This window comes from Mustela lutreola, chromosome 2 (genome assembly GCF_030435805.1).
Source record: "Mustela lutreola isolate mMusLut2 chromosome 2, mMusLut2.pri, whole genome shotgun sequence".
In the NCBI taxonomy this organism is placed as follows: domain Eukaryota; kingdom Metazoa; phylum Chordata; class Mammalia; order Carnivora; family Mustelidae; genus Mustela; species Mustela lutreola.
In genome coordinates, this window is record NC_081291.1 from 77,887,190 (window position 1) to 77,959,278 (window position 72,089).

At 39.6% G+C, this 72,089-nt stretch overlaps 1 long non-coding RNA gene across 2 annotated transcripts; it reads left to right on the forward strand.

Moving 5' to 3' along the window:
* The first annotated feature begins 4,750 nt into the window (after nucleotides 1–4,750).
* On the forward strand, nucleotides 4,751–45,830 carry LOC131825819 (uncharacterized). 2 transcript variants are annotated; one of them, XR_009351321.1, is made up of 3 exons: nucleotides 4,751–4,883; nucleotides 39,296–39,350; nucleotides 45,225–45,830. It is a non-coding gene; the product is annotated as an uncharacterized LOC131825819 (long non-coding RNA). The 2 variants fall into 2 exon arrangements; XR_009351320.1 differs by lacking the exon at nucleotides 4,751–4,883 and adding an exon at nucleotides 22,958–23,045.
* Nucleotides 45,831–72,089: the final 26,259 nt, after the last annotated feature.

Consider the following 72,089-nt stretch of genomic DNA (forward strand, 5'->3'; position numbering starts at 1 on the left):
CCATTTGTTTTAATTACCAAAAAAGTCTTTGTTACTCTTTCCCTCAAGGCCCTCTTATGTTCACAGAAAATGATTTGCTTTCCAAAGGAAGGGGGGAAGAAAACACATGTATTATTCCAGTGACTAGCATGCTTGCTAGATATTAAAAATTAATGATCGTTACACTCTGGCAGGTAAATATCAGGAGAATGTGGGTTATGCTCTAGGTCTGGCTGTGCCTCCACTTGAATAATACCAGCTAATCCCCAGATGATAAAGACATCCGTCAATGAGCATGTAATTACATGTGTAATAAATTCAGCATGTAGAAATTCATCTACATAAAGATTACATCACTGTGGCACCGAGAGCCTTTATTCACTTCTTGCCAACAAATCCTCAGGGCTGAGAAGGTCCTGCATCTTTTCGCTTTAACCTATTTACTATATATAGTCCTACCTCTTAGGAACATTTTTTGGGAAATGTGACCGCCCTGGGAGAGATCAGAATGAGATCACCTCCATACATTTCCCATTTGTGGCATCTACTCCTTTTTACATTTTAAAGCATCTTTTGGCTGAGGCACCAAAAAAGAAAAATATTAACTCCTTCCTAAATGTATCTCTGCTTCATTTAGGACTATGCTTCTGCTTTATTCCTAAGCTTACCGTTCAGTAAGAAAGTTTCCTTAGTGCACTGATCGGACAGAGGCACTAACTAGATGGATAGCTGGTGGCCTCCAGAGAACTCCGTATCATCGATAAACTGTCAACCAAATTAACTAGGTTCTTAAAATATGGACTGTGGAGACACATGGGTTCTTGCTCATTTTTTTCTCCTTGGGGTCTATCAGTTGCCCAAAACAGAAAACTTTTCTGGGAATTTGTAGAAACATATTTTTCTTTATCTCAGTTTCTTACACAGGGAAGCCAGCTGCCTGGAGTAGGATGGTACATGGTAGACAATGACCTGGTTCTGAGTACGGGATTTGGACATCACTTGGGCAATAATGGCAGGAAATGGCACATATTGGGAAACACGTGGGTCTCAGTCCTGACAGGGACTGCCATTCTAATCCATGTCTTAGATATGACACAAGACCAAGGAGGTCACTTTGTTTAAGTCAAACCCTTAAACACTTCGTTTAAGTCAAAAATGACTTCTTAAACTAACTCGTGAATGGAAGCAACAAAATACCTCTTTCTGCCATTGGCCAACCCTTTTGTTTATCTACATGGAGAGAGCAAATGGAGATGGCAGCAATTACTAAGATAAATAGGTTACAAGCCTTTGTAATCAAGCATGCTTTTTTTTTTTAATTTTTATTTTTTATAAACATATATTTTTATCCCCAGGGGTACAGGTCTGTGAATTGCCAGGTTTACACACTTCACAGCACTCACCAAAGCACATACCCTTCCCAATGTCCATAATCCCACCCCCCTTCTCCCAACCCCCCTCCCCCCAGCAACCCTTAGTTTGTTTTGTGAGATTAAGAGTCACTTATGGTTTGTCTCCCTCCCAATCCCATCTTGTTTCATTGATTCTTCTCCTACCCACTTAAGCCCCCACATTGCATCACCACTTACTCATATCAGGGAGATCGTATGATAGTTGTCTTTCTCCGATTGACTTATTTCACTAAGCATGATACGCTCTAGTTCCATCCATGTTGTCGCAAATGGCAAGATTTCATTTCTTTTGATGGCTGCATAGTATTCCATTGTGTATATATACCACATCTTCTTGATCCATTCATCTGTTGATGGACATCTAGGTTCTTTCCATAGTTTGGCTATTGTGGACATTCGGGTGCACGTGCCCTTTCGGATCACTACGTTTGTATCTTGAGGGTAAATACCCAGTAGTGCAATTGCTGGGTCATAGGGTAGCAACATCTTCCTAGGAACATCACCAAAGGCAAGGGAAACAAGGACAAAAGTGAACTATTGGGATTTCATCAAGATCAAAAGCTTTTGAACAGCAAAGGAAACAGTTAAAATCAAAAGACAACTGACAGAATGGGAGAAGATATTTGCAAACGATATATCAGATAAAGGACTAGTGTCCAAAATCTATAAAGAACTTAGCAAACTCAACACCCAAAGAATAAATAATCCAATCATGAAATGGGCAGAGGACATGAACAGACATTTCTGCAAAGAAGACATCCAGATGGCCAACAGACACATGAAAAAGTGCTCCACATCACTCGGCATCAGGGAAATCAAAACCCCACATCGGGCTCTCTGCTCAGCGGGGGGCCTGCTTCCCTTCCTCTCTCTCTGTGATCTCTTCCCTTCCTTTCTCCTACTGTGATCTCTGTCAAATAAATAAATAAAATCTTTAAAAAAAAAAAAAAAAAACCACAATGAGATATCACCTCACACCAGTCAGAATGGCTAAAATGAACAAGTCAGGAAATGACAGATGCTGGCAAGGATACGGAGAAAGGGGAACCCTCCTACACTGTTGGTGGGAATGCAAGCTGGTGCAGCCACTCTGGAAAACAGCATGGAGGTTCCTCAAAATGTTGAAAATAGAACTGCCCTATGACCCAGCAATTGCACTACTGGGTATTTATTCTAAAGATACAAACGTTGTGATCAAGCATGCTTTTTTAAACCATCAAACTTACAGATAACAGAAGATAGATTGGTGGTTGCCAGAGGAGGGTGTAGGGGGAGTGAAAAGAGTCAAAATGTCTAAGCTTCCATTGTAAAATTAATGAGCGTGTGTAATATACAAGGCGGTGACTTTGGTTAGTAAAACTGCTGTATGTATTTGAAAGTTGCTAAGAAAGCAGATCTTAAAAGTTATCAACACAAGGAAAAAAGTTTGTACTTACATATAGTCATTTATATTAACCAGACTTACCATGCCGATTATTCAGTATATACAAATATTGAATTATGTCATAAACCTAAAATTAATAAGTGAACTGTATCTCAATTAAAAATAATAACAAGTGAGTTTAAGATTTTTTTTTTCTGACCTTCTCTATTCAAAATAATTGTCCTCGAGTTTGAGGTCTGGGCAGCACCATAGTAAGAATAATATGGGGGTGCCTGGGTGGCTCAGTGGGTTAAAGCCTCTGCTTTTGGCTCAGGTCATGATCCCACGATCCTGGGATCAACCTCTGAGTCGGGCTCTCTGCTCAGTGGGGAGCCTGCTACCTCCTCTCTCTCTGCCTGCCTCTCTGCCTGCTTGTGATCTCTGTCTGTCATATAAATAAATAAATAAATAAATAAATAAATAAATCTTAGGGAAAAAAAAAAAGAATAATATGGGATACTTGTTAAAAATGCAGATCCCTGGCTCATGGCACACCAATCTGTCTGGGGGCAGGTTCTAGGAACCCTGAGGCAAATTGAAGTTTGAGACTTGCTGATTTAGGGAACAGTGCATGATTGTAAAGATAGAAAACTGAGTTTGAATTTTTTATTAAATGATGATTTCCTCATTTGTAGTGTCAAATAAAATATTTGGGAAACCCTGATAACAAAGAGAATTGTTAAGTAATGGCATTGTTTCCACTTCAGATAAATATCTTAAATGGCCACAATTTGTGACACTACCAAAAATTGTTTTCCCAGTTTGAAATGACCTCACTATGAACACATCCGATCAATCTGCTTGTGTTTACTGAGCGTGCACCCTAGAGGAGAGGGTACTAATGTGATTATCACTGGGAATTATAAAAAACACAAGATAATTTTAAAAGCCCTTTATTATAATTCATTATTGCTTTTATGGTGCTGCCAATAATGCTAATAATGACATTAATAACAGTATCTATTTGCCTATAGGAAAATCATTTTCTATTTTTATCTTTAGTTCTTATAAACCCAGGAGGTAGATGCTATCAACATCAACCCTTAATGAAGAAATTAAATCTAAAGGATTGTGACTGAACTTGTAAATGTCACATAACTGGTAATTCACAGAGCTGACATTTAAATCCAAGTATGTCTGTCTCTATGTTCTGCAATCTTAACCGGGGCATTATATTGTTTCCAGATAAATTTCCACTTTTGGGTTTCATGTGAGACATATTAAGGGTCTACGTTTGGGTGAGGCAGTCTTAGGAACAGGAATCCTGGGGGTAAGGAGCGTGAGGCCATGAGCTTGAACCTGGGCTGAAGACTTGATAGTTCTGAAGATAAATCTATACCTATGATTACATCGTAATCAATCAAGTCGAAACACGAAGTAGGGGCAAAAAATGGAGCAAAAAAATGAGAACAGAAGTCAGGAGAATAAAAACAAAAATTGGAGAGTGAGTGAGAGGTGAGAATGTGGTGGGAGCTCAGGCTTCAGATCAAAGACTGGTCTGTGAGCAACCCTAGGAGAGAGTGTAGAGCAATAGCCCTGGGCTAGACCATGGGGCCCCCCCCAAAACTGGGTTTAACTGGGCCCTTACTGATTCTCACTCTGCTTGCTTGGGTGCGGAGAGGAAAAGAGTGGTGTATTGAAAACCCCAATTATTATTTTTAGAGTCCTGTTGTATCTATCTTTCCTTCTCATTTAAAACCTTCCTTTTTTCCCCAGATGATTCACCAAGCACTGATGTCTGCAGTTTGGAAGGCTGTCTCTGTCTAACTGGCATTGCGGCTTGGAGCATCTTATCAAGTACGGCAAAAAGGTAGAGAATCCATTTTTCTGAAAAACAAAGCCCAGTTTAGTCAGGCAGTGTTTGAATAGTGAAGGCAATTAGCAAACTTGCCATTGTTCACATTACTAACAGATGTCTTTGTTATTTAGGAGACTACCCAGAGATGAAAATTAAAGCAGCTTTGCGGCTTTTTTGAGGCAAATATGGAGCTGTTAGAAGTGATAGCCAAGTGTTTATGGCATGAGGTCAGCTTCTGGAGCTTGGTTAAAAGGAGCACCTTAGGTCTCTGGTGAGTGTGATCTATGGTTGATCTTAAAAACAAATAAACAGGGGGCACCTGGGTAGCTCAGTGGGTTAAAACCTCTGCCTTCAGCTCAGGTCATAGTCCCAGGGTCCTGGGATTGAACCTGGGGCTCTCTGCTCAACAGGGGCCAGCTTCCCCCCTCTTTCTCTGCCTGCCTCTCTGCCTACTTGTGATCTCTGTCTGTCAAATGAATAAATAAAATCTTTAAAAACAAACAAACAAACAAAAAAACACCTGAGATGAAAAGGAATAAGATGAATTGTTCCTGGATTATATAAAGCAGGGCAAAACAGATAAAAAGGATATAATATTATAATGGCACATACCCACATGCAGTAAAATTAAGGTGTACGAAGCAAATACCCCACACCTATGCTAAATTACTTGACACTTTTATATAAAGATTTGTGAATTTGTGTCTACCATCTTTAATTCGTATACAAACAGGGAGAAAATCCAATGATAGATCAAAACACAAAAACAACAATGTTGAACCTAAAAAGGAGACTTTATCTACTTTGCTTTATTCCCACTCCCTACTTCACCTCAATAGTTTTGCATCTAATTCACTTTTTTAAAAAATTTTTTTAATTTAATTTTTTCAGTGTTCCAACATTCATTGTTTATGTGCCACACCCAGTGCTCCATGCAATATGTGCCCTCCTTAATACCCACCATCATGCTCACACAATTCCCCACCCCACCCTGCTCCTCCAAAACCCTGTTTGCTTCTCAGAGTCCACGGTCTCTCATGGTTTGTCTCCCCTTGCGATTTCCCCCAACTCACTTCTCTCCCTCTCCCAGTGTCCTCCATGTTATTCCTTATGCTCCGTAAGTGAGTGAAACCATATGATACTTGACTTTCTCTGCTTGACTTATTTCACTCACCATAATCTCCTCCAGTCCCGTCCATGTTGATACAAAAGTTGGGTATTCATCCTTTCTGATGGAGGCGTAATATTCACTCTAATTCACTCTTGATTTAGATTTATTTGACTCTAGAAAAGCTTCCCGACACCTTAAGCATCGATAGATTCTTTCCTCATTTGTAATTCATACAAATATAGATTTATGTTTGATTTATACATCAGAATAAGATCTACATTATTATATAATATTATTATATATAAGTATCAGTTGGGCTTATCTCCCACTAGACCATGTTGGGTCATGTAATCCCCGGGGTTCCGTCAGCGAGTTTGTGTCTCTCTGTCCAATACTCAGAATAGAACATGGAACGTAAGAGTTGCTCCAGAAGTATCTGATGAACACTGGAACAAAACCAGATTATCTCCCTCTTTTATCATCTGAAGAAAATGAAATAAGAAGTCGGGTTCTTTATATGGAGACAGTAGGAAAGACGGTTAGAATGTTAGAACAAGTGAAGGAATGTCTATACACATTCTTTAGAAAACAGTAAAAGGAAAACAAGAAAAAATACAAAGCTGTTGGTGTGATTATCTCCCCCTCTCTCTCATCACACAGCTGAAACTCACCTGAGTTGAGCTGAGATATGAGACCTGAGTTGAGATCAAGTGTCAGACACCTAACCAACTGAGCCACCCAGTTACCCCAACGACGAGCTGTCTTAAATTCTTATTTCCCATGATAGGAAACTAGTCGGCAGGCTCAGTGGCATCCGCTGCCTCCAGCTACCGCCACCACACATCACCCCGGTTCTAGGAGCAGTCTCGAGGGAGGCTCTCTCCTTGCTGAATCAGCCATTCCTCAACGGGAAGAGACAGAGAGAGAAACTGTCCACAGGTAGTGGGGCTGCAGATGTCTGGACACGCATCCCCCTGATATACAGCGATGCTATTTTCCTCTCCTTAGAGCCCTGGGGCTTAAAAATGTGCTCTACATTTCAGGCAGGCCGGCTGGAAATTATGTTTAAATATAACCACCCTAAAGTCTAAAAATAACATCCATCTGAAGCTGGACAATATTGGAACAAGTGAAAAGAAGTAGAAATGTGAGTCAAGAGCAAATAACGTCAGGGCGTGGGTGGCTCAGTCGGTTAAGCGTCTGCCTTCAGCTCAGGTCATGATCCCAGGGCCTTGGGATCGAGCCCTACATTGGGCTCCCTGTCAGTGGGGACCCTGCTTCTCCCTCTCCCTCCGCTTGCCATTCCCCCTCCTCCTGTTCTCTCTCACTCTTTCTTGTTCTCAAATAAATAAAATCTTTAAAATTAAAAAAAAAAAAAAAAAAAAAAAAGCAAACGTCAAAGTATAGAACTGATAGCTGCACCTAGGCTTTCCTGTTTGGTTCTGTCACTTGATCTAGGGACCGGCATTTTTGTGTCTACATGGCTTTGAACCAATTTCAGCTTCTGCTCACATTTTGGAATTTATCTCCAATGCTTCAAATTGTTAGAAAACTTGGTCTCTCCGTTAGAAAAAAGAAAGCAAACTAACAACTTTGTGGTGGTTTTTAAAACTACCCACAGGGGTGCCTGAATGGTTTGGTCAGTTGAGCAGAGTCATGCTTGGCTCATGATCCCCAAGGTCCTGGGATGGAGCCATGGTCAGGCTCCCCACTCAGCGGGGAGCCTGCTTCTGCCTTCCACTCTGCCTACTTTGCGCTCTATCTCTCTGTCAAATAAATAAACAAAATATTTAAAAGCAAACAAAAGTAAATAAAAATAAAACTGCCCACAAATTTTTTACTCTCCTCTCATTGAGAATCAGGCCCCATGATCCCTCTCTTCTCCACGGCTCTGGCAGATTGTGGCTGCCAGAATGAAGCAGGGTTTCTCAAACTCACTGCTGTTGGCACCTTGGGCCACAGACTCTTTGCTATTGGGGGCTATCCTGTGCCTTGTAAAATATGTACCAGCACCCAGGGCTGGAGGCGCTAGATGCTTCTAGCCTATCCCCCACTGTCCCCAGTTGTACAAACTGAAAGTAGATTCAAACATTGGAAAACTTTCTGTGGGGAGCAAAATTGCCCCTGATTGAGAGCCACTGTGATAGAATACGGAGGAAATGAAAAGCTGGGGCATGAAAGGCCACTCAGCATTCTGGTTCTCTTGGGACACTTGTTCTGGGAGATACCCATTGCTATGGAAATCTAACTACCCCAAAGCAGCCATCCTTGGAAGGGTGATATTCTGGGTGAACCCTCCCAGCTGAGCCCAGGTGATAGCCAAATTCTCAACCCATAAAACCTGTGAAATAATAAGTTGTTGTTTTACCCCACTAAGTTGAGTGGGGGGGCATTAATGCAGCAAAGGCACTTGAAACAGAATTACCAGGAAGTGAGGAATATCTAGTCGACCAAAGAGACAGGTTTTACTTGCATTACACGGGTAGCTTATCAAATGAGGGCAGATACATGAGTACCCACAGGCATGAATTCTGCACACTCAGTTATCTGGGCGTGTACTTGTGGTATGCTGAGAAAATACGAATTGGCATCTGAAACTTGTTCTAATCCTTTTTTTTCTCTCTCTCTCTCAAGAGAAAATATTTTAAAGATGTAGAGTTAAAGAAAACATCTGGTTTATGGGAAAATTATAAGAACAGGCTCTTCCCTCCCCCACTTCCTACTCCTCCCTCCGTGGAGCATTAGTGGACTCTCAGACCTTAGCAACAAAATCAATAACACCAGGCTAACGTAATTACACTGTAGAGGGCGGACTGTGTCGGCTATTACTTTATTAAGAAAGAACAACATGTGTGAAGGAGCGGCACCCTGGCATCCTGCAAGGACGGAAGACTCAAGAAAGTGCAGGAAGGAGGGCAAGGCGGTTCACAAATATGCTGAATTGAAGGAATTAGGATCACACCCTGAAATAGCAGGAAAACGAATGTTTGCTTTCTCTGGCTTATTATTTGCTTAGTGATACTTGAGCGTTTCTAAAAGATAAATGTCTTGGCTGTTGTTCTATCAGTCTCTCTGCTTTATTTAATTTTACAAAGAGGAATGCTCAGATGTTAAAATATTTGTTCTCTTTTCACTTACGATTTGTTTCATTTTCTACTCAAAATGGAATGACCCTCCAAGGTAAGATTTGAAGCACAGAGAATTCTTCGTGTTCATCTGGTTCTGGTTCTGTGATTCATTCTTGGCCTATTTTCATTATTTTACAAAACACCCCAGGGAGGTGTTTTGAAATGAAATGACTTGTCCCCTTTCACCTTCCTTGAGAAGGTCAAGATAAAATATTTAGAACCTCGAACCTCCCATACCACCCCATTTTTCCCTCCAGTTTTTTCCCCCCAAAATGGAAGGTAAAGTAGCCTTTCACGTTGGGAGGGGGTTGGTTGGTTGCCCGTTTGCCCTGAAACCCCTTTCCTGGCCTTCCCCTGCTTGACCTAGCACTGCAGTGGCTGCTCCTGCCACCCCGCCTTTTCCAGGCTCCTCTGCCACCTGCTTCCACCAATGCTCAACCAACAAGACACCCTGGAGGAAAGGTAGGAGAGGAAAGCAGCCCTCCTGCCTGGTTCCAGTCTCTCCAGGCAGCTCTAGCATTGGATGGGGTTTCAAGCCAGCTGTGCTACAACATCTCCTCCTATTGTCCTTCCAGCCCTAGAGCTGGTAGCAGCTGATATGTCCAACATTAAATTTCATCTGTTGCACAACATGACATAGGTTCTGTTTTTTTCTCTCTGAATCTTCACTATTACAGGGAGAATCTCCTTCCAAATGAAGCCTAGCTTGAGGCCTAGAGATTATATGGTATGTTTTCAGAGAACATAAGAAAAGCAAGAAAACCTTTGTATTCTCTTTAGAGTTTGTTGATTGACTTTACAGCTTAGGTCAGAATGCTTTTAGAGAAATATAATATAAAATTTTAGAGAAAGCCAAACTAATATATAGTGACAGCAGATCGGTGGTGGTCTTGACCCATGGATGGGACAGATAAACTGCAAGGGTTATGCTGGGAACTTTAACTTTTTCAAAAGATGAAGGTATTCCAAATCTTGATTTTTATGATGGATACATAGGTGTATATATTTGTCAAAAGTCATTGAGCTATCTACATAAAATGGAGCATTTTACTGTATGCAAATTATACTGGAGTGAGTAGCAACCAACGTTTCCCAAATCTTGTCTGCATCATTTATTTCTATGGTGTATTTATAGTAATGACTCTTTCCTCCTTTCTCCATTTACCAATTTGTATACTATTTGTGAGGAAGAACTATCTCTTCTCCTATATTTCCTTACATGTTTCATTATTTATGTGTATCAATAAGGACTCATGGATGTTTGTTCATGAATTAAAATCCAGATTCATTCTTAAAATTTTGTTGCTAACATTTTTCCAGTTTGGGAGATTAAGGCTTTCAGGTGGGCTACTGTGTTCTTTTATCAAGACTCCCCCCAACTTTTTAATATTTTCTTAACTTTCTGGCCCCACATCATGTTCCTAGTTCCTTTTTTTTTTTTACTTATATATCCTTTTATAAATCTTTTCTTCTAGTTCACTTTACATTTACAATGCTCCAGCCCTAGAATTAATCACTTCTCGATGGAGCCCTGGTTGCTTTTATTTGAATGAAGTGTTTAGAGCCAGTATCTGAGTGTTAGGTGGCTTCATTGTTATTGGGCTATCATTGCTCTGACCTTCAGGCAAAAACAGCTAGTTATTTTATATATGTATACTCATCCATATGTACATATACATTTTGTCTGTCTATAGACATACATTAAAAATCATGAGTTAATACTAAAAAAAGTCATGAGTTAATACTGCTATCTCTATTTACCATGAAGGTTATTTTAGGCCTCCCTCTTTCCTTCTTTATAAATTCCTTTTTTAACATTAAGAAACCCTGGATCTCATTATCTATGACTATTCTTTTTTTTTTTTTTTCATTATAAAGATAAGGTAATTTCCAAATCCCTACACATTACCTTTGTTTAAAAACAAAAACAAAAAATTAGTTAACTAGATTTTTTTTTTTTTAAATTTATTTATTTATTTATTTGACAGAGAGAGATCACAAGTAGGCAGAGAGGCAGGCAGAGAGAGAGAGAGAGAGGAGGAAGCAGGCTCCCTGCCAAGCAGAGAGCCCGATGTGGGACTCGATCTGACCTGAGCTCATGACCTGAGCCGAAGGCAGCGGCTTTACCCACTGAGCCACCCAGGCGCCCCAGTTAACTAGATTTTAATGTTTATTTTTGTCTTTAGCCTTAGAGAATCCAGTCAAGACACAGGTTTCCAGAGTGACTTTGCATAGTTCTTTCCTTCCCATACTCTTAGGTGTGGGTGTGTATTTATCTGTAGTAGAGTCAGGTTCACTTGCTAGTGTTTGTATTCCATCTTGAGTTACCCTCATGTCCTGATTGCTTTTAATAATTTGTGTAATTTTGGGGTATGTGAAGGATGTATGAAATGTTACTACAGTTTTAGGAGTCAGAGTTTGCTAAAAAGTTATATTCAAGGAAGTATACTCCCCCTTCAACCCTGGTACCTTATTCCCTCATCTCTTTATTCCCAACCTTTTCCCACAAACCCCTGTGGCTAAACATTTTCTTAGTCTCCAGTTTATCTTTCCAGAATTCCTTCTTCAGGAATGTAGCCAGGAGAGAATCACTGTTAGACAAATAAGCAGATACAGGTGTACAATCTTATATTCCTTTCTTCTATAAAGACTAACCTACTGGGATGCCTGGGTGGCTCAGTCGGTTGAGCACCTGCCTTTGGCTCAGGTCATGATCCTAGAGGGGTCTGGAATCGAGTCCCAAATTGGGTTCCTTTTTCAGCAGGGAGCCTGTTTCTCCCTCTGTCTGCTGCTCCCTCTGTTGGTGCTCTTTCTCTCTCTCTTTCTGACAAATAAATAAAATTTAATTTTAAAAATGTGTAACAAACAATTTTAGACAATTTTTTAGGGCTTAGCATTTTTTTTGCTGTAAACTGTCTTGGAAATCATTCCATGTTATTTCAGAGAAATTTTCTTCATCTTTACATTTTTTCACAGCTGCATAATGTTCCCTTATGTTATTATTGTATCATTACGCATGGTAATTCTTTATTGACCTTCCACTGCTGTAAAACTTGTGTTGTTAGAGCTGGATATTTTTGTATTCCTATAAATATCCTTAAGATTGGTGCCAGGATTGCAGTGAAGTCATTTGGAAACAGTTTGATTTTTTACAGTCTTGCTTTCAAGTTTTGTCGGGCACTACTTGGACGAGACACATTGGCCATCTACCCCTTGCCCAATGAATCAGGAGGGTTTCCACTCCTGTAGGTAGATAATGGTATGGTTTCTAGACTAGTGTGAGTGCTGGGAACTATTACCTCTAATTCTCTCTGTGGGTTCTGGCAGTTTCTTCCCATTCATGCACTGAGCAGTATTCTGTTACACACCCTGCCGAAATTCCACGCTCTCTCTGTATTCAGTTATCTCTTCTCCGTAGGTAAATTCTGTCTGGTAAATTCTGTCTGCCATGGTCCTTCTGGATGCCTAAGTTCATCTCCTCAACTCAGGGAGTCCTTTCCCTGGGGACCCTCCCGCCCTGCCCCCCCGCTTCACCACAGCCTGCCTGGAAACTGTCTCATGACAGTATGAAGCAACTGGATGACTCACCTCGTTTGTTCTCTGTCTCTCAGGAATTACAGGCCTTCTTTATCTGGTATCTAGGATCTTGAAAACTTTTGTTCCATATATTTTGTCCTTTTTAAAAAAACCGTTTTGGGCAGAAGGGTACCCGTTATTCCATCTTGGCTAAAAATGGATGTCTTTGCTTTTATAAACAAAGTTGTTTTATTTTTCAATTTCAATTTCCAGTTGTTCATTGTTAGTATATAAAAACTCAATAGACTTTTGTGAGTTGGTTTTTCATTTTGCAAAATAGCTAAACTCATTGGTTAGCACAGCTTTTTTTTTTTTTTTAGATTATACTAGGGCTTTTTCTAGAGACCCTTATGTTGTCAGTAGATAAAGACAGTTTTGCTTTGTCCTTTTATTTATTTTTCTTGCCTTATCTATGATCTCTAGCACAATGATGAATAGAAATGGTGAGCGTGGATATCCTTGCCTTGTTCCTGATCTTAGGAAGAAAGCATTCAGCATTTCACCTTCAAGGATGATGTTATCTGCAGTTTGTTTTCTTAGATTTTCTTTATCAGGCTAAGTTTCTAACTTTCTCTGAGTTTTTAACATGAGTGGGAGATGAATTTTGTTAAGTACTTCTTATTCATCTTTTAAGACAATCATGAATTTTCCTTCTTTTTCTCTTAATTTGATGACTTATACTAATTGCAAGTTTTGTAATAGCTTTACTGAGATATAATTCACATGCCATTAAAGTTTATCCTTTTCAAGTATACAATTCAGTGATTTTTAGTATATTCTTTAGGTTTTGCAACCATTATCAATGTTTAATTTCAAAACATTTCCCGTTAATTGATTTTTACATGTTAGTCCAATTTTGTAATCCTGAGAAAAATTCACTTGGTCATGATGCATTATTCTATTTATAAGTGGATTCAATTTGCTAGTATTTTCTTAGGGATATTTGAGTTTATGTTCCTGAGGAATATTAGTCTGTGGCTTTCTTTTCTTTAATGTCTTTCCTGGATATGGTATCTGAGTTATGCTGGCCTTGTAAAATGAGTTTAGATATGTTTTTTCCTCCTCTATTTTCTGGAAGAGTTTGGAGGAAGTCATATAATTTTCTTTTCTCTTAACACTTTGGTAGAATTCACCAGTGAAGTGAGTCATCAGAGCCTGGAATTTGTTTGTGGGAACATTTTAATGACAAATTCCTTTTCTTTCATAGATATCAAGCTGTTCATATATTCTATTTTTTTCTTGTGACAGTCGTGATAATTAGTATGTTTGGAGGAATTTGTATTTTTTCATTTAGGTTTGTCAAATTTACTGTTATTAAATAATTCCCTATATCCTGAGTTATCTAATACTGTGTTTGGAAAGATGTCGCCAAACATAATGGTGTGAAAGAGCAGTGACATATTTTTTATAGCCTCTAATCCTGTCTGCCATCCAGAAATGCAGGAGTGGCTTGACTGGTTCTAGTTCAGAGTTTGTCATCAGGTTGTGGTTAGAAGTCCCTGATGCTGCAGTTATCTGATGGAGTGACAGGGGTCAGAGGATCTTTTCCAACATATTTCACCTACATGGCTGGCAAGCTGGTTCTAGCCTTTGGCGAGGCTAGGAGGATTGAGGAGGGGTTGCTCAGTTTCCCCAACATGGCAGATGGCTTTTCTTATCAAGGTTTAAGAGACTAAGATGGTAGCTCCAATGCCTTTCTGATCTAGTCTTAGAAGTCAAACACTGTTACTTCTACAGTCTGCTTTTTGTCACATGGTTGAGCCAGGAGCGAATATTTTGTTTTCTTTTTGTTTCTTCCTTCTGTTTTTCATTTTTTTAATGTAGGTTCCACACCTAGCATGGAACTCAATGCAGGACTTGAACTCACAACCCTGAGACTGAGACCTGAGTTGAGATCAAGAGTCATATGTATGCTTAACCGGCAAAGCCACCCAGATGCCCCTTGTTTTCTTTTATAAAAAGTAATTACTTTATATTCTCAAAGGTAGTTGTTATTTTAGAATGAGCTTGATCCTTCTGAAGATTGTTTTCAAGTTTTTAATGTTGCTATAGTGAGTCTGAAGTTAGGGGTAACACGTAGCTATTAGCCACATGTGGCTATTTAAATTTGTTAGTGAATGCTAAAGACAATTAAAATTTAATTTCTGGGGGCACCTGGGTGGCTCAGTGTGTTAAACCACTGCCTTCGGCTCAGGTCATGATCTCAGGGTCCTGGGATCGAGTCCCACATCAGGCTCTCTGCTCAGCAGGGAGCCTGCTTCCCTTCCTCTCTCTGCCTGCCTCTCTGCCTACTTGTGATCTCTCTCTGTCAAATAAATAAATAAAATCTTTAAAAAAAAAATTTAATTTCCGTAATCACACTGGCCACATTTTGAGTACTCAGAAGCCACACGTATTTTGTGGCAAGTGTCTTGCACAATACAAATACAACCCATTTCCATAAATGTAGCAAGTTCTATAGGAAAGCTGGCTTCAAGTTGCTTTTATTCTAGGACTGGTTTAGTCTTATTTGCATACTATTTTCTCTTCTGGTGTCTCTATTGAATGCTCTGGCATTCACTGAGGACTCTCCCCACTGACTTACCAGGATGCAAACTTCTGCCAGCTCCATGAGATCTCTGGAAAATGATCAGATTACAGATCTCCAATCATTTTTCCCAGACTCGTGGATTTTTATCCTACATTATGCGGCCCAGAATTCAGCAACACACTTAAGACCCTAATGTCAATCTCCAGAGCTATTTCTCTGCGTGGCTTCCTCCTTTCCAGTCTGTCCCACAGATTCCGGCTGCCCCAGCCTCCCTTGACTCTGATCGCCGTTTCCTTAGCTCAGTTCGTATACCACCAGAGACTTGGTTTCCCTTACTGCACTGTGGTCTGGAGTAAGCTTTGAGGCAGAAAGTGGGGTTGATTCTAGGACTCCCCACATTAGTTTCCTTATCTCAAGGATCATGTCCTACTTTGTCCTGTAGCTCAATGTTTTAAAAAATGTTACATGCATTTTTTCCAGTTGTCTAGTTTTTATTTTGCTCAGCCTAGTGCAACTTGTTCTATAATGGCCAGCAGCAAATTTATACCCTTCCCTTTGAAGATCACAGTAAAAATAAATACACACACACACATGCATATATACACATACATATACATAGATAAATTTACTCTACTAGATTTTTGGCATGTTGACATAATTGCATTTAATTGACTTCTCAAGCCTCATCATCATAACTATATAAAAACACTGCTATATAGAAATAGCTTTTATGATAATTGTCCTGGTTTTACTGGGGTAGAGGTGCTTTTGTTTTGAAAACTTTTTCTGTATGATTTTTTTGTTTGTTTATTTAAGTTCTTGATTTTGTAACTTGTCAATGTGTGCCAAAACTCAGTAAAGATAGCATCAGTTAGGGGCGCCTGAGTGGCTCAGTTAACCAAGCCTCTGCCTCTAGCTCAGATCATGATCTCGGGGTTCTGGGATAGAGCCCTTCTCAGCGGGAAGCCTGCTTCTCCTTGTCCCTCTGATGCTCCCTCTGCTTGTGCTCACTCTTTGTCAAATAAGTAAATAAATAAAATCTAAAAAAAAAAAAATACAAAGACAGTGAAATATTTCACCCTTATCTGTTCTTCCATTCAGTCAGTTACCAGCCGGCAAACAGGTAACCCTTGTTATCAGTTACTTGTGTATCTTCCTAGAGATACTTTATGCTTATTCAAGGGAATAAAATCATAGGGTACTATTTTTCTCTTTTAAATAGAATATCTTAAAAATTTTTCTGTACCAGACAATAATGTAGAATGATAGGCAGAAGCATGAAAATGTTTCCAGAAAAACTGCCTCTCAGTAATTTTTCTCCTAAGTTATCAAGTAATCCCTCAAAGAGAAAAAAATAGAATTTTAAAATTTGAGAGATTGTGATTAATTTAGAAAATAATTATAGCATGGTTTGAACCCAAGAGACCATGATAAATTTGACAGATAATATGGCTTTTCATTTTCTCATCTGTGTGCCCTGATCAAAATGGTGGTGCTTCTGAATCACAAGAACAGTCAGTAACCAAACCAGTAATAACACAATTCATGTGTTAGTAACTATCTCCTCTACTTTGTTTCAGATATTATTTCAGGTTACAGTACCACTCAAGATTGCTAGCTAAAAATGGATAAAAGGGGAAAAAATGGGCAAAAGAAAAGAGATAGTGAGGTTAAGATATGAGCAGAGATAAAATGAAAAATGTGCCTTTGAGTCATGAATGTGGCTTTGCATATTCTGAAAACCTTATTTTAACATTTTTAAGCTCTTTGAAGTAAAAACAGTATAATTGCTCAGGGAAGTAGAGCGGATTTTGGAACAAAGCTCTGACAGGGACTTCTCCTCAGGGTGCTACATAAAGAAAACCTCAGGAGGCAATGACCAACTTCTTTGTCAAGTCAACAGATTTCAGAAATCCACTCCTGTAGCTTTGGCAGACACAGCTGGCTAAGGACCATCCTATTTGTTTCATCATTAGCCTGTTGAGGTGACTTTTTTTTTTTTTTTCCTTCTGCTCAGTGCTGACCAGGCAAAAATCCATGTAACATAAACTCATCTATAGATGGTAATTTTATAAAAACAGGTGGAATGTTAGTGATCTGTGAGTCCACAAGGGCAGGTCTCTAAGACAGGATGAGAATCAATGATATTTAGAAACCACAAATGGGACCCCTTTTCACGTGGAAGCGTATTCCAAATCAGTCTGAACTACGTACTCTAGCACGGGAATAGACTTCTGAGAGTTACAGGAGGAGGTGATGAAGGAAATTTACCATGTTTAGGGAAAATTTTTGGCAAAGTCTTATTGAGGGTAGTTAAAATCCATACACACACCATACTTTCACTATTTCATTGTAGGGACAGAGGCTTAATTGACATACCAGAGCCGAAGAGACTCATTCTTTGATCGATGTCATCAAGAGGCGAGAATATGAATAAAATGAGGAAATGGGTCTTTGTGTAGATTTCAAGTTTGAAAGATGAATTGTATATAAGTAAGGGTTAGAGTGAAGCAGAAAGTTTCATTACGAATAGCACAGGAAAATCAGCTGTGGCATATTCACACACTAGCATACAGCCACATACCATAACATGGGCAAATCTCACAACATCATGTTGTGTCAAAGAAAGCCAGACATGTAAGAATACAGATTTTTAAATCCCATTTATATGGAGTTCAAAACTAAGTCAAAGTTAAGATTATTAGATGTCAACTTTGCGGAGAAGGGTGGGTGTTTTGACTTCTACAAGACAAGCAATATTTCTGAGGGTGTCAGTAATATTTTCTTTCTACATCTGAGTGGTGGTAACATGCAGTCTGCTCTGAGAAATTCATCATGTGATTCACTGAAAGTCACAATTATGTTCTGTGTACTTTTCTGTATATGTGTTTTATTTAAAAACTAGCCTGAAAACTTTAATTTAAAATTTTAAGTAGTGAAAATTTTTCTAAAACTCAGTCAGTTTTTAAAACCAGAACTTTTTTTCCCCCAACTGTAAGTGTATGCAATTATCCTATAGACAATGGAAAGCAATGTTGACTATTCAACTAGAACTTTGGAGAACATTGTGCAAACACCCTCTAGTCATACATATATGACTAGAATGCCAACTATAAATAGTTTCCAGATATTAATGGAATAATTTCAGGTTAATTGTGTAACTTCAGGTATTTTTTTGAGTTAGAATGGGGAACCAAATATATTTCTGAGCATAGAGCAGTTAATAGATTTATTTGGGAGCCCTTGTGAATGAAAGGGTTTTAGTTTGTTTTTACTGCTGTATCTCCAATGCTCAGAACAAAGTCTAGGACATAATAGGTGCCAGGTAAATACTCTTGAGAAAGAGTAAATGTATATTTGAATATTTTGCTCTCTGAGAGGAGAAGACGGTGTTCCTACTAGGGTGTGGCCGACACTCTTACTTCATGTCTATTAAATGTAGTGTTGCAATTGTAAATAAGTCTTAGCCTCCTGGACATTTTTGTCATTCTCGTTGCCTTGGGAACAGAGATGAGGCAGAAAAAAACAACACGGCCAAAGGCAAGGGTGTGGAACAGCCTAGCTCTGTGTGGGGAAGAGTGAGTAAGGAGTTCCTTTTGGCTGGTGGCCGGGGACGGGGGAAGGGTGGGAGTTAATGATGGAAGATGGTAGAAATCATAAAGTTAGGATAAGACGAATGCATGATATTAAACATCAAATGATGACGCTAGAGCTTTCATTTGAGCTCACACGTGCCTGCCTGTCGAGTTCCAGCTCCTAATGCCGCAGGGAAGGAAACTGAAATGAATTGGCTCCATGGTGGCAGACACTACCATGTACAATTTTCCCCAAACCTGTAAACTTTTCTCTAAAATGCATGTGGGTGTCTAGAGAACATCAAGATATCTGCGGAAAAATGTACCTGATTGCCGTTGGGTGGTAGTAAGTCCTTGAAAGTACGATTCAATCTTTCATTCATTTGAAATGGATCTCCTGTTTATTGGGTTAATGTCTGAAGCTGGGGGGCATCTTGAAGACTCAGCCTTAGCCTGCTCACGGCTCCAAATTGCAAGACGTTTTGTCTTGCAGCCTGACGGGGTTCTGACTGGTTTGGTGCAGCCTTCTCCACATGTCTTAACAACTATCAAAAATAACACATACTCATGGAGTGCCTCCTGGAATGCCTTGATTCTAAGCATCATAATAAAATGAATCATATACATTTAAGTATAAGCTTTGAAAAATGTAAAGTAAGCAGCACGAGCCTACATGGTCCCACTTCCCTTGAGCAGTGCTGAATCCGCAATTACTTTTTAAACAATAGGTATTCATAAATCAGGCAGAATGCTCATGAGAAAACAGTCCTCTAATTAAATAAAAGGAGAATCAGTGTTTCTTGTTGCAGGGATTGTTTTTGGGATTAAAGGATTGTTCTCGAGCGCAGTGCACAAAATGAGAGACCGGGCTGCCTTCCTCCGCGTTCGGCAGCCCCCACCTGCTGGGACGCCCCAAGCCCTGAGACCATCTTGGTTTCACAAAGCGAGAGGATTAAGACAAATCTTGACCATCGCTCCCCCTGTGGTGTGGCTTTCCTCATCTAGGCCACTGTGTTGCACAGTCTGAGCACTACTAAAAAGTGCTGGGCAGGGGTGGAGGGGTGAGGCAGGAGTTCAGTTGAGAGGCTGGTGCCAAGCTGTGCACCTTGGGTCAGGGCTGTCTGCCAAAGGAGTACCTTGCTCTAATTCACTTAAGGATGCACTGTGATGCCACGGGGGCCTGCCCATCTCTCATACTCATGCCCTCTGCAGTTAGGGATCCTCTTGCTCTACCCCAGGCCCAGTGTCACACCTTCCTGGATCCAGAGCCAGACCTTCTGAGATGATGACCTATGCTCCCTTGAAGCATGAGCCCAGCACCCATCATTCATTATCTCCTGCCTCAACAACTCTTTTCCCTCTTTCAGAACCTATCATCCTATAAGGGTTCTGCCTACTCTCAGGTTGCCCCAGAAATCTTTCCTTCCAGTTGGCCCTATGCACTGACTCTGCTGAGGCCTGATGTTGAATTTCCTATAGATACAAGGCAATGTCATAATGCAAACTTTTAACACAAAACCCCAACTATTAGAGGTCAGCAAAGAGAGAGAAAATGAAGAAAACAGCTTATTTTCCCTTTGCCATTCCACGGAATAGGTGTAAGACCCAGGATAAGCCCACATTCCATAATGTGAACTTGTTGTACTAATTATGATTCTTCTTTTAAAAATAATATACATATTTATATATAACCCAGCCCCTAAAGGCAAGCCAATTGTCTACTCTGGCATTCAACTATAGAAAGAATTTTATTTATTTATTTATTTTTCTTTCAGTGCTGGGGAAGAAAGGGTTGGAGGTAGAGGACATCGTTCACATTTATACTACACTAGAATACTAGAAGATGAGAACTCTTGGGTATTTCCTGCTGTTAGTTTGACTACACATGATTTTTGTCTTATTGTTTAGAGCCTACCCATTGGTATAAAATATGAATCTGTAGGAAATATTTTTAGGTTTTTACCTATATATTCTCCCAAAGGCTCATCTGAAGGCCTTGCCCCTAACACTCATGGCACGATGCGGGAAAGAACAATGCTCATTCGCCTTTCAGGGTACTCCCGTTCCCAGGGGACTGCGTGTTAAAGCTTAACCCAGCACTTTGCGGAATGTGTGTAGAATCCTTGTAAAAATACTGGGAAACATTTTCTTCAAAATGCTTTCTTTATACTCAAGATCATGGCCTTCTCTGAAATTCTGCATCTGGGATGGGGCAGAAGCCTGGTGAGCTGGGACTGCAGGTGGGCAGAGGAGCTGAGGGGGTAAGGGAAGATGTAGATGCAGAAGGACAAGAGTTCAGGCCAGCAGGCAAGCCGTGCACAATGGTCAACTGAAAGAACATTCTAGCTTAGCCTAGATTTTTCTGGAATCACATAAAAGAGCCGCCATAGAAGATGAGAGCTGGATTCAGTTCAATAAATTAAATTAACAATAAGCCAAATTTTTATGCTCTTCTAGCATTCAAAAATTCATAGACAAGGAGCCTTGCCCTACTTTGTCATTTTAGAAACCAGGACACTGAAGCTCAAGGTGGTCTAAACTTGTCCAGTTACACGCAGGACACCGACGCACAGCCGAAGGCAAAGACTTTGTCTCCCAGGAAGAGTTTGCTTTTATATTTCTACATGGAACCATCTGTTTACATTTCTTTGATACCATCAAGTGTTCTCTGTTACCACCATTTTTCAGAGACTTTTTTTTTTTTTCAATTTTTAAATTTTTGGAGCAGTTTTAGATTCCCAGCCTCACGGAGAGGAGCGAACGGAGAATTTCTCATGCACTCCCTCCCCCACACATGCTCAGCCTCCTTAGCCTCCCACTCCTGGTGGCGCATTTGTTATAACTGATGACCTTACATTGACATGTTGTCGTCACTCGGCGTCCAAGTTTACGTGGCAATCACTCTTGGTGTTGTACATGCTATGGGTCTGGACAAATGTATCATTGCATCTATTCACCATCCCACTGTCATGTAGGTATTTTTCACTCCCCTAACACTCCTCTGTGCTCTCTGCCTATTCATCCCCCTTCTTCCCTAAGGCCTGACAACCCCTGATCTTTTTACTGTCCCCATAGTTTTGCCTTTCCCAGAATGTCATGACCATAACTTCTTTAAGATTATGAAATAACAAGATAAACTGCTTTTGAGGCATTCAAGTGACAGAATTCTTACTCTACACCCAGAGATACAGCTTTCCTTCCCCTTTAGGGCAGAACTGTAGAACTTAGCGATGTACATGTAATGACCAAAGATGGTGGAAAGTAATCAAAGAGAATGTATGTGTGTCCTTCTACCCCTCGCTGCCTCATGGCAAACTACTTTCAAAAAAGTGCTATTTCTTAGGAGTCAGTATTGAGAACATGTTAGCATATGCACAGAGCGTGACCAAGAGGCTGTTTACAAGAGACTCCTTCCCAGGCCTTGTTGATGCTATCCAAAAGGAAGAACTCAGGGCTCCTAAAGCACATGAATAAGTCAGGCCCAGCTTCACAGCCCAAAGCCCTCTAAGACTCCCAAGGAAGATCCACACTTAAACAGATCAGAAGAATGTCTGGTTATCCTAAGCTAGGCTGGCGTCTGAGAGGCTGACCGAGCAGAGGAGGCCTCCTGGAGCCCAGGCCCTGGAGAAGCTTGGCTTTGGGGCGCATGTCCTGGGTGAGGCTTGCATGACTCCAGTCAGTTGTGTTCTCCAGCAGCCACGAAAGGTCAGGCTCGTCTTGGGAAGGGGAGCCAAGAATAGTTAGATGCTGTTCCACTGAGAGCCCAGGTCCCCGGGGAGGGCTATTCTGGGAGCAAATGCATAGTTTATGGCATCCAGTCATAGGGGCCGGAGCGTCACTGGATCCTATCCCAAGGGCCAGGGCAGACACAGTGTCCTGTTTGTGTGAGTATCCCTAGCACTTCATACATAATAGGCTCTTAGCAGATGCTTTCCGAGTGAATAAATAAACAGCATTTCGTTAATCCCCAAATAAAAGATAGCCTCTAAATGCTCAAAATCTTTTTTTGTCCGGAGTTCTTAATATAGTCAGTCACAGAGACTGCTTCTGTGGTTCTACCCGCCAGCAAAATTGGTCCTATTACTGATGTGGCTGCAAATCCTCTCACCTGGCACCATGTGGGCTCACTGTGGACCTTCAACTCAACTCAAAGGATAACCCCAGAAAATCAGGTGCCCACTAGGGTAGAGGAACATGCTTGGAGATGTGGCTTCTCTGGGTGTGTCCATCTTTTTTTTTTCTCCCCACGTAGGATTTTTAAATTCAGAACATGCAACTTGAATAAGAAACTTAATTACTAATACCACCTCTTTTTCTTGCTCTCTTCTATGTCTGAATAATGCTCTGAGATTATTTTCATCTGGAGGAGAGTGACTATTACTCTTTGGGTTAAAGCCAGAAAAGTTATTTTGTCTTTTTTGTAGGTGATTCCATACATAGACATGGGACATTAACCACAGAAAGCTCTTTGGATGGCACATGGGACTGTGATTACATTCACAATTATGAAAATGTAAGTTGGTGTGTATAAATTATAATAGCTTTTAACATAATTTTTGAGCAATTATAGCCCTATTGCATTTTGCTGAGAATGTTCCATTTTGCTTCTTGATTCTGATATAATAAATGGGCTTCCTTAGACCAGAGATTGGCAAACCTTTTCCAAAAAGCCTCTAGGTAAATATTTTATCGTGTGCAGGCTGCACAGTCTCTGTTCATAAGAGCAGACATAGACAATCCATAATGAATGACCGTGTCTGTGTTCCAATAAAATTTTATTTATGGTCACTGATGTTGGGAGTTCACATAATTTGCATATGTTGTGAAATATTATTCTCCCTTTGATTTTTTTTAACCATTTAAAAATGTAAAATCATCGTTAGCTCATGGGATGTAAAAAAATATATATAATAATAATAAGTGGCAGACCAGATTGGACCTGCAGGGCATACATATTTGGCTGACCCTTGCCTTTGACTTCCTCAACATCATGACCAATGCCTCTCATTCATTTGCTTTTCCTCGGAGGCCGACTGATTCCATTCAGACCTGTCTGTGGCAAGTTCCAGCACTGGGGGCTGAGCACCTATTTGCAATGCCCTTGGCTGCTACTGACAGCTAGCCTCACCAGTCATACACCCAGAACTTTTGTCTCGCCTCCCATTTTGAGAATAGGGTGAAAAACCTGCACTTCAGGATGTAAATCTGACATCATAGAAGTCATGGAAGGGACTAGATCATGCAAGCCAGAAGCATAGAGAGGTTAACTTCCAATGGGGCAAATTTAGACCAGTAGGAAGCAGTAGAGGGAGGGAGCTAATCTATCTGTCCATGGTAATACAGTTTCCTCTACAAACTGTCCTGAGACATCCCACTGGGCTGGTGTTTGCACTGGCCATGTGCAGCGCTGTGCCCAGCGACATTATACATCTCCAAGCAATTGATTCCTTTGATTTCCTCTCTCACTTTCTTCTTTTTGTACTCTTGTTGCCCTCGGTTTGCACATCCCAAGTAAAGTACCCACACTTAATCCTTGCCTCAAGCTCTAATCTCTAGGGAACTCAGCTAAGACATTCTTAAGAATATATATAAACATTTACTAAAGGTTTCCCAGTCAAAAAAAAAAAGTCGTCTAACAGTCAGTGTGCTCAGAGTACATGGCAAGGACTGCAAATTCAGCAAGGCCAGTTAGATAACATACATGCAGGAGACAATGAAGAGTGGTGGCAAACTGTGGACTTAGGTTTCACTAAAAAGGAAAAATAAAATTCAGCTTCGATCATGATAATGCCATGCAGGGAAGAAAGTTTAGCAGTTCCAGATCTTTCTATTTTACAAGACCAGTTTTCAGTCTGTCATTTCCTGTGAATTTTCTTTGTTTTTATTTTTATTTTATTTTTTTTTTTTTAAAGATTTTATTAATTTATTTGACAGAGAGAAAGATCACAAGTAGGTGGAGAGTCAGGCAGAGAGAGAGGAGGAAGCAGGCTCCCGCTGAGCAAAGAGCCCGATGCGGGGCTCGATCCCAGGACACTGAGATCATGACCTGAGCCGAAGGCAGCGGCTTAATCCACTGAGCCACCCAGGCGCCCCTTTTCTTTGTTTTTAAATGTTGGAAACTAATTTTAAAACTTTAAACTCCATGTAGGGTTAAACGTATTTATCTGTAGGCTGGAACTGGTTCCTGTAACCTCTGGTTTATAATTCCAAGAGGGACATTGGAAAGGTTATAAACTGTAGAAGGAGAAATCAAGGAGAGTGGGCAGGGTATCACTGGGTAATAGGTGTGTCTCAGGTATGGGTATTTTTCACATGTTAGCTCCCCAGGAAAATGAACAAAGCACCCAAGCATTCACATTTTAGGGCTCTGTTCTGTTTCTTAAACTGCAAGGACTTGACCTCTGATTTTTGGAAAAAGCGTATACTACCAGTCCTGGGATGGTGTTTATGATATGGATTAAGACAGGAAATGACTGTTGACATCATCTCTTTCCAGGCTCACGCCCAGTGTTTGCCTCTTTTGGGGACATCCCCAATGAGAAGGAGGCTCGCTTCCTTGAAGACCTCAGCTCAAAATCACTCAAAACATTTTATATCATATTTACGTTTGTATGGATATGAATATTACAGTCAGCTTACATTTATTTACTCTACCTCTAACTCTTGACTTTATATTTTTCTCCAGGCAACATATTTCAAATGTGCCCTATTCTACATGGGAGTCCTTTAAATTGAAAATTTATTCTGTCTCATAAAATCCTTCTTCTCTAGGTTAAAACTACTCAGGTCCTTTAACCATTCTTCCCAAGGCATCTTAAGTCTTTTCACTATTTTGTTAATCTTGACTGAACATTTTCCTGATTGTCTAAATCTTTAAGGACTTGGAACCATAAATTGAATAAATACTATAGAAAGGACTTGATTAGTAAAGGGTAAAATTAAATAATCAGTTTTCATATACAGGATACTAAATTTTGATTAATTTAGTTTAACACTACATTAGTTTTTCAGGTCTTCATGCTGCTGGTACCTGTTACATTCAACTGCACAGGAATTAATTGCTTGTGTTCTTTTAAATTTCTACATTTTGTTGAATTCATATTAAACCAGCTCTGTTTTATATTTTGAGTCCTATTTTACCTTGTTCAACAATGGTTGATTTTATTTTATTTTACTTACTTTTATTTTACTTTATTTTGTTTTTGTGTACATATTTTGCAAGCTACCTGAAGCATTTTTGGAAATGAGTTGAAGTGTAAAGAAGTAATATATGAAGCACTGTAGCCAATCATTTTTATTTCTCCTTACAGAGAGCAATGTTATGTTCTCCAAACCAGCTTGGATTAAAGGTTCACATTTCAGTATTCCTTTGGCAGCCTATTAATTCATGTTTATTTTAAGAAATGAGTCCCATGGAGGTGTTTGCTAGCTAACATGTTGTTTTTCTTACTCTCTATGAGTACACACACTTACATGTGTATATATAAACATAACAGAGGTCTATGCATATAAAATGAACATATATTCCTTGAAACATTATCTAATCCAGAATCCACAAGGTTTTCAGCTGTCAGTTTCATTGCTTTTGAATGGTGTTTATTGCCATCTGCTCCTGTCCCATTCTTCAACTTTACAATTATTTTTTCATGAGTTAATTTTATCAGAAATCTCAAAAGCACCATTTTGCCTTATATCAAATCATGTGGTATGTCAACCCCAGTACCAAGAACACTGGCAAATTCTTTTCTGGAATTTAGATGGTATAAGGCAGACTTCGACCAGAGAAAGAGAACCAGATAAAGAATAAACTGTCTTTTTACAGAAATGTAACCTTTCACAGTTATGGAAGGTGGTTAAGGGGTTGATGTATGGCTGTTGTCTCTAAAGCTGAAGCTAGAGTCTGAAGTCAGCGGGGCAGGTGGTGGAGAAGGAAAGACAGATGTGAAGTAGAGGGGGGAAAAAAAAGACAAATGCAGGAGGACTATCTGAAACCCACAGGGACACACTGGAAGACCCAGCAGCCTGTGTCTTGAAGCCTCCAGCGTCAATGATGAGCGTGACCTGCCGGAGAAATATGTGCTACATCACAGTGCTAAGCGAGCATGCGCAGGCTTGGGTGCTGGGATCCCAGACGGGACCCTCACTGGGGAGCGGAAGGACCTGCATGCCTGGCTTCTTTTGCGCATGCCCACTTGCGCGTGCACTGACCTTCAGAGCTTTAAAATCAAATGATTTATGCTAGAGTTTCATATGCCACCATGTAAGTTTCTCGTGGCCCATGATAACGTGGGATTATGCAATGGAAGGAATCCTGACAGACTGAGTTCCTGCTTAGCGAAATTGTCACAGCATCCATGTGACATAGATTACCCTCTAGCTCTTTTTTCCCTAGAGACAGTCTAAAGTCAAGAGTCTTAGAGCTCTTCTTCCCATCCTAAAGCCTTGTCGGGTTTCTCTGGCCCTCTTCCCAGTTCTGTCCCGGGGAGAGCAGGCATGGTGGCTTCTTCCTTGGCACCCCAGTCCCAAGTTCAGACACAGATCACCCCGCAGAGGATGGGAGAAGAAGGCTCTGTTGGGATCCCAGGCTTTCCCAGATTGGGCTGTTTCTCCTCTTCCCCCCTTGGGGTGGGGGCTACAGGCTGGTTCTCATGGCAGTTCCCAAGTAAACAAGCCCTTTACTTCCTGGCTTTCTCTAATCAGGGTGGCAGGGGGATGTGTCCACCTCTGCAGCGGCCTTCCTGTGTTGACAACACTGTTTGTTCTTCCCATCTCCCTAGGGAGAAGCCACCTTATCTTTTCTGTGCAACATATTTGGGAAAAACACATTTTTCTCTCTTAAAGGAATTGATTGTTGTGTTTCTTGAGACTAAAAAGAAAAGGCTTTCTGGATCCAAACAGTGACTTAAAAAAATAATCTGAATTCCTCTTACACAGCAAGGGAAAGAGCTATGCTGGTGGTGATTGGTGGCACATTTGGGATCACTCTGTGCTCTCAAAATATACTATGCATGTGTGTGTTTGTGTGTGAGAGAGAGAGAGAGTAGGAGAAAGAGGGAGAGGAGAGAGAGTTTGAAACATTTTTTTTCCAAACAACAGACCTACTTTTTTTTTTTTTTTTTGCTTTGTTTTGTTTTGTTTTAGATTTTATTTATTTGACAGAGAGAGATCACAAGTAGGCAGAGAGGCAGGCAGAGAGAGAGAGAGGAGGAAGCAGGCTCCCCATCGAGCAGAGAGCCGAATGTGGGACTAGATCCCAGGACCCTGGGATCAGGACCTGAGCTGAAGGCAGAGGCTTTAATCCACTGAGCCACCCAGGGACCCCTACATTTCTTGTTTTAAGTAACCTGGGAATTTGTAGGTGTTGGTTGAGGCGCTCAGGGTTTTGATAAGAAACTGTACTGGGTACTTAAACATAATTTAATTAAAAATGATCTCTCAAAGATACCTAAATATAAAAAACAAACTGGTGGTTGCCAGAGGGAAGGTGGGGGGGTGGGCTAATAGGTGAAGGGTAGTAACAAGTAGAAACTTCCAGTTATAGAATAAATAAGTCCCGGGGATGAAAAGATGAAAAGTACAGCATAGGGAATATGGTTAATTATATTGTAATCATGTGGTATTGTAACAGACAGTAACTGTGACTATACTTATGGTGGGAACTGAGTAATGTACAAGACTGTTCAGTCACTATGTTGTACACCTGAAACTAATGAACACTGTTTGTTAACTATACCTCAATAATATAAATAAGTAAATAAATAAATGTCTCTATACAGGAATTATTTGTATGGGGGGGTTCTAGACTCAGGCCTCCTGGTTTGTAACAATAACCTTTGTGAGAAATTTTTTAATATATATATTTATATATATACATATATATATAATACATAAATATATTATGTATATTAATCCTATAATTATATATTGATATAAATATTTTATAAAATATATTTATTTTAGATATTTTAATATAATATATTTAATACATATGGTAGATTTGTTATAACATAAATATATCATATATTTAATAAATATATTTATTATGGTATATAAATATATTTTGTATATTTATATATAATAAAATATTTTTATAAAACATAACACCTATAAAATATTTTTATAAAGATATAAATATAAATATATATTTAATATAAATATGTATTAAAATATATGTCTTTGCAATTACAAGGAAATTTGTCATTAACTCTGTGTTCCAACTGTCTTTTTCAGGTGGGTTCCCATCTTTCCTTTCATTCATTACAGAGAACAACAAAGAGCTACAGGAATTTTCTCTCAATAATACAATTCTATGTGCAGGACTATTGGTCTGTTTTCTTTCCTTGATCTTTTCTGTGAGGTTAATTAAGGCTACCAAGTTGAGAAGAGTGTAGAGCTGCCTTCAGATCTTTCGTTGATTAGAAAAATGCACTGTTCCCCTCCAAATACTGCATTGTACAGGGAGGCTATGTGTACATTTTCACTTTTGAGACAAAGTTAGTGAAAGTTAGGTTTATGTGTGTGTGTGTGCATGTGTGTATGTTCAGTGTCTTAATTGTCCATGAAAATTTTTTTTGTTTCAATATTAATTAAATAGGCATTGATAGCATTATTTGCTATGTTGAAAGCATTAGCCTCTGTTTGGAATCAGAGATGAGTCCTCAAGTATTTCCTAAGTTAGTTAGTGAGATAGTCATACAATTAACCACTGTACCAAGCAGAAAGAACTAACTGATCTAAGTAGGGGTAGACACCATGCGTTTTGGCAATTTGAAGAGAGGAGGAATGATTCATCTGATTTGGAGGGGGGTTGGAACTTATAAAGGTCGAGTTGAGTTGATCCTTGAAGGGTTGGTAGAAAAGAGATAAAGGTTTAAAGGAGCACATGGCATTGGCTGGACCAAGAACTCTTGTTTCATTTTTTATTCATAGTTCTGCATCATCTTTTTCTTGTTTTGGAACATGTTGAAACAGTGCCTAGTGATGTTTTTGTAAACCAAGCTAAGGATCAGAGCAAAGAGTGAGAGTGATGTCCAAGGCCTAATACTCAGAGCTAACAAGTTGAGTACCTATTCTGTGCCATGCACATTACATGGATTTTTCCATTTAACCTCTGTAATCAGCTTGCAAGAGAGGTAATACTAATGTGTCTATTTGAGGCTTTAATGGATCAGGTAACTTGCAAAAGACACAGTCAGTAGGTGATAGAACAAGGATTCAAACCCTGATGCTCCAAATCTGGAGACTGAACTCTTAAATATGCTAATACACCACCTTACCAGAAAACTTGAAAGCCTATTATTCTAAAGCAGATAGATCTGAAATTTGCATGGTCCTAGCAACGACTGCTTATTTGTCACCCAGCACACTCATGTCCTGGATGTGGCTGTGGGGTAGAGTGAGTCACCATCCTCTCTCCTCCCCTCCATAGTCCTCATTATCCTTGGAACTCTTTTCTTCCCCTCGGGCTACTAGACTGTAAGAACCCAATTCTTGCCTCCTCTCTTACCTTCAAAACCACCTGCTTTTTTTTCTGACTCACATTAGGAATTATCTGAAATTAATAGCCCATTGTTTTTATTTTAAGTTTTATTTTCTAACTAACAGAAACATACAGCTTCAACAATCCACAAATCATAAGAAACATGCTTTCTGTTGCATCTGAGAATGATGTCTAATGGTATATCATAATCCCAGAAAGATCTCCTAAAATGTTATTTCATAATAACATAACCTGCCTTTATAAACCTGTGTTTTGTAAATGATTAACTAAAACTGATGAAGGCCTTCATTATTGATTTCCTAGGACAGGACATTCATTCATTTGGTTTTATGTCCTGGATCCTGAGTACTTGATGAAAGAGCATGAGACTAGCATGAAGAAATCCATGTTCAAATTCGGATTCTGTGACTCATCAGTCTGCTCACATCTTCAAGCCATGATCAGAACGTAGGTTGTTCGTCTTACTCCAAACAAAGCCTGTGTTTCTTCCACTAAACTGGAAACACCTTGCTTTGGAAAGACCACATGCTGTATTTTTCAAAACCCCCCAAGCAGGAGCAGGAGTTTCTTTTTCTGTTGAGAAAGATCTTTCTTAATGAGCCTAAGATGATCCAACCCAATGCAAGCATAAGGGCCCAAGGCTTGGATACTTGTCTATACAAAATCACACTGGCTATGTGGCCTAGACGCCTGACCATATATTTTACTTCCTTTGGAGTAAGCTCTCCATTTTTCTTGCAGGTGGAAAATTACTAGTATTAATACAGTCTCAGGCCAGTTAATGAGGTGCATTTGAGCCCTCCCAGTGGGAGCAGGGCCTAATTGCATTTGCAAGCAGCCACCTGCAGGCATAAATTGTCAGTTCAACACTGCCTATTGGAGGGGGGGCAGCAAAGTCTCCAATACTGTTCAGTTGTCCCCACAGACGTGCAGTTTGGTTCAGAATGTTGAATATGTCTGAACGCACATTTGATCTGTACATACAAGAAGGGGAGTGCAGAAGAGAAGGCAAAGAAAGGCAGAGAAAGGCACCTGTCTTTATTTAGCCTAGCCCTAAAATCCAAACCTTTTAAAATATATATCTTTAAAGCCATCACAAGCATATGCTTCCATGGTAATATTCAATTATAATCTTTTCCTCAGAGAAGTGTGGAACTGAGTTATTTACCTCAGGATTGCCATTGGCTCACACAGAACTGGGCATGCCAGAACTGGTCTGAGCAGTGTGCTTGCTTGTTTAGTTTCTTGGGAATTCGTTCAACTTGAAGATAGTTTAGTACATATGAAGTGAGAATAAATAAAGGAAATGGTGAGATCTTTTCTTTTTTGGATGTTTTCCTGTGTTCTACTCTTTAAGAAGAAATTCACCACGCTTTTGAAAAAGAAAAAAAAAGATTGAACTTGATTTTATTTTTTATAGACTGACTTATAATATTAATCAGAGGTTTTAGAAGTAGTTTTGGTAAAACATCCTGTGAAAGAACAAAACTGTAATTAAACCAAGCAGTGTAAAATCATGGTGACTCAATCAGCTGAGTCATCCCCTACCAGAATTGACGTCCTTCTAATGAACAAAAAATATTGTCTAGCAATTCGAAATTGGCAGGAGAGGTCATTTATTACGACGCAGGGAAAAAAGAGAGAGAGAGTCTGTTTCATAATTTTCATTTGGTTCGACAGCAATTAAACCCTCCTGAGCCCCCATGGAAGGGGACACGTGTGATAAAGGTCTGTCACTGGAAATCAATGCCGTTTTTTTCTCCCTTATGCCTTTTACTTCATCTCATGATGAAGTATTACCTTTTAATGTTTTTTCTCTAATAGTTTCCTCCTCTCGCTTTTAGGAACACAGGGGTCATGCAGAGCTCTGATGATGGTGCCAGGAAAACTCCCATGTTAAAAAACAAACAAACCAAAAACCCAAAATACACTTGGGTCTAATGACCTCCACTGCCACCTGCTAGGCTGTGACATTGGGCAAAATACTCTGACATCAGTTTCCTCACTGATAAAATAAGAATAATGGTAAATCCAATGTCATGAAGTTGTTGAGAGAATTCAGTGATTCAGATTACATCTGGTAATCAGCACTTCAGTTGAGAGAATATGGTCTATATACTTTAGCATTGGGTGCCTTTATTCTACAGCTTAGCATATGGCACATTTTATAGGCATTTCCAAGCTGACATGCAAAGGGTACAAGAATCTAATAAACCTGCATTGTATGCTTTATAATGGAACTTTAGGCTCTACAAGATTGGGGCACACTTAGGTGGCTCAGTCATTTAAGGGTCTGCCTTTGGCTCAGGTCATGATCTCAGGGCCCTGGGATCAAGTTCTGCATCGGGCTCCCTGCTCAGCGAGGAGTCTGACTCTCCCTCTCCCACTCTGCCCTGACTTAAGATCTTTCTCTCTCTCACACACACACACTCTCTCTGTCTCAAATACATAAATAAACAAAGAAATAAACAAATCTTAGATTCTAAAAGATAGATGATAGGTAGATAGGTAGGTGCATGATAGGTAGGTAGGTAGATAGATAGAAAGATAGATAGATAGATAAAGGTGATAGATAGATCCAAATTATCCCAAAGGCAGAGTAGATTCCTAGGTTTCTTTGTTGCCTGACTCTTGCTAGTGAAACACTGGTGCATTTGTCCTGAGGCATCTTTCTGGTATGCGCCATCAGAGCACTTGGAAGGACAGAGGGCTGGCACTCCTTCAGTTTACTCACTAGTTTATAAACTGTTACACGTGTTTGATACTAAATGTTTCTATGTGTGAAAGAATTTGTTCTTTGATTTGTTTTCATTGCAACCTGGTCATGATGGTTGAGAAAGAATACCACCAACAGTTGGAAGTTACTGATATGGACCCAAAAAGGCATGATGATTTTGAATGACACAACTGGCTTAATACAAAACAATATATTTTAGGAAATTTAACTGTAATACAGAATCATTGTAAAGCAAAAGCTGGTTTTGTTGCTTGTTTGTTTGTTTTTCCCATTGATTTAACCATCTTCCAAGGGACCCAGGCGAGAGTTTTTCTTTGGCAAAAGTTCATACAAACAGATGCACCTTTCACATTAACGTCCCATTTCCAAGTCAAAAGAGTCCAGCCGAATCACAGTCAGTATGTACCCAGAGAGGCTCACATTTGGCTGATGCTCTTGTAGATATGATCCTGTAGGTCTCAGGCTTGTCACCTACTACTGTGTTCTTGTTTCTTCATTGTCTGCCAAGGAATGTCCTGCGGGTGATTTTGATCCCACTCTATGTTTAGAACTAGGCCTTTACATGGCCTAGTTCTTTTTTTGTCTGTTTGCTGGATATTTTGCCCCTTCCTTCCTTCTTTCCTTCCTCCCTCTTTCTTTCTTTCTTTCTCTCTCTCATTCTATCTTTCTTCCCTTCCCTTCTTTTTCCTTTTTTTTTTTTTTTTTTTTTTATAACAAGTAGGATTGTTGGTTGAATTATACAGGCTTCATTTGCCATCTTATCACTGCCTTTCCCTCAAATGAAAGTTTGTCATTCACATGCCCTTACTTCCTAATGACCTCATTCATGCCAAAATTGGAACTTGGAATCTGAGATCCAGATTTTTCTCTGACTCAGTTTCCTGTGTTCTGAAAGAAACTCTTTTTTTCTATGTTAGTTGTCATTCTTCCTTTGTTAAGGCTTAAGTGGCGTTAAGGTAAATTCTCATGTTATCCTCTAATGCCAATTTGAGCCTTTTAAAATATTGGAAGCACTCCCACCAATGAATTGTGTTCCCACAATTTCCTAGCATCATTCATTGCTCTCATTTCACAGATGCAAATACAAAAACACATCCTTTTGTACATAACAATCATAAACACTTTCCCAAGGTCAGGAATATTTGTATCAGGAAAACCTTATTTTACCAAAGAACAGGATGTCCTGATAAGCTTAATATTCTGAGAATTATCATATGTACCTATCAAGGATCCCATTGTGAAGCCTTCTACTCTCTCCACTGAGAAAGTGGTAAATCCTTGGTCTGTCTTCACTGTCTCCCAAGGGATCCAAGTACTATCTCAGGGAGTCATAAATTGTGAAAGACAAATATTTATAACACAAGGGAAAAAAAGGAAACTTTGATGATTGAGCATTTTCAAGGTTATTATGATGAGTTAATCCTAGAGCTATTTCTGCTTTGTCCCTATTTTTTTGTTTGTTGGTTTGGTTTGGTTTGGTTTAGTTTTTTGTGAATTTTTTCTTTTTTTGCTTTTGAGTTTTATTTTAATGTTTGCTTTTGTCAGCTCTAGAATTTCTGGTTTTCACTACTGGCTGGACTCCTGTGTTAGTCAGTTTTTGGTTGACTTTATTTTTATTCCTTTTGTGTGTGTGTGTGTGTGTGTGTGTGTGTGGTAGGTAAGGCATAACTCCTTACCTCAGCCCAAAGCTGATGCTGACCCAAAGGTTTATTTCTAGAGTCTAGTCACCTTATCAGTAATATCCTGTGTTCACCTGAGAGTGCTATTACTATGTGAGAAGTTAATGGGTGTTTTTCTTTTTTTAAGATTTTATTAATTTATTTTACACAGAGAGAGAGAGAGGTCACAAGTAGGCAGAGAGAGAAGAGGAAGCAGGCTCCCCGCTGAGCAGAGAGACCAAGGTGGGGCTCGATCCCAGGACCCTGAGATCATGACCTGAGCCGGAGGCAGAGGCCTAACCCACTAAGCCACCCAGGCACCCATTAATTGGTGTTTTGTAGACAAAACAAAAAACAAACAACAAACAAACAACAACAACAACAAAAACCAAACCAAACAAAAAAATAGTGCCAGCTTTTTCCTACTTCAATAATTAAAATATGAATTACATATGAGAAAAACGGAAAGCAGAAAGCACCTCTATATAGTTCTTACTATTCACAATAATACAACTTTCAAAAGGATAAAACCAGGAACTTGCAAGTAGTTGATGTGATTATGACATTACTGTTCAGAAAAGACTGCCTGACAAAGCGTGGATTTTCCATAATTCAGAATCAGGCTCAGATCACAGCTCTGTCACCTCCCAAGAGTGACTTGCTAGTGACTCTTTGAAGGTTGGAGGCTGCAAAGGTTGTGTCCCAGAGACTTTGGAGTCAAATATACGTGTCCAAGTTTTTTGAACAGCTGCGATACCCTGAGTATATTCCTTACATGTTTGAGATTTAGTTATTTCCTTTATAAACAAGGATCCAAATATCTATCCCAGAATGTAATTATAAAGACCTAATAGCCTCATATATACACATACTTAGTGAAAAGATGGAGTAAATTGGCTGCTTTGATTGTCCTGGAAATGATTATAAAGCAGAATTTATAGAAAAAACAGTATCTGCTAAGAGACTCAGAAACTCATAATTTGTAACTCATGTGAACCAAAGTATATTTAGAAACTTTGTTGTGCAAACACTGAAGAGTAGAGACAATTAAATCTAGTAAGCAACTTTTGCATCAGGCAGGTTTGATGACCTCAGGTTTCCATCTCACGAGATGAATATGCCTGCATCTAGGACTGCACAGGTGGAGAGAGGCAGAAGGAACATTACTATTTTTTTTAAAGATTCTATGTATTTATTTGATCTAGAGAGAGCACGAGCAGAGGGTGGAGCACAAGAGGAGAGGCAGACTCCCCACTGAAAAGGGAGCTCGACCCTTGGGCTCAATCCCAGGGTCTCAATCCCAGGCACTCAACCGACTGAGCCACCCAGGTGCCCCCACAAGGGGCATTCTCGATCTGAGTTGAGCATTGACGATGTGACCTTTCAGATCTCTCTGTGCCCCTGTTCCCCGACTCATTCTTGTGTCATACTAACACCTTCAGTGTGGGTCTAGACACTCATCTGTGAATTATACTATCTCATTAACACAGTGGTATATTTCTTTTCTAATCTCTAAGCTCACCTCTGTTCACACTTCTGTGCTAATATAGTTGGTATATGTGCTGCCGAAGCAAGCACTGTGCTAATATAGTTGGGAGACTCAAGATGGCAATTCGATTTCTGATTACCACATACACCAAGTGCAGTGACCAAGGAGTATGTCAGAAGGTTCTCCCATCACATCCACTTAAGTAGGAAGGAAGAGCATGGTTGCTAAGTGATGGGTTGGTGAGTTGCTGGGCAGGGCTCAGGGTGCTGGTTGAGGGTCAAACATTTTTTGATACTGCTTTAGATCACTACAGCTTGGGAACTTAAACAAACAAACAAAAAAGTACACTTCTGATCATTGTTTGCCTAAACCCTTTTCTTACAAAAGTGGAGCAACATCTTTAGTTTTTTGGGCTTCCCTTTTCCCCCTTAACTCACCCATTGTCAACTTCCTGTCCATCCATAGGCAAGCCAGCTTCCAGAAGTTGACTCACTGGATACCCAAGGCAAATGTGTTCAGGGTGACCAATCCACTCAGCTTCCATTTTCAAAAGCTATTTCTGATGGACTACTTTCCATTTTTGCCCCTGCTGCTTATTACTACCAGCTGGAGAATGAAAGAAACAGATAGACATGGAGACTGGGGCATAAGGAAGGTATTTCACAGGGGCAATGACTGAATATGAAAATGGCAATGCCCAAAGACATTATATTGTTAAGGATTCTCCACATTCTCAAAAAACATTCTAGAATATTTTCTTGCATATCAGGAACTATTACCATTGTCTGTTTGCATGATTAATGATATACTCTTGAAAAATATATTCATAAGAATGATCCTTATTTGAGAATGTCATCTTATAATTATGTACCTCTTACCTCTGCAGTGTTTCTCTTCTTTTCCATAGTTTCCCCTCCTCAGTTCTCATCCCTCTGCTGTTCCTTTGGCCTCTTCCTCTCTTTGCCTTTTTGTTCTATCCAGAGCAGTGGGGACTGTGACAAAAACAATTAAGCATGTCTTGAAATGTTGCAATGAGGACAAAATCAAAACCCATGAACCATAGCTAAATAGTTGAAAGGTATAAGTGAATTTGATGTATCAGTCATTTGGCAAATTAGCCTTTCCACTAATTGGCTTTAGACAACCTGTCCACTCAGCAAATAGACTTCTAGTGAATTCATCTAGACCCTGGGTGTTCTGAGAAGAGATAGACTGGTGAAAACATGGAATTTGGAAGAGATAATTTTTTTATGTAAATTGCTGTGAGGACCGAGAGTAAAATGTAGTTCTGTGCAAGCAAGATTGTCATGGCTCAGGTGATCCCCAGCCTGGAAAGGTAGGTGCCCTAGTTATGTCAGACACTGATGAAAGACCTCGACTCGGTATCCCTGTGTTCACTGGAAACCTCACCAATTTTATCACATTTAGGAAATAAGGAGAATGAGCATGGCAAAATTTCTGTGATATGTTTGGCCAAAATCACTTTTCAAATGATTGGCGAGAAAGACTATGAAAGTACTTCTTTAATATGTTTGGCATATTTTAAAAATATGAAATATCGGGGGCACCCGGATGGCTCAGTCTGTTGAGTGTCCTACTCATGATCCTGGGGTTGTGAGGTTGAGCCCTACATCCAGTGCTATCCTGGGCATGGAGACTGCTTAGGATTCTCTCTCCCTCTGTCCTTCCCCCTAACCTCTTGTTCTCTCTAAAAAAGAAATAAGCATTTAAAATCTTTAAAAATATGAAGCATCATATGATTTTTGTTTGTTTGGTGGTCCTTACTGAAATCCCAGCTCTACAGCTCAACTTCAGAGTTACCAGGTTTTAAGCATTTTATTTGGTTCTCTTGTTCAGTAATCACAATAACCCTAGAAGGAAAACACTTTTTTACTCCTAGTTTATGAGGGAAAACTGAACTTAGTGAAGTTAATCTGATCATGATTTTTTTGCTAGTATGTAGGGATTCAGAATTTGCACAAAGTAGCAAGGCTCAGTCTAGACCAGCACTGTCCAATAAAAACAGAATAGGAGACAGGTAGGTAATTTTATGTTTTCATGTAGCCACATTTAAAAAGTAAAAAGAAATAAGTGAAATTGGGACGCATGGGCGGCTCAGTTGGTTGAGAGTCTGACTTCAGCTCAGGTCATGATCCCAGGGTCTTGGGACTAGGTCCTGCATCAGGTTCCCTGCTGGGCAGGGAGTCTGCTTCTCCTTCTGCCTGTTTTTCCCTCTGCTTGTGCTCTATCTCTGTCTTTCTCTCTGACAAATAAATAAATAAATTTTTATTAAAAGAAAGAAGTGAAATTAATTTAATTTTAATAGTATATTTTATTTATTCCAGTATGACCAAAATACTATAAGTATAATATGAAATCTATTTAAAATATTAATGAGATATTTTGTATTTTTTTCATATTAAGTCATTGATGTCCACTGCGTATTTTACATGTACTGCACAGCACATCTCAATTCAGAGTAGCCACATTTTAAGCATACTGGAGAATGTAATTCTCTCCTTCTCAAAGAGTGTTCCATGGACCCACAGCACAGCTATTACCCACAAGCTTGTTAGAAATGCGGGCTCTCAGATTTACCCCATTTCCACCAAATCAGTGTCTTCCTTTTCATGAGATAAGCAGGATAATCATGTGTGTGCAAAAGTTTGACAAGAACAGCTCAAGAGCCCGTGCTTTTCACTATTTTACTGCTGATGGTCCAAGGTGCTCATTTGTGCCTCGCTGCACAAATGAGTATTGACTATCTCCGACCTGACTACTCTGCAGGGTCACATGGATGGAGGTGTTACATTGTGAGAAGAGCATTGGCTTAGGGATGAGGCTGTAATGACTTATGATTGTGCACAACTTTTTAACCACAATAAACCTTAATGTCTGCATCTGTAACATGGAGATGACATTGACATCAGTGGCCTATTAAATATCACTTTTCCCTTTGGTTACAGGTCAGGACATTGTCTCCAGGAGTAAATGTGCTCCTTAGCCTCCTTGTAACTAGGTTCTCACGAATAAGATTTTAGCCTAAGTGTTCTTCCTAACTTCTGAAATGGGTCTTTAAAGTTTCTGACACAATTGGGAGTTAGATCCCCTTTCCCTTCTTTTCTCTTTCCTTCTGGAAAATGAACATAATAGCTGGAACTCTAGCAGCCATACTGAATCGTGGGCTGATCTTGAGAATGGAAGACACACACAGAGATGGTAAAGCAGAAAATTGGAATGTTCCCAGATTCCTGGCATTCATGCAGCAGAACACTCATGTATATCTAATCGCGTTCTTTGTATTTCTTTTCTGTGTTGTATAGGTAAAATATGTTAATATATGTATACCACTTTAATAGGCAGTAATTTTTTTTTATAGATGTGAGAAAAGGTACTGGCCCTCAAGGAGCTCAAAATATAGAATGGACAATAAAGTAAGTAAAAATTAATAATTTTTAACAATTAAACATTTATTCGGCACACTATGAACTATTTCTTGCCTTGGGCATGCACACATAAGAGTGTATCTAGTGGCCTACAAAATTCTGCAATAGTATAATATTGTTGCTAATGCTAAATATATCTGTGTCTAGGTAAGTCTCCTTCCTGGAATTAGCGATGAGATGTTGCCAGTAGCTATGAGACTTATTAGTTAAATCCAGCTCTATTAAATTGCTTTGATTTCTTTTGTGGTGTCCACTACCTTAACAACACGGCTGAGATCGTAAGACTTTGGAATCAGGTACTCTGGATGTCTTCTGGTCATTTAGGAGGAAACATATCTATTTTTTAATGATCATTGGCATAGAAAAAGGAAGGAGAGATTTCATTTAGGTATACTTACCATCTAGTTGTTCATTTTGAGTTGAAAGGTATCACAGACATGAATGGACGCTTGGATCCGTGGAAAAAGAGAAAAAGGTTTTAGGTCATGAAGAAAACTTTTATAAGCTCATCCAACCATGTTATGTTACAGATGAGAAAACCGCAATCTGTAGATGAAAAGGGCTTGTTTGTGCTCATGGCAAGCTCCTTGTAAGGAGTAGAACCGGCAGTAGAACACAGCGTCCCTGCCTCCCTGTGCAATGGGCCCTCCCGTGCCCTCATCTCTACATATGGACATACAAACCTGCAAGTGTACATATATGGTGGTGATGATTTCTTTCCATGCAGGCAGTGAGTCAAAGCTTCACAAATATGATGATGTCGAACTCTTTCAAGAACCCTGAGAAGTAGACATTCTTTCCCTATTCTACAGAAAGAAAGTGGGATACAGAAACTTCAGTCATTGCCGCAGGTCACCCCAGAGCTGGGCTGGCAAGGGGCTGTCCTATGTCAGAGAACGGAGCTCTGAGTACTCTGCGGCATGTAGCATGCTTTCTGAAGGCATTTCCAAAACTCTCAGATTTCTGGTTTTTAAAAAATACTTATTTGTTTGTTTGTTTTAAAGAGAGAGAGAGAGGAGGAGTGGGAGGGGAGAGAGGGAAACTCCAGCAGACTTCACGCTGAACATGGACCCTGAGCACAGCTCGATCTCAGGTCTCTTGAGATCAGGACTTGAGCCCAGACCACGAGTCTGACAGTTAACGGCCTGAACCACCGAAGTGTCCCTTCAATTTTGTTTTTTTCAATATATGATTATCACCACACTGCCTAATTTTCTGTCATTATGACTCAGATAAGACAATCACTGAAGGAACTCTTAAGAGTACGTGCTGTCATATGACATAGGAAACAGGATCTGGCTACTTCCTAAAATCTCAGAAATATTAGGAGAGGAGACACATACATATTTCAGAGGTAAAAAGTGTGCAGTTTTAGAATATATGTTCAAAATGTGTGAAAGGAGAAGCAATGCCCCCCAAATGCTTTTCTAACATAAAATAGAAAATATTTTCTTGATGGAGAGTTAGAGAAGACACAATGATTCCAAAATAAGAATATAGCCCCTTTAGGAGGCTGTACCATAAGATTTGAAGGGGGAGATCTGAGGTTTTTTAATTGAGTAAATAGGTTAAAACAGTTGAAATATTGGTCAAGGTGTTTGGGGGCTTCAAAAACGAAAAAAATAAGCAGCACCAAAGTTTATCTTTTCTCTTCCTAAGGAAACCCCATATTGATGCTAGGAGTTTGGGAGTAGAATATAAATATGGGGAGTTACACACCTTCAAGGGGTGCCATGCACAGCATAGCCTGGGGGAATGGTGCCTCCAGGAATAAGACAGTGCCCAGTCAGCACTGTGCAGGTGCCTGGGGACCTTAGATGTCTTTCTTCAACACACAGACTAAGAACACAAGGAAGAAACAATTTTCATATGTGAGACTTAGTTTCTTTCAGCTGTAAAATGAGAATAAGAAAACTTAGCTCTCAAGGCTCCTCCGGGTTGTTCTATAGAGATGAAGTCTTTTAAGAACAGCAACTTGCCCTCAACCTGGAGGTGACATCACTCATGGAAATGATGACATGACTTGGTCATTAAAAATGAGAACACAAAAGAGGCACTGGGGTGACTGAAGGGAGGACAGGTCCCTTGTCCTGTGGGGTGAGCTGTGACAGAGTTAAGACAGGGAAGTTTCATAGTCACGGCCCCAGATACACCACACTCCACCCACACCCCCAGGATCCCTTTATCTGACATCCTTGCTTCAGTTTCCGTGTGCCCTTGCTCCCGAAGTGGAGCTCCTACAGCTCCCTTCTGAGGATGCCCCTTAGGATAATGGTGCCATTTTTCCACTTTGCTTGGAAATTTGGAGGTGTTTAGGAGAGGATAATCTCTAGAGAAGACCCCCACCTAGGACTGACTCTTGCATTTGTATGAAAGCCTACCTCTCCTGCCTGGAGGCCAGCCAACAGTGTTCTCTACCTTGGTCTCCAGCATTCCTGTAGGCTTAGGTTTGGCCGGGGCTTTGCCTGAAGTCATATGCCTACTTGGACTCTTCCTTTCCCTGTTCCGCTTCCTGCTGCCCTTACTAATTTCTCCTAGAATCTTCCTTAATAAGCCACCAGTACACCAGTGCATGTCTCAAAGGCTGCATCTTGAGAACTAGATTGGACACAAATATCCGCCAGGGAGAGGCACATTTAGAACTGGTCCAGGGGTGATATGATGACAATAGAATGTTTCCACTTGCTAAGAATCCAGTGTTGGAGATGTCTAGATAATTGAATGTCAGTTTGAAAAGCAAGCCCATTCTGCTACAAAAACGGGATGCTCCTACAAAATTCGATTCATTTTTAGGTTACTGTTTTAGGGATTTCTATATGAAGTTACAGGCTAGGAAGAAAAGGTAATTGCTGACACAAACCAGATGTCACATGGAGCCTGCTGCACAGGGAAATTAGGTTAAACTTGGCTTGAACCCCAAGTCCAAGTCCTGAGAAAGTGAAGCCCAGCCAGGCATCTCTGCGTGAGTCAAGCCCCACTTCCGTGTGCTTCTGGTCTTTTCCTTCCATCCACATCATTCCCCTCTTCCTGCTGATAATTTCAACATCTCAGTGACTTTTGAATTATTGGAGAAAATGGAGTCACAGATTTTGTGAAATACCTTAGAAATAAACACATAGCAGAGATCTTGCAGACTTAAAAAAAAAAAAAAAAAGGAAAGAAAAAAATAAAAAGAAGGGGTGTGGAAGCTCCCTAGAATAGTAGAATAGAATCATGGAACAAAGACCTAATAGCTCTCTCTAGCAGAGGTTGTTTCCACTTGTTCTGCACAGAGCTTTGCTTTATCTACAAATATTTGCAAGTTGAATGTTACTAAGTAGAGGGACGTATTTTAGGTAAAAATGAAGAATTCCAGACCAAGAGCAGAAGTACATGCTACATACCATATATATGTATATAGATACGAATAGATATGAAGGAAATATTTTAAAATGTAAAGGTAGCTCTAAGTTTGAGGTGATCAATGATTTCAAATGCTTTCTTTTTTTATTGAAGTAGAATATATAGAAAACTGTGTCACTTAATTCATATTTTGAACATGTGTTCCCCATGTCACCATCATCCAGATCAAGATATAAGACATGCTGAGCAACCCAGAAGTTTCCATCATTTCTCTTTTTGTCAAGACCACCCCCTACATTCCTCTATAACCCTGAGAGGGCTACTCTTTGATTTTTATATTAGGCTGTTTTACCTCTATATACCTGTGTTCATATTTTCGAGATTTTCTACAGTGAACATGGATTGTTTTAATAATTTCTGCACAAAGCAAAGTCGACCAAAGTGTTGTTCATCTAATAGTCTAGGCGTCTCATATTAATGAGGATGGTGATTTCCAGAAATTCCAAAGCATAGGCCACAAGAAAGGAGGAGCATAGGGCAGTAGGATATTTTTGCCAATGGGGTAAAGGGAGCAGAAGGGGGTTCCTAGTCAGAGGGCCCCAGCTGTCAAATGAGACCTGAATTTAGCTCCTGTGCTTTTGCTGTGAGGAGGCCACATCAGGGCTGTGGCATGTGGTTTCATTACTCTCACAGCCCTTTCAATTTCTAAGCAGTAAAATGGGATTACAGGTTTCAAGAATCGGACTCTCACTGATCTAGTTCAGACCCATATTATTTCCAGCCCATCGTTATTCAGTTGAAGAGTTTGATGTTCCTGAGGAGAGGCAAATTATTGCCTCTGAAGAGCTTTGCTGGCAGAAAGGAGCGCATCATGGCTAGGGTAGTTCACTAATTATTTTCAAGTCTGTGCTAGAGTCTAAAGCAGCCAGACTCAGAGAATTTTCATTACACCTGTGAAGCCCTTCATTTTGGACGGGGTCTGATGATGGGAAAGTTACAATCTTGCCACAATTGAAACTATCCCTCAAAGCCCTTTCTCTTGAAGGTTTCAAAGTTGTGAGGAATTTCTTAGACTCCGAGATAAGATTTTAAAAGAATTACATTTTGCTGGCCTGCCACCATTTTCGAACTTCTGACAGTTCCTCAAAGGGAGTTTTGGTGCTGATTCCTGGGGGCATTTTATATTAAGATTGTTCATTTGTCCCTGCATTTTAGAGGCAGAGAGGAAAAGTACGGTTTTTCTGAGAAAGCAAGAAAGAAAACTATTTAATTACTATTATTTTTTTAAAGAATTTATTTATTTGACAGAGAGAAAGAGATAGAGAGGCAGGCAGAGAGAGAGAGGAGGAAAGCAGGCTCCCCGCTGAGCAGAGAGCCTGATGCAGGGCTCGATCCCAGGACCCTGAGATCATGACCTGAGCTGAAGGCAGAAGCTTAACCGACTGAGCCACGCAGGTGCCCCTATTTAATTATTTAATAAGTCCCATATTAGCACCTTTGCCATAGAAATTACATGTCGTAGTTGAAACTTAGTGTCACCCTTTTTAAACATGATGTGAAACAATATTTAAAAGTGAGAATAAACAAGCAAGGCCCAGTTCAAATCACATGGAAAGTTATCTCAGACAAGTTTCATTTAGTCAGCACCTAAGCCTAAAAGATTTATTTTTTTCAACTGTAATTCAAAATAATTAAATTTTATCACAAAATTATTGTGGAGATTAAATTTAAACAAAGAGAACAAGAAGAAGAAGAAGAAGAAGAAGACGACGACGACGATGGAGAATCTAAAACAAGTGGAAGAGGGGCGCCTGGGTGGCTCAGTGGGTTAAGCCTCTGTCTTCAGCTTGGGTCATGATCCCAGGGTCCTGGGATTGGGGCCCACATCAGGCTCTCTGTTCAGTGGGGATCCTGCTTCCCTTCTGCTCTCTGCCTGCTTCTCTGCCTTCTTGTGATCTCTCTCTCTGTCAAATAAATAAGTAAAATCTTAAAAAAAAAATAAAAACAAAACAAGTAGAAGAGTAATAAAGTGAGGAACAGATATTTTTGTTTTAGGCACGACTGGTTTCAAATCATGGCTCTTTCACATACTTGCTGTGCAACCCTGGGCAGGTTACTTACCATCTCTGATCTATGGTATCCTCATCTAGGAAAAAAAGTTGGGATTAATTATTAATTTTGTAGGTTAAGAGAATTAAATAGTATGAACAACTGTAAAGTTCTTAACACAATGCCTCCCACTCAGAAAAAATTCAATAAAAATAAAAATGAGTTTTTGTTATTTAGATTGCACTTTATCTGCAGTGGTATTATTCACACAAATGGAGAGGGGATACTCATATTTTCATGTTACATTAAATGGAACTTCTTATATAGAAATACAGTGATTTCTGTAAATCTGAGAACATTTCTTAAGGATGGTGCCAAAACTTGAGACACAGTATTGAAAACCCTTGCTCAGTGTTTACCCCATTGATTACTTGGATTTACATTTCTTTCTTTGTTTTGTTTCATCTTTAGAGAAAGTGCAAGAGGCGTGGGGGCTTGGAGGGGTGGAGAAAGAATCTGAGCAGGGAGCCTGATGTGGGGCTCAATCCCTGGACCTTGAGATCATGACAAGCTGAAACCATTTTGACTGAGCCACCCAGATGACCTTGGACTTGTATTTCCTTCTTAATCTGGTGTTATCTTATTTGAGTAAGGGCATAGAATTCTTAATGTTATCTGGAAATAGATATTTCTATTAGAACAAAACCCTTTTTGAATCATTTCTGAATGTGTAAGTCTGTAATGGGTTCAGTCTTGAGGAGGGGAAACCTATGTATTGTTAAACCATAAAAGGAAATTAAAGATCCAGTGAGGAAGACAAGGGAGACATCATCCAATTCCAAAGGCAAACACTGTGCCCTCTACTCTTGAAATGCCTTTATTAAAAGAAGGGTTCATTCATATATCCATTATCACCCACTAGAATCAATTTGTCTTTTGGTGAACTATGGAAGACAGTATTTTCTACAATTCATAAACACATCTTATTCTCTCTCCTGGCACAAATCCTGGCATTATCTGAGAGAATGAATTTTTTTAAAAGATATTATTTATTTATTTGACAGACAGAGATCACAAGTAGGCAGAGAGGCGGGGGGGGGGGGCGGGGAGGAGGGGCAGGGAAACAGGCTCCTCGCTAAGCAGTGCCCGATCCCAGGACTCTGGGATCATGACCTGAGCCAAAGGCAGAGGCTTTAACCCACTGAGCCACCCAGGCTCCCCAAGAATGAATATTTCAATAATATATCTACCCCTATAATTGTGTTTTGTTTTAAGTAGACTATTTTCAGAGCAGTTTTAGGTTAATAGTAATATTAAGCAGAAAGTATAGGCTGCTCCATTACCAACATCATGCTCTACAATGCTATATCTGTACAATCTGTGAACCTACACTGACACGTCATTATCACCTGAAGCCCATAGTTTGTATTAGTGTTCATTCTTGGTGTTGTATAAACTGTGAATTTTGACAAATGCATAATGATATGTATCCACTATTGTGGAATCATGTCTCAGTGCTCTAAAATCCCCTGTGTTCTTCCTAGTTATTCCTCCCTCCCCTCTAACTCTTGGCAATAACTGTATTTTCACAGTCAACAGCATACCTTTTCTAGAATATCATTTGGTTGAAATTATACAGTAAGGAGCCTTTTTGGATTGGCTTTTTTCACTTAGCAATATTTAAGTTTCTTCCATCTCTCTTCTTGGCTTGACAGCTCATTTCTTTCTAGTGCTGAAAGATGTTTCATTGTTTCGGCTTTCTGGTTGATCAGCTCACCCCCTGAAGGACATCTTTGTTGCTTCCAAATTTTGGCATCTCTGAATAAATTTTTATAAACATCCAAGTGCAGGTTTTTATATGGACATAAGTTCTCAGGTCATTTGAGTAAATACCAAGGAGTGAAATTACTGGGTTGTATAAGAATATCTTGAGTTTTGTAAGAAACTTCCAAACTGTCTTCAAAGTAACTCTACCATTTGGTATTCTTACCAGCTATGAAAGAGAGTTCCAGTTGCTCCTCAGCCTCACCAGCATGTGGTGTTGTCAATACTGGTCCAGAGTATGTCTTCATGTCAGTTGTTCACACCAGTTTTCCTTTTATTTAAAATATTTTATTTATTTATTTACTTATTTGTTTATCATAGAGATAGTGCGAGCAAGAGAGCACAAGTGAGGTCAGTGGCAGAGAGGGAGGGAGAGAAGTAGATTCCCTGCTGAGCAGGGAGTCTGACATGGGGCTTGATCCCAGGACCCTGGGATCATGACCAGAGCTGAAGGCAGATGCTTAACTGACAGCCGCCTAGACACTCCTCAGTTTTCCTTCTAATTTACTTATTTAGTTTTCCACTCATTTCAGGAATATATTCTATTATGACACTTATGATATTCCCCCCCCCTTTTTATTGAGTTTTCTTTTTTAAGGACTCCAGTTATATTTTTGGTGGACACCTTTATCCACTATGATATCTATTTTCTTTTCTGTAATTATTAATATATCAAATTTTTTTCTCTGCATTCTGTATTTTATCATTAGCTTTTTCTCTTTGTCAACAGTTAGGTTATAATCCATACTTATTTATTTGTTTGTCCAAAAATATGTATCTATCTGTAATTGTGAAATTTTTGTCCTCAGGTTTTTTCTCCAACATTGAACTCTTCATCTTAATCTCTTAATCTGGTTCATTTTTTTCTTTCTCTGTATTTTCCTCTTATTTTTGAACCCTTATTTCTTAAATTCATGGTTTTATTTAGTTTATTTATAGCCCAAAGCATTTCTAAAAAATTTTCCTTTTTTATGAGGGCTTATATTTTCTTCTAGAACAGATTCTTCATCAATTTTTGCCACACTGTAGGTCTATCTCTCATTATTTTACTGCACATGCTTGGAGAGATACATTATACACCACTCTCTTTTCTGTCTCAGTGACTCCCTTTCCAATCCAGTTGAAAACTGTTTTATTGTTTTATAACTTAAAATTTAAAGGTATTGTTTATGTAGCTCCAGGGGTAGAATAGTGTGGGAAGCAGTGGGGGGCTGAAGCCTGCTCATACCGCCATGAGAATAGATTATTAAATTAAATCTCTATGTAATTGCCAGAAACAACAAGATTGGGAAGATAAATAATCCTTTTGTCTTTCTAATTTCCTCTCTTTCCTCTAAAATTAAAACCTCTAAAGCTTGTCCTTGGCTCTGCTAGGGCTCAGAGGTGGTCAGGATGGAGTTTTTGTGGGAATTGTTACTTCTCCTTTTGGAACTGACAGCAGTAACTGTCCTTCCACTTCTTTCCAAGTTGGATATGTGTTTTAAGAGTTTCATGTGTTTGTGTGAGTGTGGATGTGTGTGTTAGGGGAAGAGGGAGGGGTACGTTTACCTTTACCTTCCTTCCCTTCGTCTTACACTGCCCCTTGCATGGCTTCTGTGGAAGTCAGACTTTGGAATCGGATGCTTGCCAGGTCCAGTATATTAGCTGTCTCTTACTGAGTAATTAAGTACTACAAACATCCCTGTTTAGTATCTTACCATTCCCATGTGCCAGGGCTTTGCTGGATCCACCACTCACCACTGGTGATCTTGAAAAATGCTCATTTTATTGATAACTTGACAGACTTAATTTCTTTGTGGTTCTATGACTGACCTCCCCCCTTTTTAGTAGCTCCCAGCCAGGGACCCCTCTTAGGAACCAGAAGTTACTCTCAGGCCCGAAGCTCTCTAGATAGATTGTAGTGTGGCTGCTCCTTTTCCCCAGGCCAGTAGGAGCTCTCTTTTCTGATGCTTCCCCTTCTTCCGCTAGATTAAATCAGGTCCAGGATAATCTGTCTTTTGATTAATTCTGAGTCAGCCGGTTAGTAACCTAACCACAGGTGTGCTATTCCACGATATTTATAGGTTCCACCCATACTTAAGGGGACGGGGGTTACTATAAGAGGCATGCATGTACATCAGGGGCTGGGAATTTGGGGGGCCCTCTTATAATCCTATCATATTCAGCCTTGCCAATTATTAATATATTCAATCTTTCTTACTGGCCACCAACTTATTCTATATTCTTATGACTGCTACTAGTCTATTTTAATTGGACTTCTTTGCTTGCTTGCTTTTTCCTCTTGAGCTATAAGAAAGGGAAGATTCAGAGCTTTGGCTGTACTGTGTTATTTTAATCTTAAATAACGGCTTCTATTTATTTTTTGTTATGCATTAATGTTCTCAGTACTTTTTCATATAATGGAGTAATATTTATGCAATACCTTTTGATGGATTTTTGATCATCCTTTTGTTTCCTTCTTCTGCACCCCTTCACAAGTGTACACCTCAGTCATGAATACTCTCGTACCAAGAAAAGAAAAGGGGGTTAACCTTAGAATAAAGCACCAAGGATGGTACTATGCAGGGAGAGTTCTCAGAGAGGAAAAGAAAATAGCACCTGTCCAGATGGGAGGCGGAAAGAGATTTGGAAGGATGATATGAAGGAAAGAAAGACTGAGACTCAGTAATAGGGTGCTCCCTCTCATGGGCTCCTGATACATTGAGAAGTAAACTGAGAACCAGATGGGCAGTGGCAGCGAGGATGGTCATGATGAGGAGTGAAGTGACTGCTGAATCCCTGTCAGTCTGTGTCATAAGAAAGAGCTGAAGTCGTACCAAGGCAGTGATGTACGGAAACCAAGTCTTTATGGTGCCAAGAGGCCAGCCCATGAGTTGCAGCATTTGGGAACGCTTCTGAGGTAGATACAAGGAAGACAGGACCTAATGCGTAGAGAACAGGCACAAGCAGCCGCACTTCAACTGTGGGTCAATAGAAGCCATTGGGAAACACAGAACGGAGAAAGAAGGCTCCCTATGTGAACTTTCTCCCTGTCTAGGTGCCATCTTTGGAAGAAGATGGGAGATGAAGAGCTCTTTCGGAAAGACACACGCTAACGTTATTTTACCCCCGAACGAAACTGCTTACAATAGAAGAAACTTTATTACTTGTAATTGGAAAGTTTGCTGTTACTTCTGCCATCAGTGGATATAAGAATGGCAAAAAAATTGTACTTGTTATAGAAATAGAGAATCTGAATTCCATGTACCTTCCAGGTTGTATTGTACTAAACTGTGACCCTTCTCTTCATGCATTATCTCATTTAAACATTCCAGAAACTATTAGTATTCTCATTTCAGAGCAGACTATACTGAAATTAAAGGAATCTCCATAATTTTGGCAATATAAAAAAGCTAGTAAGTTACAGATGTGAGATTCTGTTTATCTTAATCATCTTGATTTGTAATATAGAGTACATACTGTTTCAGTGACGATTTGAGTGACATCAACATGGGCTTCTGTTCTGGAGTCGGTATATGAATTTGTCATTCGCACTCCCAAATATTCACAAAATAAATTAATTTTGAAAGTTTAAAGGGGCATATTGAACTGCCAGATCGTTTCCTTTGTATCTATGTCCACTTCAGGACTTAGTTGCTGGTCCTGCCCGCAGACAAACAAGTCAGGTTAAAGATACTTTCTTCAGAATCCTTCTAACCCTTCAAAATGGCACAACACACCTCTTTTTGTATTTCTATAGTGTTTAGCTCCAGATAGTACCCTTATGTATTTCTATAGTGTTTAGCTCCAGATAGTACCCTTACCTATCACTGCCCAAGAACTCAAGCCCAAGGAGGCAGAATTGGGGTCAAATCTGGTCTACTTCCATTTGCCAAACTTTGTCACAGACAATCCATCTTAAGATCCTGTGTGACCCCAGACCACAAATGTCTCATTGCCCAAACTCTAAACTCTAGATCCTGAGGACTGGGACGGTCTTGGCCTTGCTTAACTGTTTCATCTTGCCCCTAAGTCCTCATTTCTGGGTGTTTTTCATGCTCCATTCTATGTCATTCCTTTTGTTCTTTCTTGAATGTCAGTCATTTTACCCATAGGCAAAGGGTGTGATTTACTAGACCAAATCATGGTTGGTATTTGCTAACTGCTGCCTTTTAAATTTGGCGGAACTGAGTGGAGAAAGAATCTAATGTTTTCTGAACTGCACCCAAATATAAAAGAGAAATCCAAAATGTTTTGGGAAAATATACCTTCCTATGTCTTAAAATATATCCATCTCTCAATGGAAACTATGTAGGGATGCATCAGTATTGAGCTCTGACCTGGGTATTTAGCCAAAATGTGCTCATCAGCTTCAGCCTTACCATTGGCCTTTGAAAGATTCAGCCCAAAAATTCATGTGAAATTTCATACCTTTTCTGGTATCCTTAAACATGTTGTAGACCCATGTGATGAGAAGGTTACCATCATTTCTAAAGAACATATAATCAGAGCAGAAAAAGAGGGAGAAATTGCATTCCGATTCACTGTTCATATACGGATACTCACTTCCAAATATAAGTACATTTTTCAGATGTACGTTGAAGTGGAAAAGCTTCTCATGTTCTTTTTATGATAAACATAGCAGTCATTTGCATATAAATTTACATTTATTCGTTCAGTCATAAAATGCTACAATAATTAGTAATGATTTTGGAAATTGTTAATGTCACATGCCAAATATTATTAAGAGCTTTTAAATAATTAAATGAATGGAAAATGATTGACAAAAATACTACCATCATGAGAGAGTGTATTAGCTAAATACCTTAGAAAGAATGTTATATTCGTTTTGAATCAAAACATATTTTTAAAGTTAAGTAGTAATGTGAGGCAGAAAAAAAAAGGTCTAAATTACATCATGCTTCTAATCCTTACAGGATTATCTGGCAGATTAGTATTCTCAACATTAAACAAGATAGCTTTTGGTAATTGTGTTTTTTTTTTTTTTAAATGAATTGTATTTAATTTTCACTTATTTAGGCCTTAAGTCTGTCAAGAAGTCCTATTGAGGAACCATTCCCATTTTGTGAGAATGAGTCAAAAGAAGAATGCCAAAAAAAAAGAAGAGGAAGAAGAAGAATGCCAACTTATTCAACTTTTTATAGAATGGAAAATCAGAAAAATGTCATGCAATTGTCATTGCCAACAGAACAAACACGAAGGGTCTGAATGATTCTGAATCACAAGCATTCAACTTTTTCGCACTCTCAGCTGTGTGTTTGGAAAATAATTATAGCAATGTGTAATAGAACAGATTTACTGGCTGTGAGCAGAAAGATAGTAGCTGTTTTCCTCGTTCTCGTTAAGCCATAGAAAAGCTCCATGACACACTAGAAATGTTGAAACTTCTTGTCTGCACTTCTACAAAATGTTCAAACAAGATGGAAGAGCAACTATGAAGTGTTTAAAACAAAAAACTGCTTGAAATAAAGGAAGTCTTCATCCTGAATTTGCAAATAAGAAAAGCAAATTAACAGCAGATGAGTGCTTAAGAGAACAGGTTATGTATTGAAATCTAAAGAATAAAAACCAATTCATGTTTCTAGAGAGTGAAAGCATTTCTTATGTGTATCATACAAGAATAGAGAATAATCATTTCATTATTCTATTCTACAAAAGGTGTATGGATTGAAGGTAACTTTGTAGAGAACCAGAGGAGTTAGTCCAAAGAAATATGCCAAGATTTATGCCACTACCTACATGAAATTTAAGTAATTTCCAGCAAGGATTTCTTCCTTCTCACAAAGCTGTTCCTGATAATCGTGTATGTATTGACCTGTTTAATTAGTTATTCAGGACAGGAACAAACATATTTCTGACTGAGTGATTGGATCCACCAATTATGTTAACTTATGAGGTAAGGGCATTGGGCAATTTTAGAGTATACAATGGTGTTATTTGCATAAACAAGTTATTACCATAAGAAAAATGTTTCTGTACTTGTTCAGAAATGCCCTATGTCTTTTTCTTTACCAGCACCGGTTTCAGAGGAACTTCACAAGACAACAGAGACTCCAAGAAAAGTCAGTTACCTGAAGCTTTCATTTTGAGTCTAAGGAAAAGGAATTCACTCTGAAAGGAAAATCCTGAGTTTTAGCAAACTTCGGTTGGTTAGAATGAAGCCCTTCCCTTCCAAAAGAGCAAAACAAGCACAGAGAGGGGTGTCCACAGGGATATATGGTAAAACATGTCAGATTTTGACATGGTTTGGGTTTGCAAGCCTGACATTGACATTTGGGTTTGCAAGCCTGATTCTGCTACTTCATGACTATGTGACCTTAAAACTTTCAGGGTCTCAGTTTCCTCTCCTGTAAAATGGGAATAGTAATTGACTCTACTATATAAGATCATTATTAGGATTAAATAAAGTAATCTTTGTAAAATGCTTGCCAGTTAGCTATTGCTGCATGACAAACATCCTGACACACATGGAAAAAGAAAAAGAAAAAACTAGTTCTTATTTATCCTGAGACTATTGGTGAGCTTGACATTGCTGCTGCCTGTACCAAGCTTGGTTGATATTATGTGGTTCACCCACATACCTGTAGTCAGCTGGCAGCTGGCCGGTCTAGATGGCCTTGTTCACAAGCCAGGAGATTAACCAGATGTTGGCTAGCCAATGAAGTGATTCAGGCAACTGGGGCATGTATCTCTCATTTTCCAGGTACTTGGTTCAGTCTTTTCTCATAGCAGAGACAGAAGTTTCAGAGATAAAGTGAATATATTCAGGCCTTCTTGAGACTGAAGCATGGAAGTGGTACATTACTTATACCATATTCTACCCATCAGAGCAAGTTGTATGACCAAACCCAATATCAACAGAGGAGGGACATCCTACATCCAAGAGAGGAATTGCAAAGTCATGTGGCAAAGGTCATGGAAACCATGGAAACATAGACATGTGAATAATTGTGACTCTTTATACAATATCGTACAGTGGTTGGCACACCATAAGCATTCAATAAGAGACGACTCATATTTTCATTGTGGAGTAGATTAGAGCAGGTAAGGGAGAAAGGGAGGTAGTCCTAGTCCGCAGGTTAGAGGGTGGGGGTCAGGGGTGTGATGCTGGCTTAAGAAAAAGGTGCAGTTGAGAAGCTACAGTGGTGTTCTGATCTTTGGAAACAATGTTGAGCTCTGAGGGTGTGCTGGACACCAGCTTCCGCCATATCTCTACCTGAGCAAGGTAATCAAATAGGATGTTTGTATCATTATTTTCAATTATAGGGCACTGGTCAAATATAAAGAAATGCTCAAATTCTGACTCTGTAGCTGTACAGAAAATGAATAATCCTATATTCCCCAAGGAGCCTTCTTTGTCACGATAGCAAAGTGATTCATCCACCCAAGGTCACTGGCAAATTGAAATCTGAGCCGGGACTTTGAGGGAGTTACTATCTCCAAGCTAAGTGTTTTGACAAGGTGGGATGAGCCAGGTTAATAGAAAAAGCCACTTATAAAGAGGATATTCTTTATCCACACACTTTGCTGGAAACCTTTACATGAAGATTGATAGCAAGTTGGAAAAATTGCAGGGGAAAAGAGAAAGGCATTGCTGAACGTAACAAGTATTGTCTGGTTTTAAAACACTGAATGGGCCAGAGGGCGCTGTAGTAGAATGGAGCACATAGGAGAGTTATTTTAGGAAAAGGAAAATGAGGAGCCAAATTTGGGCTAGGAAAATTCATTACAAACATGACACTCATTGCAAATAAAGAGAAATATTGCATGCCTCTACCAGCCAAGCCCAAAGCTGGCATAGATCTAACATCTATTCACACGCACCTAAGGCGCATGCTCAGATTTTTTTTTTTAATTCCAAACTGACCACCCCCACTCCTCTCTTTAGTATATCCCATGAAGACTTTCTTTATAGACCCTTATTCTCTTGGCCATAATTATATTTTATTTAAGGAGGCATAGAAGAGTCCAAGTTTTGAATATTGTCCTACACCTGTCTCTCCCACAACCTCCTCACCTCCATCTAGAAGGGGCCTCAAAAAACTAGATGTCCCTGCAAGACCACAACTCCTCACCTCACTTCTCTACCACATAGGGCCTCAGGATGTGTATGGGACTGCAGACTGCCAGAAATAATACAGATCGGCCTCTTACACTAGTTCCCATCAAGCAGCAGATTTCTAGACTCCCTAGGGCATGTGGCATGCTCAGGCATAAATGCTAAAGGGCTGTGTACGGTGGGGGAGCATCTCAGCTCCTAGCCTCCAGCATTATTTACCTCCTGCCAGGTCCTACTTTCTCAGTAACCATCATACATGTTTTACTGTTTTATTTACTAAGTCATCTGTTTAATGTGTTAATTTTCTCTCCCTGGTAGAATGCAAGAGGATGGTTATGTCCACTTTGTTTTATCCTGCATTCCTAGTAGCTAAGATAATGTATGGCTCCTAGGAGACATTGATAAATATTTCTTAAATGAGTAAATGTCAGCATACGCCTGTGTAAATTTAGGGATTGGGTGAAAAAGATCCAGGAGACACAGTATTATATTAATATGGACATATTGTATAACTATGAACACTGGTAGAACAATAATGGGTTCTGTAGTCAGATAGAAGTGGGTTTCAATCCTGATAATGAAATGTGAGGAAAAATGAGTTGTGTCATTTCTGGACAAGACATATTGTAGATAGTAGGAGATGCTGTAATGCTCTTTTGCCCCGGCAAGGTGGTCAAAATGGACCCTCTACCACTTTGGTTCCTTGAATTACTACAGAAGGCAGTGACCCCTGCTGACCTATGGTAAACATATAATGTAAAAAGGAAATAAATAAATGTCATGCTAAGCCATTGAGGTGTGAGAACTGTTTGTTACTGAAGCATAATCTGGCCTACTCTGACTCATACACTGTGAGGCTTAGGAGGTTTCTATGAAGATATTGATGTTATACAACAGAAATAATAAGGTTCCCACACAAACTGTAATTAAATTCGGTAACATATAAAGCACTTAGCATGGCCCTTTGATTCATAGTCGGTCTTCAGTAAAATTTAAAAAGATTATAACTAGGGCATCTGGGTGGCTCAGTGGGTTAGGGCCTCTGCCTTCGGCTCAGGTCGTGATCCCAGGACCCTGGGATCGAGCCCCGTGTTGGGCTTTCTGCTCGGCGGGGAGCCTGCTTCCTCCAATCTCTCTCTCTGCCTACTTGTGATTTCTATCTGTCAAATAAATAAATAAATAAAAATCTTAAAAAAAAAAAAAAGATTATAACTACATTCGGTAGAGATAAAAAATCTGCAACCTGTAACCAGGTTTTTCACCCTTCTGAAATCATTTTTCATTCAATATCCAAGGAAAATTGTTCCAGTTTTCATTCTATGGAACTTTATGCAGAAAATGCAGAATGCAATGCTTCCCCCCTATTCTTCCAGGAAAACAGGGATGGGAAAGATTGGAGGATGGTTGTGTTCTTTTGGTTGCTGTTGTCAATGCTGCCTTCAAAGTAATTTCTACTTGTACACTTGCTTTGTCCCCTCTGCCCACCCTCTCTTTGATTTACCAGCTGTCCCATCTCAACGACTTCCATTTCACTCCAACTCATGGATGATTCCTTCTCTTCTTTACTGGCTCAGCTTCTAAAATCAATGCTCTCAAATGGTTAAAGTATCTGTTACTCACAAAAGTAAGATACATCTCACTGCATCTATTGCAAATCCTACAATAATATTAAGCACATGACAAGCATTCAGTAATTACTTGTTACTTACTTGTGTGCTGCATTTGTTTTTCCACTTCAGTCAGGGCTTAGCCACTTTTTTCCTAAATCAAGGGCCAGATGTTAAATATCTTTGGCTTTGTGGCCCATACAGCCCCTGCCACAACCACTCAAACCCTGTTGTGGTATGAAAGTGGCCATAGACATTTTGTAAACAAATGAACGTGGCTGTGTGTCAATAAAACTTTATTAAAAATAAAGATAGCTGCTGGATTTAATTCTCAGATTGTAGCTGACTGACTCCTGATTTAAGGCATCCCAATTGCCTTTGTCTTTCCAGAGAATGTGTATGTATAAGACATTCCCAGAGATATTTTCTAAAATTCCCCTCTATTTTTATGGAGTAACTTTAGTGCGCATCTGCAGTAATCTAGGTTCTGTGTAATTTTCTGATCTATGAGTCAAGTAGCCAACAGTCCTGCTCTCTGAGGTGTTTTCATCCATTGGGAGGACTGAGATGGAAATACAGATAACAATTAAACTTGGTATGGGGCACCTGTGTGGCTCCTCGGTTAAGCAGCTGCCTTCAGCTCTGGTAGTGATCCCAGGGTCCTAAGAGCGAGTCCTGCTTTGCAGTCCCTGCTCCACGGAATCTGCTTCTCCCTCTGCCTCCCCCTCTCTTTATCTCTCATGAATAAATAAATAAAAATATTTTAAAAAATTCAAATATAATAAATGTTTTTTTCTCAAAATGCTGGAACCTGGATATTGTCCTAGAGAGTGTATTCCACTCTTCAAACCTCCCAGGAAAAACTGGCATGCATCAGGCTGCTGATCTCACAGAACATTCTCTGAAGCAGGAATTTGAGGAAGCCATCATTTCCATCTTAAGTAGAAACTGAAACTTTTTTTTTTTCCTTTTAATTACTGGTTGTTTCTGACTTTAGAAAAACAGGAAGTGAAAGGAATCAAGAACTCTTTCCAAACAGAATTCCTTGCAATGCTCAGGGGCTATGTTTAAATGACAAAACCCAAGGGTGAGAGTATTTATCCCAAATCACAACTGTGCCTGTGAGACTGAAGCAGCGAGGTGGCCAAGCTAGGAGAACCACGCCGCCATCCCATTATTAGGAAAGGCTTTCACCTAAGACATCTAGGAACACAGAACACTCTCCAAAGTACTTGCTCCTCTATTTGCCATTTGTAGAAAGCACAGTAAGCACTTCAGAAGGGTGAAGAAAGTGCAGACCGTTCTTCACTCGTAGGGATATTCTGATTACCCCCAGAAAGTGTGGAGCGTGCTGAGAAGGGAGCAAGCACTGGAGTCCCGCCAGCTCCTGGCTCGGCTTCTCGATGGCTGTACCAGCTGTCTGAGTCAACCTCGGCAGAAGGGCCAGGTGTTCTTTTAAATTTGAAATTACAGGCAGAAGCGTAAGACTAGATTTGTCTTTGAAGAAGCATTTAGAGGACAGAAAGGTGGCTGCCATCGACCTAAATTGGATTGAGACTTCTCAGCCCAATCTCTGTGAGAAAAAGCATTTCCTTTTCTCTGCTCCGAGGGAGTGGGAGCTCCCGTGGTGGCCACAGACCTCTGCCCTCTCTTCCTAACTGGAGAAGTGCTCGGCTGATCAAAGAGGACAAGTGCTCCAAGGAGACCGCTCTGCGTCCCTGCCTGGAGGACATGCATGCCTCCCAGGGGAACTGTTTCCTCTGGACATTCTCAAGCGGCATGACAACATCTTAAAAAATGTCTGGACTTGAAAGGCAAAAAGTCAACCTTCAGGTTTGTGTTAAGGAAGAAAGAAGACAGACTGGTCAAAATTATATCCACTAGACATGCTGTCAGTGAGCCGGCGTGCTTCTTGTAAGCCAACAAACATAAAAAACAAGATGTGATGGCATCCATCGGCTGCATTAAAAACAAGGACACTGCAAAAGGATTTAACAAAGGTGGCTCTGAATGGCTCTACTCTCCTTCCAATAGACTGTTCTGTCTGTTGAATGCATTCTTCAGAGGATCAGGTATTCTTAGTTTCTCATTTTTTTCCCTCTATATTAATGGGCCTTAACCAGACACATTCTTGTGGCCCCAGTGAATGTACTATAGCTAAAATACTTCAGGGATTGGCAAAAAGCCTGCAACATACACCTCCTGGAAGTGTCACTTCATCACGCACTTGCCTGGAGTAGCAATTCTGCTCCTATAAAGAGTTTCTGTAACCTTACTGCATTCACCTCCAACAAGAGATGAACAGCAGCCTGGCATTCAGAAAGGCTACTTCGTGACTCAGACCACAGACCTAGGAATGAAGTCACACAAGAAGTTTGCATTAGTCTTGGCCCTAGATTTCTCATTGTCCAAATCAGCACAGTGACCTTACCTACCCCCACCCCATTGCACATTCTTGTCCTGGAATACTGCACACAAAGCCTCTGTCCGTGGCCCAGGAGCCCCCTCGAGACCCACCTGCCATTTCTTTTTCTTCTTCTTCTTTTTTTTTTCCCCCCACCTGTCATTTCTATCCTCTTTATTATCCTCTATCCTCTTCATTACCTATGCTCTTGGTCAGGCTTTTGGAATCATTCTTACTTTCAGCCCATTTAAATTTGGATGTGACCTTTTAAAATATCCCTTGCTTTTGCTATCCATCAACAGGGTTGTAGAAATTAGTTCCTATGTGCTGGCAGAGACAGACCAATGGGTACAGAGTTTTCTATTGCTTTGGAAAAGAGGTGGGGGCTATTTTCTACCATGGTGGTTCTTGGAGGTGTTCCCTTCCTCAAGAAGGACTAGGTTGCTGGTGTGGGTGATTACAACAGGGCAGAGCTGAACATAGGGTCCTGAGGCTTAGGAGGAGGGAGTAGAATCCTACCTGGGAGAGTTGGGGTTGGCGTGGCTGAGAGAACCATTTCAGGTCAGAAACTTGAGAAAACCAAAGAGGGTAGAGCCTTGGGGAGATCAAACAAATGTTCAGAGGAGGGGACACACTCTGGGACACACTCGGTGACCTGACACACTACAGCTTTATTGGCAGGGAAACCATAGGGCAGTGGTGCATAGGATTCCTTTGGGTTAAGAGTTGGAAAGTAGAGTTTGTGGCTATGGAGACAAAGAGCCAGGACAAACCTAGACAGCTCACAATTAGAGCCTGTTTCTATTCTCAGATACAAAATTAGCTAATTTGTCACATATTTGCTTTTCTCCCAACCATGTGATGGCCAATTATCACCCATTTTGCATGACTGGGTAGTAATTTGAACATAAATTTAGGGAGGCCCAAGGAAAGGAGTTAAGAGTATTCTAATTACTGGAGCCAACTTGGCTCTCCCGAACATCTCCCTCTCCACTCGTGGGTTAGTCTCTGTCCCAAGATAACTTTGAAAAGTTTACTTTACCTCTCTTAGCCTCAGTTCCATCATCTGTAATATAAAGATCATCATGTCTTTCTTGCAAGGTCATTTAAGGTTGCGTGATAGAATGAGTGGAAAGCACTGAGACACGGTGATGGGTACAAAGTAAAAAATGTTCAATATTCCAGCTCCGGGGACTTTCTCCAGGTTCTGCCTCTTAACCTCACATCCTGAGCTGACAGCTCTGCTCGAACATCCAGTTGAACTTTCTGTTGGCTTGAACTTAGTTTCTGTAACAGCCTAGACCTCATACATACTCTGTCCCTTTCTCATCTGTCCTAGGTCTGGCTTATCTTCAGCTTCCTGTTGTATTCATTCAGCTTTATATTTAGGACTCCTTGGACACAGTTTCACCCGTTTATGATTTCCTCTCCCAGACGCTAGACAGCTGTGGCATCTTGGAGATGCACAGTGGCCAGGTTAGTTATGGTCTGATATGACAGCATGACAGCCTTGGCTATGGATGACATTAAATGGACCAAAAAGAAAATGCTCACTGTACTGGGTTATGAGTAAGATGATGGTATGAAAGCTGGATGGTCAATTCCAAAAATACAGACCTCCTAGCAGAACTTCTTAGGAGGATCAGGCAATATAGGTACTATATACCAATTTTTCTAAAGCTATTTGGGGTTTCTTTTTCTTTTTTTTAAGATTTACTTATCTATTTGAGAGAGCAGGAGGAGGGGCAGAGGGAGAGGGAGAGAGAACCCAAGCAGTCTGTTCACTGAGTGCACAGCCCAGTGTGGGGCATGATCTCATGACCCTGAGATTATGACCTGAGCAGAAACCAAGAGTCAGACATTTAATCAACTAAGCTACCCAGGTGCCCCAGGATTTCCATTATTTCTTTCTTTTTAAAAAAGTTTGTTTTATTTATTTGAGAGAGAGAGAATGATGAAGATTGAAAGAATGAGGGGGAGTGGGGCAGAGCGAGAGTCGACTCCCTGCAGAGCATCCCAAGTCCCTGGGATCATCACCTGAGCCGAAGGCAGACGCTTAACCAACTGAACCATCCAGTGGCCCCTGTTTGGAATTTCCTAATTTTTTAATAAACTAGGGATCTCAAAAAAGGGAAGAGGTTGAAGCCTCTCTTGGACACTAGAAGCACTGGGTTTATAAATCAGGTGGCAGATTTGTCCTTTTGCATTAAACATTTAGGCTAGCTCATAGACCATATCAGCACGGTGGTGGCAACAAGATCTCATTTTGGTTAATATTAATCAATATATGTTAAATCCAGGGATTCTTATTTTTAGGATAGCATATTGTGGTAGGATAAAAAAATGTGTCCCTGAGATATCAGGTTCTTATCCTTGATATCTGGAAAAGTTACTTTATATTAAGAAAGAGTCTCTGCAGCTGGAATTAAGTTAATGACCTTGAGATGGGGAGAGTATCCTGGATTATCTTGGTGGACTCTAAATGTAATCAAAATATCCATATGAGAGAGAGGGAGGGGGAGATTTTTACTGTAGGGTGATAATGAACTTATAAGGAAGAAGATGGCCACAAGCCAAGGAATGCTGGTGACCACCAGAAGCTGGAAGAGGCAAGAAACAAATGCCCCTCTAGAACTTTAGGAGGGAGTGTAGCTCCTTGAATTCAGCCCAGAGATAGTGACTTTGGGCTTCTGATATACAAAAACCATGAAAGAATAAGTTTCTATTGTTTAAAGCCACTGAGTTTGTGTTCATTTTTTACAGCAACCATAGAAAACTAATATGAGTGCTATTTCCCTAATTATGACACATATAAGGCCTTGGGTTCAACATCCTTAACCCATACAAGATATTTCTGAACATATTATATATTCAAATGTCTTTCCCGCTCTATAAAACAACTGTGGGAAAAATGTTCCCATGTTGCCGAAGAAAATACATATTGACTTCTGCATAAGAGGAGATACTTCATGTTTCAAAAAAAATCCAATTATAAATAACATGTATGGGAGGTTATAGAAACAATATAAAGTAAAGATGAAAATAAAAAGGAGGCATGGTCCCATCATTCAGAAATAGTCTCCATTTTCTGGAATGTGACATATATCCTTTCAAACATCTTTCTCCAGCTACATGTACACCCATTTACACACATCTTTCCATGCCCACTCACATTTATATAGTCATGCTATTTTATGAAAATTAGACCAATACTATATTTTTTATACTTGTTTCTTCTACTGAATATTTTATGGCATCATTTCTAGTTAGTAAATATACATATATTATCATTATTTTTAATAGTTGTATAATATTCTAGTACATTGCTGTACCCTATTTTTTTCAGCAAATGATCATTTTCTTGGACATTTAGTTTCCAATTTTTATTTTGATGAGAATTCTCTGCATAGATATATAAATATACATAATATTTATATTTATAAATATAAATTTATATTTATATAATATATATGAATATATAAATAAATAATTATAAATTATAATATGTAATATATTATAATGTATTAAATATATTAACATATATTTAACATACAATATATACAATAACATACAATATATACTATTGTATAACATATAGTTATACAATAGTAAATATTATAGAAATTATTTAAATTTAAATATATATTTGTATATATAAAAAGCACTTATTACAGAAGGAAAGCTATATTTCTTTTTTTTTTTTTTTTTTTGAAAGCTATATTTCTTTCTAGATGATCTTCATGCTATACTTCGTAGGGAATAAAAATTTGAAACAAACGTTATACTAAACCTCAGCTCTATAATGAATACTGAACTCACTCTTGTATTTCATTACTTAAATAAAAAAGACACTTCAAATTTTACCTGCTCCACTCTTCCCCAATCTATCCTTCTATCTCAGTGGATACCAATGCCATTTACCAGGTAACCTAAGCCCATGTTCTGTTTTTTTTTTTTTTTTTAAGATTTTATTTATTTATTTGACAGAGAGAAATTACAAGTACACTGAGAGGCAGGCAGAGAGAGAGAGAAGGAAGCAGGCTCCCTGCTGAGCAGAGAGCCCGATGCGGGACTCGATCCCAGGACCCTGGGATCATGACCTGAGCCGAAGGCAGCGGCTCAACCCACTGAGCCACCCAGGCGCCCCCCATGTTCTGTTTTTTTCTTGACTTTTTCTTTACCTCCACATCCCATCCATCTCTAGATTCTACTTACCAGTAATGGATAACATATTCATAGCCCTTACCATATGCCAACTCAGGTTCTATGCTTGTTACAAACACTAACTTACTTCTCATTATATTTCTAGAAATCACTACAATTATCTTCATTTTGCAGACAAGAGAACTGAAACATAGTGTCCCAAGTCACAAAGCTAGAAAGAGCTGGGATGCTGCCTTCAGGCAGTCTGGCTCTAGAATCCACGCTCTTAACTATTAGAGTTTTTCTTCTAACTAGTTTTTGAATCTCTCCCCTATTCTTCATTTTTTGTTGCCCAAGTCCTTACCAAAACTCACTCAGATTTCATCTTAATTGTGGTGGCCATTATATGAATCTATATATGTGATAAAAATTCATAAAACTACAGATATGCAAAAGTTGACAAAATTTGAGTAAAGTCTGTATCTAGTTAACAGTCTTGTGCAATGACAGTTTCCTGGTTTGATACTATATTATAGTTCAGTAAGTTGTTGCTATTAGGAAAAGCTGGGTTAAGGATACATCGGTTCTGTCTAATATTTTTGCTGCTAATAGTGAATATATCATTATTTCAAAGGGAAAAAAATAGTCTTTTAATTAAAGTAAAAAAAAAAAAAAAAAGAAGTTCTACTGTTTTTCCTCTCCATGTCCTGTTCTCTAATTCTTTTTTCACTGTGCCCAGAGAGATCTTTCTCATTTCTTCCTGTCATTTCCCTGCCTCTTCCACAGCTCTCTTAGTCCTGAAGGATGGAATCTACATTCCTAAAGTGATTATAGACCTGGCCCCAGGCTAGATCTAGAATTCCAACCTCCTGACCTCGCCCTGCATTTAATACTGCATTTCCAGACTTCTCTCAGCAGAAGTAACTGTTTCTTTCTGGAATGTGTACTGGAATCACTGCTCTGGGACTTGGCTCCTTTGCTTTTCCTCATGCCTGGAGACCATTCCCAAGACCCCCTCTGCTGATGCTGCCTCAACCATCAAGCCGAGTAGGAGCTCAGAATTGCCTTCTCCGGGACTTTTTTCACATCCCCTTTCTGCCCCACCTGAGTTGAGTTAGGTGCCTCCAGTTAGCACCTGCCTCCGTTTGGCATTTCCTAAGCTGGGTCACATCCACCAATTTCTCATCTGTCTCCTGGCACACTCCCTGAGGACTGAAAGAAATCTGCCTTACCCCCGGGTAGCTCAGTTGGTCAAGCAACTGACACTTCATGTTGGCTCATGTTGTGATCTCAGGATCATGTGATCAAGGCCCATGTCCTGCTCTGTGCTCAGTGGGAAGTCTGTTTGAGATTCTTTCCCTTCCCCTCTACCCCCCCCTCTCTGCTTTCCTCCTGTTTGTGCTTATGTGAGCTCCTTTTCTCTCTCTCTTTAAGATAAAATCTTTTTAAAAAATTTACCTTACATTTAAAAAAAAAAAAAAAAAACAACCCTACCATATACTGGGCCCTCAATGAGTGTGCTTCTTGAGTGAACGAAAAATAAATGAATCTCTTGGTTGACCGCTTGCTATCTTGTCAAAGGTCTTCATTCACTTGAAACTAACCAAAATTCCTTTTATTTATTTCTTTTATCACAAAACAATTAATGCACTTCTATGGCCCAGGGCCACATTTTAATTAGTCTTTTTAAACATTTTAAGTGGTATTTGGGAGAGTTCATAAATGTACAGAAATAATTTCAAAGGCTATCAGCTTATGGGAATATAAAAAGTGCACAGTATTGCTTTGATTTTTAATGTTTCTTTTTTTAAAGATTTTATTTATTTATTTGACAGAGAGAGACAAAGCGAGAGAGGGAACACAAACGGGGGGGTGGCGGTGGGAAAGGGAGAAGCAAGTTTCCTGCTGAGCAGGGAGCCTGATGCGGGGCCCGATCTCAGAACCCCGGGATCATGACCTGAGCTAAAGGCAGACTCTTAATGACTGAGCCACCCAGGCACTCTGATTTTGAATATTTCTATAGGGAACTACACTGGGTTCCCATTTATTCTCTCGTCCCCGGCCGGATCACTTTACGCCATTCCCCCTCTTATCAAGGCTGCTTTTTATGCCAAACAAAGCATACATATAGTTTCAATTTCTTTAAATCCCAATGTAAGTTTAACACTTTAAACATTAGGAGTTTTCAGTTTATTTTGTCATGTTTACATTCTACAGAAACTTAACGCAGCTCCAACCTTCAGAATGTTTTTTTTTTTTTTAACCTTTCACGTATCATATGGCACGGATACTGTCCAGGAAAAAAGAACTCACCAATCTGAGGTTTGTCTTCTTTTTGATACACAGGGTGTAACTGTTTGGTTGGATGTGACCAGAAGTCAGTTACAATTATTAGTTGATGGTCTGAGATAGAGTCTACGGAGGGAGTTATAATGGCAACTTCAGCCAGATCCATTTCGTTCTCAGCAAGTGTCTCCAACTAGTTTGACCAAGTGGCCTCTTTCAGAATGTCCCAAGCAGAGTTAGGTCATCAGCTTCCTTTCCTTTGAAGCCCAGCTGGAGTCCAGGGAAATTTTGGACACACATTCCAGATGTCTCACCGTGCAATAACTTTGGTTATTGTGGTTGAAAATACTCTCTCCAGAACGAGAATCATTCGTGAGGGAATTCTGACATGGTTTTGTGACATTTGTTCAAAATAGAAAAGAATGAATTCTTCAAAGAGTTAGAAAAAGAACTCGAGGCCAAGAGTATGAGTTTGAGACTTAGAACCTACCTAGCTGTCCTGAGTCGGCTCTCTGCAATCTGGAAACGCTTTCCGGTGTTGTCAGCATGTTTGAAAGAGAAGCTGATGCTTTCTAAGCTGGTGTGCTCTTAAAAATGCAGGTCTGATGCTAGGTCTCCTGAAAGGTCTCTGTGTAGATTTAGTCACATACTCCTCTGAACTCCTATAGCGCTGCTAATAAAAACAAACCCTATTCCATGCAGACGCTCTTCTAAGCACATTTTATACTTTATTTAATCACTAAAGCAACCATTTGAGGTAGATACCATATTAACATCAACTGCATTTTTTAGGTGACGACACTGAGACCCAGAGAGAGTAGATAACTTGTCTGAGGTCACACAGCTAGGAAGTGACCGAGTAGCACTAAACTCAGGCAGTGTTGCTCCAGAACACCAGTTCTTAGCCGCCATGTTATGTCACTTCCCATACCATTCGTGCCTCTGCCAGAGCGCTGACCCAGCTAGAATAAGGATCATGGCTGTGTCTCCTTTGCTGACTGCAAAGCCTTTACCTTATTCATTCCTATACAAATGCCAAGAAAGTACTGCCCGTTGTTGGCCACATAAATAGTTGTTGAATTTGTAAAGGTCCCTTCTGCTGACTCAATCCTTTGGATTATACTTAAACACAGGTACAAGAACAGAAATAAGGAAAAGGCAAACTTGGATACTGCTTTATTGTATGCAATAGGGAATAGCATATTCAAAGAACCTGTGGTAGGAAGGAACATGGGGAGTAAGAAGAAAGGAGCAAAAGGTGGTTTCAGATAATCCTGGAATCTCATTGGCTCTGTCCTCTCTGTCCGTAGTGTTCATGGGTAATCTGGGATTGACTATAATTGACAGGTTTCCAGTTCAACGTGTTCTTTGGAATAAATTTCATTGTATTCCCATCAGGATGATGAAATCATGTTCCCAGTGATTCCCAGTTTCTGTTCCCCAAAAGACGCCATTCTATATAATCAGGCAATGGACACTTGATCTTTCAAACTCTGGGTTTTTTGTTTATTTGTTTTTTGACTTTTTTCCCAAAACATTCTGAACTGAAAACTCTGAAAATTAAGGAATCTTGGATATTTAGTGCTTATACTAGTGTTTGAGTCCAAGCTCTGACAGCTGCCATCACTGAGCTACCAAACAGAGAGAGTTGCTGAAAGGGAAAGAGTGACAGTCATTTCTTTTGGAAATTCAAAAAGCTGAACTTCCCTTCCAGGAATAGGGAGAGCTACTTTATGCTCTATGTTACTACAGCACTTCGAGAATTCCCATGGCATTTCTTAGGAGGAGGAACAAATCTTGTTCTTCCCTTAGCTTTTAAAAATAGGTCAGGACTTCAGAACTGAAGTACATGTTTATCTTGGTGTCCCAATTTATCCTTTTCTATTTTACAGTCTTCCTGTTTGTATGTGTCTCTCTCGGGGAGCCATGTGGAAAACAAACGTCCAGTGAGCAGTTTTTCCTCAGAAATAAAAATGTAAAGGCAATAGGCATTCCTTAGTAAGCCTACCGTCAGGGGAGAGGGGATAAGGAGGCAACTTTCAAACAGGTTTTTCCAGAAACCTAGATAAACTGTGAAAATAACTGGAGTTGTCTCTCGAGGGAGGCCATAACATGTCTTGATTTTGAAGTGAATAAAGGATTAAGAGACTCTGCAGAGCACACTTATTTCCCAAGCATGTTACTGCGCAATGCCATGTTTTCCATGTAGATGGCTTTGTTCTGCAGGGAGAGGGGTGAATGGATGGCAGTGCTGTGGGGGCTGGATGCCTGGTGGGTTTCCTAGAGACCACTGAGGTAATTAAAAGGCCCAGCAACTAGAAAATAAACAAACAAACAAAAACAACAGAAGACTTTGATATGGATGTGGTAGCCAGTGTATGACTTGGAAATTGGGTTGCTTTTATTTTGGTCTATTCTTTAGTAATGGGAAGCAAGGGTATTTAATATTGGCTAGAATTATGTTCACAGCAAACTTTATTCAAAAGCCTTCAAATTTTATTTTATTTTGTGTTTTATCTTATTTTATTTTGCTGGTGGTGACTTGGAAGACTAGTGTTGGATTTCCGAAATGATTAAGATCTTGATCAGGATTTACTAAGATGAGATGAACGTGTCTTAAAGGTGACTGAGCTCTGGTGCAGGATGTTATCTAAAGGACTCAGACTGTATACTTTACCTGTGGGTCTCATTAATTATGCCCGTTCTGCGAAATCACACCACATAGTCCCCACCTGACATGGTCATGGGTCATCATTATTTCAAATCTTTATCTGGCATTGTCTTTTCAAATTTTTAAATTTTGAAATAATTTCTGACTAACAACATCATTTCAATAATAGGGCAAGAATTACTGTTTATTTTCTGCTCATGTTTCTGCAAATGTTAACCTTTATTACATTTGTTATTTATTTTTTTCTTTTTCTTTGAATAAGACACTCGATGTTGATCTCTCATACCATTTTAATATTAGCTTTCTAACTTGCTGCTAAAGATCTGAGTTGCCATTTAATTTTTGTAGTCTAAAATGCCATGCCAAGAATGAGGTAATTTATCCATTTAGGGAGAACTAAATGGAATGCAATCATCACTTGCTTATCCAACAAATGTAAATTAAACACAAGGGTCAACAAAAGAATGTCAGGAGGCAGTCGATGAGAAACAAAGGTAGGAAAAGAATGAGCCTAATTCCTGCTTCTTTGTATCTGAGTTTCAGAGACATCTTATTTCAAAGGACAAGGCTGAGTGTATCTGTGATATGAAGACCCATGGGTGCCCCTTAGCCCAGGGAAAGGAGAAGCAGTAGGACACAGGCAATTAAAGAGACTGAATATAAATTTGGTGAGTGTAGGTGAAATCAATACTGATGCAGAGGAACAAATAGAGTTTTGATTAATTAATTAATTTGATTATTTTTTGAAATCCATGTGCAAAATCACTACTTGGGAAGCTAGGACTGAAATATCAAGTACCAACCCCACATCCTCTCACCTCTGCAATGGGTGTGCTCTGCTCTCTTCACACAAGCAGTGTGTGTGTGCATGCGTGTGTGTGTGTGTGTGTGTGTGTGTGTATGAGAGAGAGAGAGAGAGAGAAAGAGAGAGAAACAAACTTCTTTAAGTCATAGAAAAAAATGAGGATATGATTAAATACATTTTTATTTATTTTTATGATATATATATGTATATATTTTAAATATTTTATTTATTTGACACAGAGAGAGAGAGATCACAAGTAGGCAGAGCAGCACACAGAGAAAGAATGAGGGGGAAGAAGGCTCCCTGCTAGGCTGAGCAGAGATCCCAAAGTGGGGTTCGATCCCAGGACCCTGGGATCATGACCTGAGCTGAAGGCAGAGGCTTTAACCCACTGAACCACCCAGGCGCCCCGTATGATATATATTTTTAAACAAAAGCAGTCATAACACTGGCTCGGTTGTGTAAGCCAAGTGGACACCTCTGTGGGCATAGACTATATCCTTTCCTAGAAATGAGCCTATTTTGCATTTTTATGATCCATTGGTATCTAGGTCGCTTCATGAATAAGGACAATTTGTTATATCTTTTGGTATTGTCAGAGATCAGCCAAGAGCTCCAATTCATTCAATTGTCATTGTTATTTGTTCATAGTTAAATATTTAAGAAAATGTTTTAGCTTAATTTGACATGTTGATATATTGCCAGCAATTGTTATGGTGGCCCAGAACAAGACAATCTTTGTTTTTTTACTCAGATCAAGATAAGCATCCTTCCCTTAAACAAGGCTCCCAATGAAATCCTACCCTAAAAACAAAACAAAACAAAAAAACCAAAACCCTAAATAATACAGCAGCAAAATGATTTATGGAGCACCTACTATATACCAAAAAGTGTTCTAGACACAATGTAGACCCCATTTTAATTAGTCCTTACAACAAATTACTAAGACACTATCCTTTCAATATTGTAGTTAAAGTGATCCAGACTAGGGTTACTTAGGTGACTCAGTCCTTAAGTGTCTGCCTTCAGCTCAGGTCATGACCCCAGGGTCCTGGGATCAAGTCCCACTTCTGGTTCCCTGTTCAGCAGCGAGCCTTCTTCTCCCTCTCCCACTCCCCCTGCTTGTGTTTCCTCTCTTGCTGTGTTTCTCTCTGTCAAATAAATAAATAAAATATTTTAAAAAAAGAAAAATAATAATTAAGAAAATAAAGTGATACAGGTTCAGAGAGGAGTGTAAAAGGTCTCTGAACTCTTGGGGGATAAACTTGGGATTTATCCTGCAGTTTTCTCTCATGTCAAAGCCTGAGTCTTTGTTCATTCTGTTAAAGTGCCTGTCATGCTAATTAAAAGAAAATAAATGTGTAAAGACTGTACCAGGGTACAACAGGGATCTTTCCCATCAACCCCTTGTTTCGTATCTTGCTAAAACTGGAAGCCAGGCCACAGCTTCTGGTTGTATGGTTTGTGCACTGCACAAAGTTGCCCACCCAAGGGGGAGAGTGGGAGGTGACCCACAGCCCTTTCTTGGCCCCTGTCTGGATCCTTCCTTGTCCACTCACACACAGCACTTCTTCTAATATGGATCGGTCAACTAGAATGAACACTGCCTCTCACACAGCTCACCCATCTCCTGTGCTTAATTTTTAGACCTCTATTAGAGTGTCTCTTGGCAACTCATTTGGATGCTTTTAACTACCTTTTTCGCAGTTTCAGACTAGCTTAACTCAGAATAAGCCCAGTGATATGATATTATTCTCTGTCACCAGCTAATCAGAAGTTTTCTGTAATATGCTGTTTTCTCACTTTGTTTTTCTTTTCCTCATCTTGAAAGGAAACCCAACTGTGTAGTCTGTGGACTCATTAAGTGAATCTCTGTGGTCATATGTAATTTTTCTAGGGCAAGACAGTATTTACCTTTTACTCTTCATTTCAAAGAAGTACCTGGCCACTGTATTATTTGAAATATGTATGGAATGACTCTTTCACTGTATGCAAATAAAATAATGATGACTCACAATCAACTTTTCTGACCTGGGTATGAGAAACAACGTCAACAACCAAGATTTTAGAACTTGTTCTGAAAGATCTTGTATCCCTATAGATTTCAGTAAGATTTAACCAAATGTGAAAACTAGGAACAATTATAAAGTGGTTCCTCCACAGTCACAAAAATGAGTGATTTATTTCTTTCAGTGATAGAGCATTTAAATAAGTACAGGATAAGGGAATTAAAACTCACATTCAAACATGAGGAGCAAAGAAGAAAGTAAGAGGCCTTTCAGGAGCACAGAATGTTGAGGCCCAGAGCTGGCATGGAAACACAAAATTAGAATCTGCTTTTGTGGTCTCCTTCTCCTCTTCTCACCTGAGTCTCTCATTTGCTCAATTGGTAAATACTTGCCCAGTATCTGCTATGTTCAATGAAGGAACTGAACTTTCTTCGAGCAATGAAGAAAAAAGACAGTACCAAACATCACGAAGTACACAGACGACTGGGAGGAGACGTCAAATAATTTTAAAAAATAATTAATTGCTGGGATGTTGCCAATAAGGAAAGTAGGGGATGAATGGTAGATAGGAAATTGTAGCTTGAGGTCAGTCTTCAACACAGCAGAGTTCTCCTCTCCTCTTATCTACTCACAGGGCTCGGGGGGTCTCACCCATTATGTTTCAGAAGCAGTAAGAAAATGTCATTTGCGAACATGGAATACTGTATATGAAAACTCTAAGGCTGAAGTGTATTTAGAGTCATCGGAATATACACACACGCACACACGCTCTTCACTTCTGTAAACTATTTAAAATAAAGACAGATCTCTCTCTCTCAAATAGATTTTTAAAAATCTTAAAAAAAAAGAAAAAGAGAGAGAGAGGGCGTCTGGGTGGCTTAGTCAGCTAAGGGTCTGCCTTCAGCTCAAGTCACCATCTCAGGGTCCTGGATCAAGTCCCACATCTGGCTCCCTACTCAGTGGGGAGTCTGCTTCTCCCCCTCACTCTCTTTCTGTGCTCTCTCTCATTATCTCCCTCTCGAATAAATAAATAAAATTCTTTAAAAATAAAATAAAAAACAGATAAGAACGTGGGCTAAAAATGCTAAGCATACGTAAGAGACTGAGAGTGCTCTCAGAGGCACCATTGCTGACAGTAAGGAATCCAGGGCTCAGAGCTGCCCGGGGAGACTCCACGGACGGGCAGGACTATCATTTGCCTGGATGGAGTTATTTCTCGGACCACTTCCTCTCTGTGGGTTCCTGAGCACCTTATTCATCTTACTCACAGAATAGCCCAAGAAAGCCATTGAATTTGTTGGCTCATCTTTGGCAGGCTCCATCTTTGGAGCTTTTGCCTTTTCGGTTCCTATTTCCTTGACTTCGTTCTCTGGGCAACTAGAACTGGGAAAAGGACACAAAAAGCATTTAAGGAATCCACATGTTCCTGTTTTTCTGCTCTTTCTTCTTGGTCCCCGCTAGTCTTGAGAAAAAATTGTCCATTACTATGGAGCAATGATAAAGGTTAAGTTTAGAAATTTAAAACTAA